General features: G+C 46.9%; 2 protein-coding genes across 2 annotated transcripts; one reads left to right on the top strand and one right to left on the bottom strand.

Annotated features, from left to right (window-relative positions):
* The first annotated feature begins 26,791 nt into the window (after window positions 1-26,791).
* Window positions 26,792-36,084, top strand: LOC130475175 (trypsin-like). The gene is made up of 5 exons (XM_056846913.1): window positions 26,792-26,831; window positions 30,999-31,152; window positions 33,988-34,241; window positions 34,384-34,520; window positions 35,932-36,084. The coding sequence occupies exons 1-5, from the start codon at window positions 26,792-26,794 to the stop codon at window positions 36,082-36,084; spliced, it is 738 nt and encodes a 245-aa protein (XP_056702891.1).
* A 5,874-nt stretch (window positions 36,085-41,958) lies between these two features.
* Window positions 41,959-69,079, bottom strand: LOC130475354 (synaptophysin-like protein 1). Its single transcript, XM_056847115.1, has 5 exons — window positions 69,008-69,079; window positions 51,520-51,656; window positions 49,937-50,144; window positions 45,639-45,821; window positions 41,959-42,113 (listed from the first exon to the last, which is right to left on the bottom strand). The coding sequence occupies exons 1-5, from the start codon at window positions 69,074-69,076 to the stop codon at window positions 41,982-41,984; spliced, it is 729 nt and encodes a 242-aa protein (XP_056703093.1). The 5' UTR covers window positions 69,077-69,079; the 3' UTR covers window positions 41,959-41,981.
* Between the last annotated feature and the right edge of the window lie 2,422 nt (window positions 69,080-71,501).

Raw genomic sequence — 71,501 nt, 5'->3', positions numbered from 1 at the left:
ACAAATGACTTTAATTATCACTCAACAGTTTGCTGATGTTATAAATGAGAACAAGACAATAAAAGACCAAGTTACACAAATGAAAGAGAGTATGAATAAGATGGAACTTTCAATTAATAACAACACGGAAGATGTTAAAAGACTCAAAAAAGATATGAAATTCCAAGCACAACAAATTGATGCTATACAATTCCAGGAACAGCAAATGAAAGATCAACTTGCTATTTTGGATCTACAACAAAGAGAACATAATCTACGCATACGCAATCTACCGGAGCAACTTGGGTCTACCAGAGATGACATCATCAAATCACTGGCTGAAATATTCCATTTAAATGTACAAGAATTGAATGCAGCAATAAACAAGATATATAGAATTCTTTTATCAACACGGGTACAGAAAACAAAAGCCAGAGAAATTCTGATTTTTTTCTTTGACATCAGGATGAAAAATATTATCATAAAATTTCAACTGGAGAATCAACTGAGATTCGATAATATACCACTGATAATTCTCAAAGATATCCCACGTCACCTGATGGAAAAGAGAGTTGTATACAAAGATTTTGCTGAATTACTCAGAAATAAAGGAATAAAATATAGCTGGTTGCTACCACAAGGTCTTACCTTTACCTATAAACAGACTAAATATGCTATCAACTCATTGGAAGACGTGGAAATTTTTTTGACAAGAAACAGTGAGCTATCAACTCAAACCGTTGGAAAACAATCAGAAGACTCTATAGCCCACGGAATACAGGGCATTGACTGTTCCAGACAGGAGACCACTCCAAGCAAAAAAGTGATTGGTGATAGAAACTCCCGACAGAAGAAAAAGAATAAGAAGAAGGGCTGAAAAAGCAGGAAGAATACTAATTTGACTTTTAACATGGGAAAGGTGGGGGGTAGAGGAAAAATACTATAAACATTGTTTTTGTATAAGGTTATTTTTTTTCTTTCTTTAATCCTCTTTTTTCTTCTTTTTGATTTACACATGTATTTTGAGATGAATATATGGAGGGAAATGGGATTTTTATCTCACTGTTTTTTTAAATGTTCTTATTTTTTATTCTTTTTTCTCTCCTTAGTATTATCAATATTAAATATATTGGATAAGGGGAAAGTATAATATGAATAGGGTGACTTATAAATGAATTAGAATGCATGGATGCAAAGTAGATCTTAGATATTTTAGAGAGGGAAGAAGATGGTGGGGAAGTCAATTATTTCTGATTGTATTTTGAAGACATACATCTAATAATTTTATGAATTGTTAATTATTATCTTTATTGATATAGAGGATGTATGTCTAAATGAAATGTTGGTTATTATTGAAAAATAATAAAAAATATATTTTTAAAAAAGACGGATATTAAAGAAACTGTCCTAATTCAGCCCCAAATGTCACTTAAGGAGATCAGGATGCAGCTCTCTGGTCTCAACACCATGCACCGATTGCCCCAATGTGCCCCCTTTTTTAAACCTGGCCACGATGGCTGGAAAGCCTGGCTACGACTTTGGACTAGAGCCTCTCCCACTATTAACCAGAGGAAGGATCCACCACCGATTGGATTGCTCCCGCAGTGGGAGGCGCAGCCATCGTGAATGCAGCAAACATAGAAGTGCTGGCCAACAAATTTGCTTTCGCGATGGCTACGATGTCAGATTTAGGCAAACCCATCACCAACTCCATGAAGTCATTGTCAGAAGTACAGCATTCAATCAGTGACATATTAGTTAATTGGGAAAGTCAAATGGAACGAGGTTTTGAAATCCTCTTACAAGGCACCCAATCCCTGCAAGCAAATTTGTCCATGGCAATTGCTTGTAGTCAAGCACATAGCCTTAACATCGGCATGGCAATGGGAATGGTCAGGGAAGCCTCCAATGGCCACCTCCCCGTGGAAATCAGGTATCTCATCTCCCCAAAACTCACAGCCACATAGCTCCAGCTGGAACCGTGGTCGACCCTGGTAAACTCCACCTTCAACTCCAAATCCCAAGAACTTTTCCTTTTTCTATTGACAGCCAGCAGGAGAGAATCTTTCCCTATTTTTCCCAATGTTCCCCTGGGTTTGCAGGCGGGAGAGTCAGATGTACTGTATGCCCCAAACCCTTCCCATTGGGCAAGACTCTCCCCCGGAGGAGTTACTTTTGTAAATACCGAAGGCTGCATCCATAGGGACCGCCTCGGCTTCATTTGTGAGGATCATGCCCTAGAGCCTTACCACCCCTGTTTAGCCCCTGCAGCAGACCAGACTAGGGCTGTTGAATTAAAAAAAATTCGGTATAGTTCGGATTCGGCTGAATTCGGCCCGTTTAGATTCGGGATATGCCGAAGTCCGAAATCCCCCACTTCAGGTCCGTGCAATTCAGCGGGAATTCAAAGTTCGGGAAAAAAATTCGGCTGAATAAAGCCATTAAAAACACAACTGCGCCTTTCCGCGGCTCTGGGGGGGCATTTTTGGGGTTAGAGGTCCCAAACTTTCAGCAGAGCTTCAAAGGACGTTTCTTGAAAGACCCACCAAGTTTTGTAAAGATTGGGTCAGGGGGGGCTGAGATATGGGCCCCGAAAGGGGTCCCCCCACCCTTAATGAGCATGTCTGAGCAGAGCTTGCCGCCCATGCACAGAGCTCCCAGCCCCGACAAACAGCTAAGTTTGCAAAGCATTGCAACAGTAATGCAAAGCAACACAACTGCACAGCAACACAACCTTGTAAGCAACACCTTTGCAACTGTGCAAAGCAACACCTAACACCTGGGAGTTTGCAAACCATGGAAAGCAACAGAGGCAGCTAGCTATGCATAATGAGCAGGAGGGGTGGAATTTCCCCTTTTGCATCGGACCGGGGACCAGGCAAATGCATTCTTTAAGTCACCATTTGAAAACCAGTTTTGAGCAAGCATCCAAATAGACCTAACCGCTCTTATGAATGAGGGAAAACCTGAAGACACACAACTGAAACCCCCCCTCAAACCAGGGAGAGAGAGACTTGAGGGGGAACACACACCCCAGGCAGAACCAGCAAAAGCCCCTTTTGGCTTCCCCCCACCCACCCACAGAAACTGCTCCCTCCCCACACACACACAGACTCTGCTTCCCCCCCCACACACACACACACAGGAGAAAAATTATAGATTAAAGCCCCCAAAGGGGTCTTACTGTGGCTGTCTTCTGTTCCATCAGGAGGGGCTGGGGAGGACTGGGTAATCCAAGATGATTCCATTTAGGCACGGACGTTTTGCTCTGGAGATGCACACAGGATGAGCTGATCCATTCATCCCAATAGGGGAAAGGGGAAAGCCCATATCTCGGGACCCCCTGACCCAATGTTTACAAAACTTGGGTGGTCTCTTAAAAAGGCTTGTCTGAAGCTCCGCTCAAAGTTTGGGATCTGCACCCCCAAAAATGCGCCCCCTGCAGCCATGGAAAGAGAAAAGGGGGGAGCCGATATTTCTGCCCCCACTGAACCCATCTTTACAAAACTTGGGTGGTATCTTAAGAATGATTGTCTGAAGCTATGCTGAAAGTTTGGGGGCTGTATCCCCAAAAAAGCGCCCCCTGCAGCCACGTAAATGGGAAAAGGGGGGAGGGAAAAGGGGGGAGCCCATATCTCGAGACCCCCTGACCCAATGTTTACAAAACTTGGGGGGTATCTTAAGAAGCTTCATCTGAAGCTCCATTGAAAGTTTGGGGTCTGTACCCCAAAAAATGCACCCCTGCAGCCATGAAAAGAAAAAGGGGGGAGCCCATATCTCGGGACCCCCTGACCCAATGTTTACAAAACTTGGGTGGTCTCTTAAGAAGGCTTGTCTGAATCTCTGCTGAAAGTTTTGTGTCTGTACCCCAAAAAATACACCCCCTGCAGCCACAGAAAGGAGCGAATGTGCACAAGCACACACCCCCACACACACACGAAGATTTCCCTCTCTCTCTCTCTCTCCCCCCAACCGGGCCGCACATCAGCTGATTCCTCCAGTACTCAATCCTGACTGATTGGCCAGAAGAAGACCCAGCTTGACCACTGATTGGCCGGGGGAGGAGAATGCTGCTTACTGACGGTTATGCTGCTTACTGACGCCCCGAATTTGCCGGATTTATTCATGAACTCCCGAACTCGCTGAATTCGGCTCCCCGGTTGCCCGCCAGTTTTGAGTTCGGTTCCTCCCGAACTAAAAACCACAGAATCAGAGGAAATTCGGCTGTTTTTCAGTTCGGGCTGAACCGAATCAACAGCCCTAGACCAGACCCATCACTGTAAATATACCCTGACACAGGAGTCCAGATCCGCACTTGTATACCTGGCCAAAGGTTGTGCATGTGTACGGACCCCCTGCACCTTTTTGATTTTAAACGCATTTTTATTGCAACCGATGCTTCCTTTTGTAAATAGATGTTTTTGCTATCTTACTTCAATCAAGGGATGTGATCTTGACTTTAGCATCCCTGTATGGACCCGGGAGGAAATGGTTCTCTCCCCGGAACTTTACAGATACATACAACCCCTCTTTTTAGGGATGGGATTAGAATCCATCAGCCAACTTTTTCAGCATCCGAAGCTTCAGAACAGCCTCCAACAAATTAAACAATTAGGAGACAATAGCTCCCTTGTTGTCTCCCACAACAACAAGGAAATTTTGGATATCTCTACTGCAGTGAAAAAAGCATTCATGGTGGGAAACCCTTTTAGGCTGGAGCCCCTCAGCCATCGGTATTCTAAACCTTGCCCTGCACCCCATAGTAGTAATCTGTGCCGCCCAAGTTTTCATGACCGTTATGATAATTGCACTCGGGTGCTGGGTGCGAAAACACATCAGCAAATTGACAGTCATCTACCAGGCTACACAGCTTTCCTACAAGAAGCAGTGAGGAGAGCTGTGCAACCCTTAGGCTTGCTCTTAAGTTTTTTTATTATTTTCTATTTTTTGACTTTCCAAGGTGGGGTTGCAAAAATTAGAGGGAGGGATCAAACATCTTTAGCGAGTGGTGTGGCCATGCAACCATCACCAAGGCACGCCAATTCAGAAGAAGCTATACATTCATGCAGGATAAACTAATACCTCTCTTCCAAAGTAGGGGGAGGATGCATGAATGGCATGGCTGTGAGGGTGCATCGGGGTGCACAAGCACATGAGCTGGTCCGGTTTTGGACGGCTCCCCCAATGCTGGGGCTGTGCGCGAAGGCACGGTTCCCGTGAAGCTCACTGTCACAGGAATCAGCAGGGAGCTTCGCGCTTCACACTTCACGGATCAAGGGACCCCCCTTCCCCCTAAAAAGATCATGCCCTTGGAAAGTCAATCTCTTGCTTGCACCTGAAAATGTGTTTTTACTTCTTCATATGTCAACCCCCTCCCCTGACACCTGCTCATACCCTGAAAACAGTAAGATACCCATCATGCTCCAGCATTTGAGGATTTGCATATGCCAGACCCTCTAGGGCAGGACAAGATTGATTTTGCATTTCTTTCTCGTTTGCATAAGGATATGAATATGTATGTGAAAGCTCGTTTCACTTTCACTATAGAACGGTCATTGTTAGGAAAGGATCAATCTATTCTTTAAAAAGCATAGGGGAGGTCCCTCCCCAAGGAGGTGATTCCATTCGGGCCATGAGGAATCACCCCGTCAGGAAGAGATCTCGGGTTCCTGGAGGTTGGCAAGCCCAAGGGCGAGCCAATCCAAAATCAGAGCAGCACCTGTGCAAGTCAGCAGCCCACCGGGCTTGCTGATAGGCGTGCATTAGCAAGTGGTTGCATGGTAGCGCCGCTCGCCTTACATGCTCTAAACGATCCTGAATTGCGTTAGCCTTGCAGCCCGACCCATTTCCAGCTCATCGTGAACCACTTAACTCTTTCCACAGGTTTTCTTGTGTATGCCCGACATCTGAGCAAGAAAGACAATCAGCCCTAAAAGAGCTGTAGTTCAAGGAATTGATTCTGCAATTTTCATCATCTTCTCTTTCATAATACCAGCATGCAGTGCACCTACATGCAAATGACTTTCCCTCCTCCCACGGTCTGCCTTTCCATGACAGCCACCGTAGTAGGATGGAAGGAAGGACAATCTCAGAAAGTGAAAGTGATATTGCACATTGGAATGCCTGAAGCCCTGCAAGCAGGCCTGTGCCATCAGTTTGCAGAGAAAAACCTAATTATGCTAGTTAACCCTCTCCTTGCTGTAGACATATGAGCTCACGAAGTGCTCAAAGGGGGGGTGATTTCCTGTTTCTATTACATTGTAACTTAACTGCGGACGCCAGCGAGAGACTCTTTTCTTTTCTATCCACCTTAACTTTTTGAAGACTGACAGTTTTTCTCTCTACAAACTGCAACATCGAGAGAGTTTTTTTCTGTGCAGTTTTCTGTGTACTGTGTAAAATAGCCAATTTAGTTACTCTTTCTCCTTCTCGTTATCTTTAAACTAGTTAGAAAATGTATTTTAAGTAGGAAATTAGCAAGTGTAAATAATTTTATAAATCTCCTGGTACACCATCATTCAGGGTAGCCGCTTCTCACGAGTAGAAATGGCAACACCAATATAGTCCCCCCTGGTGATAACAATTTCCGTGGCTGCCACCTTTTTATCTGGTCTGTTTTTAGTTTAGACAAAGGGCTCCTTCCTTCCATTGATTTGTACATCCCCTGGGGTCCCCAAGCACCACTACAAGCAAGTTCCAGCGATCCCAAGTTCCTGTGTTCCAGTCCGTTCCTGTGTTCCAATCCCGCTGTTCCAGCTTCCAGTGTTCCTATGATCCAGTTTTGTGCTGGCCTCTACATGTTGTTCTGGAGCCAGCAAAGGGGGATTGTTGCCACATGTGCTGCCTGACCTCCCGCCCTGGTCTTGGCAACTACATCAGAGACTCACTGTACTGTCTAAGCGTTAATAGCCTGCTGCTCTGGGCTAGCGCTCCGCTGCATTACCAGGCTGTCCAGGACAAGAGACCCGGTCACCCCTGCAGAACCAGCCAAAGGGAAGCCATGATCCTGATTGTCTCCTGATCCAAAGGGAAGCCATAACGCCAAAGCGAGAGCATCACGTCGCTCTCTCCTGCAGTCCCCCCCCCCCAGTATCCTGTAAGAAAAACATCCGCCACAATCTACATTAACAACTAGGAAGAACTCCTCTGCCGCATCCCTGGAGTGTAGAGATTCACACCTTCCTTTTTTTTTTTAATTATTTTTATTATTTTCTACAATTCAACAAAAATAAACATATCTCAACAATATATTCAGTTGTAACTGCTTGTAACAAAAAAAGTTCATTGCTATTACTGAGAATATGTTATCTATAATATTCAATGCTATCTGCTATATGTGACTTCCCCGCATCTTCTTCAGTCACTAATTCTACTGGTTAACACTTTTGCATTTCAAATTAATTTCTAATCCTTATTTTCTCTCATACAGACTTGCTTTAAGCTATCTATACTACTTCTATAAGCAATTTCAAGTCCTACCTAGTTATAATATTATCATCATTGTCTCTATATAACATTCTATTATTCTATAATAAAGGGATTAGATCAATACATAAACAAATTTTCCCATTAGAAATTCATCAAAGTACATCCACCATGGCTCCCTTACACCCCAAAAATAAGCATCATTTTAGCCATTATCTTGTTTTGGGAGGGGATCTGCCAGTCCTTCTTTATTTCCCAATCCCCACCCCCCGTTTTTCAATATAGTAGCTGCAATTCTGGCCTCTGAAAATGTAAAAGAAGATCCCAGTGATTGTATCCATTGGCTTCTTGTTAAAATTTCCAGCAGCTTCTTGGTAAAATCCTTCGTCATGTCTCCCTCCATCGCTGGCTGCCAGGAAGTGTTTTCTTGGGATAATAATGTTCCTCCTGTCAGCAGTAACTCAGACAAGGAGATTGTAGAGGTATTGAGTTCTCTCATGTTGCTCTCTCTCATTGCCAGCTGGTCACTTGCAGCTACCTCTTTAAAATCTTGGGTCTTCATATCGTGGATCTCCTCAATAATTGTGTCCAGTTTTCCATTAATTGATTTAAATAGGATATTCATCACCTCAGCTAGTTGAAATACTTGATGTGAGAGCGCTTGTTGTTTTTCAAAGACTAAATCTTGTTGCACTGCAAACATGTCCATTTGTTTGAGTAACATCTCTTCCATCCTCTTGTTTGACATATCTGCTTGTATTCTTATATAGAAGCAGGCTTTGTAATTTTCAAGATATCCTCAATTACGCTTCAAAGCAGCACAGATAAAGAAAAGAAAGTAGACAGGAAACTGCAGTATCATAGACCCTGCGTCGTCTCCTCTCGGTGGTTAAGTGGTAGGAACGATTTGATGGTTACACCGGGGAGATTCACTTCAAGTCTTCCAATCTGCCCTGTCTTTTCGATGGTAACAAAGCCCTTCTTATTATCTTCCGGTCTTAAGAGGCGACGTGGCTGGACATTGAATCAAAGAGAGCCGGAAGTGGGGGGGGGGAAGGTTTTCGTCTCCCTCCCTCCCCTCAAAGCATTTAATTGGTAGTTGTAAAGTCCCTTTTATTGCATCTACTCACTGATCAAGTTGATAAGGTCTTAGTTCATTTAATGGCATTTGTTTATTTTAAAAGTCTCGTTACGCTGGCAGGGAGTCGCCGGTTTTCGTAGGTGTTTTTATCATCATTCAGGTCTTCTCAATCAAGATAAAGGCAAAAAGTGTCTTTTTACTCACTCTGACTTCCAAAGGTGAGGCTTCTTGTTCTTTTCATAGATTATTTGATGTTAATGTATAGAGGAGGTCAAAGCCTATAATCCAAAGAGTGGTCCGTGGCAATGGTAGCCCCTATGCCGGCGGGGACAACTTCCAACTCTACGAGAGGCTTAATAAAAGCTCTCTCAGAGAATATGGGAGTCCAAACCGCTCTTGAAGGCTGCAGGGGAATTTCCTGCTTCCCGATCCACTATTTAGGACCGAGTTGGAGTGCTTTTTGCACTCCAAATCTAAACGACTCTTGGTGTCTCCTGGGAGCCCCCAGGAAACAATGGCGCTCGGACCAAACGCTCTACAGGAAGTCGAGATTCACACCTTCCTGAGGTATTGTCAAACATGAGATCAAGTCAAGCCATCCTGGAGATATGCAAATCATTGGTGCCAGCTTAGTTTACAAATTGTCACTCTGCCTGATCTCTGTAGCCGAAGTCTTTCATCCCTATTGTTTTAGATAGGAGCCATCTGGGGAAATCTCAAACCCCCCCACCCCAGAGAAGGGTATATTTTACCCTCCCCGACAAAGCAGTAAGGTTTTCTGCCCTACCTCTCTCTCCCTTTACCGTGTGTGTTGAGTTTTGCGGCGCTCCACACCCCCTTTTTTTCCGGTGACTTGGCTGGCTCAAGGCTCCGATACATCCCTCTCCTATCCCCGCTATATTTTATCTTGTACCTATATGCCACGGATCTTGGACATCTCCACTTCTAGATCGGTAACGTATTACCCAATCAACAACATTCTCTCCCTTGAGAAACGTCTCTAATCCTACCTCCTTTTTATTCTTAGTTTCTTGTATGTATGTATTTGCAACACTGAATGAATGAATATATAAACACTTTTAATCTGGAAATCCTTGGTCTGTCGTTATTCTGAGATTCACTGAAAACAACCCTGGTATACATTGGGTGATTCCGCTATATAAATAAATTAGTGCTGCTGCTCATGCTAATTTCCCCAATCAAAGAGCAGTTTCGGTAACAACACGTTCTATCATACTCAAACCTTGTACCACTATCAGTTAATTTTCATTTAAACTATTTGCTTCTCTATTCAAACTAGGGTTGCCTAGTCCCTCCTGGCCACTTGCAGGGAGTGGGGGAGGGTTGCCAGATCCAGGTTGAGAAACTCCTAGAGATTTGGGGATGGACCCTAGGGTTGCCAGGTCCCTCTTCGCCACCAGTGGGAGGTTTTTGGGTTGGAGCTTGAGGAGGGAGGGGTTTGGGGAGGGGAGGAGCTTCAATGCCATAGAGTCCAATAGCCAAAGCAGCCATTTTCTCTAGGGAAACTGATCTCTGTTGGCTGGAGATCAGTTGTAATAGCAGGAGATCTCCAGCTAGTACCTGGAGGTTGGCAACCTCAATGGAGCCTGGAGAGGACAGGGACCTCAGTGGGGTACAATGCCATAGAGTCTACCCTCCAAAGCATCCATTTCCTCCCTGGGAAGTGATGTCAGTAGACTGGAGATGAGCTGTAATACCAGGGGATCCCCAAGTCCCACCTGGAGGCTGGCATCCCTAGTTCGAACCTCTGAACTCTCTCACCATCTAGTAGATGCTACTGCTATTTCTGTTGATTGATGGGATTCTGACCTAACCTTTCAACAACATCTCCTCTCTTTTCCTATTACATTGAGAATTTGCACTTGAAATATTAAATGGTGTATAGGGTTGCCAACTCTGGGTTGGAAAATACCTGGATATTTTGGGGGTGGAGGCTGAAGAGGGCGGGGTTTGAACAGGGAAAGGAGTCCAATTGCCAAAGCAGCCATTTTCTCCAGGTGAACTGATCTCTGTCGCCAGGAGATCAGTTGTAATAGCAGGAGATCTCCAGCCACCACCTGGAGGTTGGCAACCTAATGGTGTAATTCACATCAAGCCTTGGCTCCTCTTCCCCCGCCCCCAAGCATAATGTTCCCCATCAGAAATGCCAGTATGATTTTTCCTTCACATATCTATCTGAAGGTCCAGAGGAAGACCTCCTGTCTGACAGCCCCAGTCCCCCCGCTGCTCAGTAGGATGGTAGGGGGGAATAAACATTGTTCCAATGGTGTGGCATCACTTCCAATGTGAACCTGGAAGTGATGCCATCAGAGCAATGCTCTAGGATTCCACAGAAATTCTATGGCTTTACCATAGAGGTTCAGTGGAATCCTAGAGCATTACCCCAACAAAATGGTGTTCAATCCTTCAGATGGATATGATCTAGCTTTTTGATATATTTTCCTCTTCATTAAAAAGAGATAGATATGATCTACCATGGTTTTTCCATTCTAAAATATTGTTGCTGATAGAACTTCCAGGTTTAGAGGCAGTATACCTCTGAGCACCAACCTATTGATTTACTTTTCCAGATCTCAAGCCTACCTCTTTTCTTTTCGAGCCACCCCATAATTTCCTAATTTGCACTCAATGTTCTTTAGGTGCCTCTTTTTTCCCCTTTTTTTGGATACATACTGTTTATTTATTGTCCATTCCTGATGCCTCATACCGTAATTAAATCAAAATGGGAAGCAGTTTGCAGAAACTGGTGTGTTAACCTTGTCAATCTACCCTACAGGTATCATCATCTGAAATTAACACTACTTGGAGACATTTTAATCCTAATGCAGCAAATTAGCAATAGGGAAGTACATTATAACATCTGGGATGAGGACTGGCAGCATTTTTTCACAAGAAATAAGTCACAGGTAAATGAGGAATATAGTGCTAATTATAACAGCAGAATGTTGAGAAATCCAGTTTTTGGATCATTGGGACATACTGGATGAGGAAGGGCTTGGCCCCGTCTTTCCTTCAGGATGTTCAAATTTTGAAACACTTTTCTTTCCCAGTAGAGTTATCACTTGCCCAGTAGCAACAGACAACTTCCCGCTCCCGCCCTCAGTCCACTGGCCTTGCTAATTTTAACAGTGGGAGGAAACAAATGTTGAGGGAAACAGCATTGGTTGTCATGCTCTAGGAATTTTCTCCCGTCTCTATGGTAAAGATCATCGCATTTGGGAGAATTCCTACAGCGTCACTCAAAAGGGATGTCACAACCAGCAGCCCCTTCACCTTGAAGTGATGTCACTTCTGGGACTCTAGGATGTCACTCTAGGAACTCCCCCAAACACTATGTTAGACTATAGAGATTTGGAGAATTCCTAGAGAGGCATAAAGTGATGTCACTCCCCCCCCCAAAAAAAAACCCTCCACCCTTCCCAGTCACCTCCCCAGATCTCCATGCGTTTGCTGGAGTGGGGCTGGGCAACCTGACTTTTCTCTAGGTTGGTGGTCCCCAACATGATGCCCATCAGTGCCGCCAGTGTTGCTTCCTGGCACCCACTTCCTTCTTCATGAAAGCAAAGAGCCAATCATGGCTTTCCTCCACCTCATTGGAGCAGGAGGTGCTTCAGAAGGGGCCAGAAGGCCTTTCCTTTGTGTCTGCTGTGACCACATTGCATTCTAGGAACAAATGTGCCAACCTGTTGGCCATTCCTGGAATGCATCCAATGTCACTTCAGTTCTCATTGCAGAAGTGAGCTGCCCGTGTGCTCCTGCCTCATCTGCAGCTCACAATGTCCCTTGGAGATTGCACAGTGCGAAGCTGGCAAGCGTTGCCTTGCTCATGAAAGTGACTTCAGTCATGACGTTCCTGGGGCATCCTCAGAGGATTTCCCACACGGTCGAAGAAGGCCGCGTGCAGCCACGTCCCTCCCTGTCAAAGAGATGGGGAAGGGATGTGTGCGTAGTTGCAATCAGCTCTTTTACTCACCCAGCGTCATGTGCCAGTTGGCTACACTGTCAGTATTACATGGGGTATATCCCCTGAGGAGTCAAGTTCAGCTCCTAGAGAGGCACTTTATGGAAACACACGAGGTCAGAGATGGAGTTCCAACAGCAACCGCTTTATCAGGTGAACGAGAACAGAACTAACTTACAGTGACCAGACCCCTGCTTATATGCCCCCCTGGCCGCCTGTGGCCACTCCCCCCAGTCCGTGATTGGGGGGGGGGGAAACCCAGTAGCCAATGGGAACATACAGTTCAGGAGCCATGGAGAACACCGACCTGCCCAGGGTTTCCCCTGATGCAATTACAAGGATCATTGTCCCCCTGATTCAATCACCCACACACATGCATACATAACACTTTAGTAGGAGGAATATTGCTACCTTGCAATCTCTGATGATATACATCCATACCATGAGAATTTCTGTACTAATCAATCCGTAGGTTACTTATGGATAGGGTTGCCAACATCCAAGTGGTGGCTGGAGATCTCCCACTATTACAACTGATCTCCAGGCGATAGTTCTCAGGTCCCCTGGAGAAAACGGCCACTTTAGTAATTGGACTCTATGGCATTGAAGTCCTTCCCCAAACCCCACCTTTTTCATGCTCTGCCCCAGAAATCTCCAGGTATTTCCCAACCCGGAGCTGGGAACCCTACTTATGGAATAAGACATGTTATTAATTGTTCACATTCACCAGAGTTGTTGTTTTCCTAACCACAATAGGTAACCCCCTGCGCTCAGCGCCAGTCCCCCACCCCTGAGAAATTTAGAAGCAGGAGAAGAAATGGCGAGAAAATGCGCTCCATAGTGACGCTGCACAAATTTCCCTGTTCTTCTGTGTTCCTTACCATAGAAATTAGTGGGGAATCCTAGAGCGTCACCAGCAAGTGATGTAACATCCTCCCCAAATTCCTAATATGCCTAATATCTAGATTTGCCAACCTCCAGGTTGTGGCTGGAGATCTCCCGCTATTACATCTGATCTCCAGGTGACAGAGATCAGTTCACCTGGAGAAAATGGCTGCTTTGGAAGGTGGACTCTATGGCATTATACCCCACTGAGGTTCCTCCCCTCTCCAAACCCCTCCTCTCAGGCTCCACCCTCAAAATCTCCAGGTAGTTCCCAACATGGAGCTGGCAACCCTACTAAAACCCCATGATAACATGCAAGTAGACTTCAGCACAAATAATTGTGTGTGTGTTTTCTCCCTGTAAGACTACAAAGAAACTTCCCATAGAGATCAGTTCCCATAGAGGAAATGGCATCATAGAAGGACAGACTGTATGGTATACAATAGACTCTAGGAGAAACGGAAGTCCTAGAGTGACATCATGTTCCCTGCTGCTCCCTACCCAAGTGCCACACTCAAGTCTCCAGGAATTTCCCAAGCTGGAATTGGCACCCCTAGCCTTGAATGATCTCCATGCTTTGGTAGTTCGTAGGAAGTGACCTCAAACATATTGGGTTTTTATTTTCCTATTCTTATTCCATTCAAGATTGTTTGGGTTTTATTCTCAAGATTCAAAAAGCAAGCAAGTACCAGGAAAGACACTGGGGAGCACTAGAACATTCCTGGGTATGACTTTGGGGATAGCAAGGTTAGCGTGAGAGACCTGAAGACCTGGGTTCAAATCCCTACTCAGCTGTGAAGTTCACTGGGTGATGGTGGGCTTGCAGATCTCTGTCAATGTTCTCATGAGGATACAGTGGAGGAGGAGGAGGAGGAGGAGGAGAGGAGGAGGAGGAGGAGGAGGAGGAGGAGGAGGAGAAGTTGGTTTTTATATGCCGACTTTCTCTACCAATTAAGGAAGAATCAAACTGACTTACAATCACCTTCCCTGTGAGGTAGCTGTGACTAGCCCAAGGTCGCCAGCTGGCTTCATGTGGGGGAGTTGGGAAACCAACCCGGTTCACCAAATTAGAGTACGCTGCTCATGTGGAGGAGTGGGGAATCAAACCCGGTTCTCCAGATTAGAGTCCACTGCTCCAAACCACTGCTCTTGACAACCACACCATGCTGGAGAACTCTTCAGGCCATCCTGAGCTCTTTAGAGGAAGGATGGGATAAAAATACAGTCACCACATAGATGCCCGTGATATCATCCTTTGAAAACCACAATAAGCCTGTCATGGTGCACAACTATCAAGGAAAGCCTTTCTAAATTAATCATATATATATCCTCCAAAGACGTCAAGCTGGCATATGTGGGTTAATCCCATTGTATCTTCCCAATGACTCTTCTAGGTAGGTGAGTTTAAGACTTGCCCAAGAGTGAGAAGAAATTTGAACCCAGGACTTTCCAGTTCATATCCAAAGACGTTCTCAAGCACAAAGTGGGCAGAAAGCCTACACTGGCAAGAATACACATTCCTTCACCAGCAATACTCCTCCAATTCCTTGTCCAAAAAAACAATCAGTTCCACAATATGAAAATGCTCTAACTTTTAGCCACTTATTGAGCCATATGTACGATTCCTAGGGTTGCCAAGTCCCTCTTCGCCACCAGCGGGAGGTTTTTGGGGCGGAGCCTGAGGAGGTTGGGGTTTGGGGAGGGGAGGGACTTCGATGCCATAGAGTCCAATTGCCAAGGCAGCCATTTTCTCCAGAGGAACTGATTTCTATTGGCTGGAGATCAGTTATAATAGCAGGGGATCTCCAGCCGCCACCTGGAGGTGGCAACCCTAACGATTCCCAACACTACATTGGCAAATGCTGGGAGATTTGAGGGACAGTGCTTGAGGGAGGACAGGATTTGGGGAGAATGTGATGTCACTTCTGGATGTCACTGTATACTGTCTCCTAGAGTGTCACTATGTGGAGGCCTTTTTTTCCTGTTCCTCTATTCCTTTGGGTAAGAAATTGGGGGTGGAGTTAGGGTTGCCAACCTCCAGGTACTGGAGAAGAAAAAAGCACCTCTATACTAATCCCAAGTTTGTGTATGACAGCACACTTTTTGGAAGCAATATTTGCAAGTATATAATCTTGTATTTTTGTTATTGTGAATAGCTTTAATCTTTAATAGTATAATTGAGATGTACATTTTAACTAATAGGAAGGACTGAAGAAGGATTCCATATTGTGGGTGAATCTGAAACGGCATTATCCTATGGAAGACTGTGGCTTCTTATGAAATTTGTACACAGAAACTCCTATGGAAGATTGTGGCTTCTTATGATATTTTGTACACAGAAACTGGATTGCTACTGTTACTCTGTTGAGACTCTTGGAACATTATTGTGGCTCCTTGCTGTATATATTGTACATAATGATTGTTAGTTTGTTGTGTGGTTACCTTGTTGAGTACAATATTGTACATGTTTTCACTTCAGTAGCTTATATAAATTGCACCTTTTTGTACGTGACTGTTGCCCCTGTACTGTTTTCCTAACCTCCAGGTACTAGCTGGAGATCTCTTGCTATTCCAACTGATTTCCAGCTGATAGAGATCAGTTCATCTGGAGAAAACGGCCACTTTGGCCATTGGACTCTATGGCATTGAAGTCCCTCCCCTCCTCAAACCCCGCCCTCCTCAGGCTCCCCCCAAAAAACCTGCCGCCGTTGGCGAAGAGGGACCTGGCAACCCTAGGTGGAGGACAGTACTTTCCTGCCCAGGGTGAGTAAATAGGAAGCCTAGCCATATATGCAGTTGTGTACATCCACTGGTTCTGAATCTTTATTTATTTGGCACAATTTTAGACGGCCTGTTGGCCAACAGTGACCTCAGAGTGCTTCGCAACATATTAAAACATAATGAACACATAAGGTGTTTTTTTGTTCTTGCTGATTGACGGCAACCCCCTGGGGTTTTCAAGACAAGAGATGCTCAGAGGTGGTTTGCCATTGCCTGCCTCTGTATCACAACTCAGGACTTCCTTGGTGGTCTCCCATCCAATCCCAGATCTGATGAGTTTAGACTATCCTGGGCCAAGGCCTGTAGCTGCTGCTCTCTTTCCATAGGGTTTTCAAGGCAACAGACCAACAGAGGTGGTTTGCCATTGCTTGCCGGACTCCTGTTTTATTATGGTCCAGAGAACTCAGGTGGAAACGCTCTCCCAGGACCCAAACAGTGTTAACCTGAACACAATTACACCCGTCAAAGCCTATTGACTTCAGGGGACTTAGAAGGGCATAAGTCTGCTTAGGGTGGCAGTGAGTTTGTTTCAAGCCAATGGGATCTACGATTCTGCAGGTTTTCCAGACCCAGGCCTCAAAGTGCCCATTTGCTGTGGGGTGAGGAATGCAAAATAATTCTGCATTTTTGCTATCAAATAGATGACTGCTGCTGCCCATTTGAACAGGAAGGACACATGGAGCCAGAGAAAGGGAGTAAAAAGCCCTTCCACCACCCTTTCTGCTGGTGAAAGCGGGGTGGGAGGGAAACCGGAAGCTCCTCCCCTAGGGTTGCCAGGTCCCTCTTTGCCACAGGCAGGAGGTTTTTGGGGTGGAGCCTGAGGAGGGCGGGATTTGGGGAAGGGAGGGACTTCAATGCCATAGAGTCCAATGACCAAAGCGGCCATTTTCTCCAGGGTAACTGATCTCTATCAGCTGGAGATCAGTTGTTATAGCAGGAGATCTCCAGGAAATACTTGGAGGTTGGCAATCCTACTGTTGGACTAGGACCTGGGAGACAGAGGTTCAAATCCCCATTCCGCCCTGGTGCTTGCTCAGTGACCTTGGGCCAGTTGCGCTCGCTGTCTCTGCCTAACCTACTTTGCAGGACTGTTGTTAGGATGAAAAAAGGAAGGGAGAGGCATATATGTCAGTCCAAGTGCCGGATAAATAGATAAATAGAGCCTCCATGTTTAGAGACAGAAACAATTGCAACAGGGGAGGGTTGTGGCCCTTTCACACTATTTGTAGCTTCCCCGAAGCATCTTGAAGGGCTGTCTTATAGAGGATGGTGCCGAGTTGTTTTCTGTTGCCCCAGAATGTCGGACCAGAACAATCAGGTTGAAATTAAATCAAAAGAGTTTCAGGCTAAACATTAGGAAGAACTTTCTGACAGTTCGAGCGGTTCCTCGGGGGATCAGGCTTCCTCAGGAGGAGGTGGGTTCTCCTCCCCTGGAGGTTTTTAAGCAGAGGCTAGATGGCCATCTGTCAGCAATGCTGATTCTGTGACCTTAGGCAGGGAGGGCAGGAAGGGCAGGAAGGTTTGCATAAGTGTTTGGCACTCACGGCCCTTTCTTGTATGCCCAGGGTAGTGCCGATGGCTAGGGCTGTTGAATTTAAAAAAATTCAGTATAGTTCGGATTCGGCCGAATTCAGCCTGTTTAGATTCGGGATATGCCGAAGTCCGAACTCCCCCACTTCGGATCCGTTCAATTCGGCGGGAATTCAAAGTTCGGGGGAAAAAATCGGCCGAATAAAGCCATTAAAAACACAATCGCGCCTTTCCGCAGTTCTGGTGGGGGCATTTTTGGGGTTAGAGGTCCCAAACTTTCGGCAGAGCTTCAAAAAATGTTTATTGAAAGACTCCCCAAGTTTTGTAACGATTGGGTCAGGGGGGGGCTGAGATATGGGCCCTGAAAGGGGTCCCCCCCACCCTTAATGTGCATCTCTCAGCAGAGCTTGCCGCCCACGCACAAAGCTCCCAGCCCCGACAACAGCTGAGAAATTTGCGAAGCAACTGCAAAACAACACAACCTTGTTAAACAACACCTTTGCAACACACAACTGAAACCTCCCCCCTCAAACCAGGGAGCGAGAGACTCGAGGGGGAACACACACCCCAGGCAGAACCGACAAAAGCCCCCTTTGGCTTCCCCCCCACCCACAGAAACTGCTCCCTCCCCACACACACACAGACTCTGCTTTCCCACACACACACACACATACACAGGAGAAAAATTATAGATTAAAGCCCCCAAAGGGGTCTTACTGTGGCTGTCTTCTGTTCCATCAAGAGGGGCTGAAGAGGACTTGTAATCCAAGATGATTCCAATTAGGCACGGGACGTTTTGCTCTGGAGAAGATGCACAGGATCGGCTGATCCATTCATCCCAATAGGGAAAAGGGGAAAGGGGAAAGGGGAAAGCCCATATCTCGGGACCCCCTGACCCAATGTTCACAAAACATGGGGGGTATCTTAAGAACACTGGTCTGAAACTCCGCTCAAAGTTTGGGATCTGCACCCCCAAAAATGCGCCCCCTGCAGCCATGGAAAGAGAAAAGGGGGGAGCCGATATTTCTGCCCCCACTGAACCCATCTTTACAAAACTTGGGTAGTATCTTAAGAATAATTGTCTGAAGCTATGCTAAAAGTTTGGGGGCTATATCCCCCAAAAAGCGCCCTCTGCAGCCACATAAATGGAAAAAGGGAAAAGGGAAAAGGAGGAGAGCCCATATCTCGAGACCCCCTGACCCAATGTTTACAAAACTTGGGGGGTATCTTAAGAAGCTTCATCTGAAGCTCCTCTGAAAGTTTGGGGTCTGTACCCCCAAAAATGCGCCCCCTGCAGCCATGGAAAGAAAAAAGGGGGGAGCCCATATCTCGGGACCCCCTGACCCAATGTTTACAAAACTTGGGTGGTCTCTTAAGAAGGCTTGTCTGAATCTCTGCTGAAAGTTTTGTGTCTGTACCCCAAAAATACACCCCCTGCAGCCACAGAAAGGAGCGAATGTGCACAAGCACCCCCCCACACACACACACGAGGATTTCGCTCTCTCTCTCTCTCTCCCTGGCCGGGCCGCACATCAGCTGATTCCTCCAGTACTCAATTCTGACTGATTGGCCAGAAGAAGACCCAGCTTGGCCACCGATTGGCCGGGGGAGGAGAATGCTGCTTAATGACGGTTATGCTGCTTACTGACGGCCCCGAATTTGCCGAATTTATTCCCGAACTCGCTGAATTCGGCCCCCCCGGTTGTCTGCCAGTTTTGAGTTCGGTTCCTCCCGAACTAAAAACCACCGAATCAGGGGAAATTCGGCTGATTTTCAGTTCAGGCCGAACCGAATCAACAGCCCTACCGATGGCCACTTTGGGGTCAAGATGCAATTTTCCTCCAGGCCAGATTGGCCAGGGATCTGGAGGGTTTTTTTTGCAGGGGGGGGGTGTATTTTTTTTTGCCATCTTCTGGGAGTGGAGTAGGAGTCGCTGGGAGTGTGAGGGGGAAGTTGTAAATTTCCTGCACTGTGCAGGGGGTTGGATTAGATGACCCTGGTGGTCCCTTCCAACTCTATGTTTCTATCCCTCTGAACACAATGGGAAATAGGATGCTGGACCAGAGACACTCTTGGCCTGATCCAGAGGCTCTTGTGTTATATACGACTTCTCTGCATGATCTCCTGCCGTGGGGGTGGGCACAGGAGAAAGGACAAAAATATGTTCTTCCCCATACTGATTCTGTGCTCCCACTTGCCCAAAGCACAGAAACCCATTTCCTGGATACCTAGAGGGAGGTGATTCATCTCTTGGTAACGATTCCAGCGCTGCTTGTGCGTCTTCCATTGCAACCGGCAAATCCATCATTATTGAGAGACATGCAGAGTATTCGCCTCAAGCAACACAGTCACTCTGGAAATTGAAAGCCACCTTCATCCACAACAAAAGAGGTCCTCATTTGCCACCGTATTGCGCCACTCTTGAGTTCAAATCCTGCCCTCTGTGACTGCGGGGGTTGCACTACTAGGTTGCGGCTCTGAATCAGTCACTTCCTTTCAAGATGGTATGCGGCATTAGTACTTCAATTCATCTGCTAGCCAGAGGCAGGATAAAGATGCCACATTTGTGGGAGGGTTTGGGGGGGGGTTCTAATGAGCTCATTTGGCATATCCAATGGCCAGGCAGCGTCCTGTCTGTGTTGATATCATGGTCCATCTGTCCTGAGATAAGGGAAAGAAAAAGGGAGAATCCAATGTGAAATTACCAAATACAAATCCCAACCCAGGTCTTAACAAGAATCTGGGATTCCTCACTCAGAAGAAGAAGAAGAGTTGTTTTTTATATGCCGACTTTCTCTACCACTCAAGGCAGAATCAAACCAACTTACAATCACCTTCCTTCCCCCTCCCCCACAACAGACACCCTGTGAGGTAGTTGGGGCTGAGAGAGTTCTAAGAGAGCTGTGACTAGCCCAAGGTCATCCAGCTGGCTTCATGTGCAGGAGTGGGGAAACCAACCCGGTTCACCAGATTAGCCTCCGCCGCTCATGTGGAGGAGTGGGGAATCAAACCCAGTTCTTCAGATTAGAGTCCACTCAGAATCATAGAATCATAGAGTTGGAAGGGGCCATACAGGCCATCTAGTCCAACCCCTTGCTTAATGCAGGATCAGCCTGGAGCATCCCTGACAAGTGTTTGTCCAGCTGGTAGTATCTTGCATATCTTTCTGTAACTTCCTATTGTGTCCTATCTTGTGCTAGATTTTACCTTAATCCCATTTTGCCTATCTAACATTTATGGGTGGCTCTCACCCCCATTCTGAGTAAGCCGCTTACTCTTTTCAACAGATCTTGATTTAAACCGACCTCTGTTTGGACACACACAAACATGCAGAAAATTTCCTTATAACGAATTGGATCCACTGGTCCATCAAGGTCAGTATTGTTCATTCAGACTAGCATCAGCTCTCCAGGGTCTCAAGTGGAGGTCTTTCACATCACCTACCAACTAACCCTTTTAGTTGGAGATGCTGGGGATTGAACCCAGGACCTTCTGCATACCAAGCAGATGCTCTACCATGAAGCCACAGGCCCTCCCCCAGCCTTTCTGTTGTGAGTATAAAAGCATCTGCCTAATGGATGTACACTTCAGTGCATCCGATGAAGTGAGCTCGGGCTCATGAAAGCTTATACTGGAATCAATTTTGGTAGTCTTTGAGAACCTGTGCAAGAAAAAAAGGAGGCGAATAAAACCCAACCTAAAAACAGAAGCTGAGTACCCAAGGTTGGGTGAAAAGAAAATATATATAAGTCTATGTATAAATACTGAAAGTATAATTTATTGGAAGCGCTATGTAAAAGTTAAAATTATTTAAAAGCATTAAAATAGCACAATGGCATTTCCTGAGGTTGATAACTGTAACAACATACCAAACGCGTTTCGGCCTATGGGGCCTTCATCAGTGGTTAATTAAAACCCTTGTTAAGCCTGCACACATTTACAGAAATACATTAATAAATACAAACAGTTCAAACCCAACCAGGCATACACATAGTATATGAGAGATATATACTAACCAGTATTACAACTAGGACCTATTATACCAGATGTTTGAGTAACTGGGAATAGATTTTACAACATATACACATGCCTGGTGGGTTCCACCACACTTTCCGCTGGTGAAAGCGGGGTGGGAGGGAAACTGGAAGCTCCTCCCCTAGGGTTGCCAGGTCCCTCTTCACCACCGGCAGGAGGTTTTTGGGGCGGAGCTTGAAGAGGGCGAGGTTTAGGGAGGGGAGGGACTTCAATGCCATACAGTCCAATTGCCAAAGCGGCCATTTTCTCTAGGGGAACTGATCTCTAGCAGCTGGAGATCAGTTGTAATAGCAGGAGATCTCCAGCTAGTACCTGGAGGTTAAGCAACCCTATCCTCCCCCACCCTCGCAGTGCTGAGCAAACGAGCACAATTGAAGGCGAGTTCCTCCCAATGTACATCTCCCTGCAAGTTTGGCTGTCCACCCGTGACCCAACACGTGACGGGTGTATCATGTAGTTTGGCTCTTTGGCAAAGTCCTCGTTGGAGGTGATCTGAGAAGTGTCTGCAGCATCATGTACCATGTATGGTTAGCACCCTCTGGTGGCTCAGGGATGAATAATTTATCATGTAAAGCCATGCACAAGCTGTATAGTCATTGGTCCTACTGCAACCCCAGTTTCCCTTCCCTGAATATTATTTTCATACGGACTTTTTCTGAAATAACTGATGGCCCTCTTCATCACCATCCTGATTTTTCTTTTGTAGCTAATCAGATTGGTGGAGGGGAGGGGCTTCAATGTGGTATAATGCCATAGAGGCCACTTTCCACAGTGGCTATTTTCTCCAGGTGAACTGGTCTCTTTCGCCTGGAGATCAGTTGCAACAGCAGGAGATCTCCGGCCACCACCTGGAGGTTGGCAAGCCTATCTCCAGTTTTAATAAACCTGCTCCTGAAAACTGCAAATGGCAAATGCCCATCCTAGAAGAGGTGTTCCATCCTGTCTGGAGAAAAGGGGGACATTCCTCTTCTAAGGACAACTTATGCAACACAGACCTGTATGTGTTAAGTGTCATCAAGTCACTTCTAACTTATGGAGACCCTATGAATTAATGACCTCCAAAACCTCCTCTTGTTAACAGCCTTGCTCAGGTCAGGGTCGTGGCTTCCTTTATAGAGTCGATCCATCTCTTGTTGGGTCTTCCTCTTTTCCTGCTGCCTTCCACTTTTCCTAGCATTATTCTCTTTCCCACTGGCTCTTGTCTCCTCATAATGTGACCAAGTACGATAGTCTCAGTTCAGTCATTTTAGTTTCTAGGGAGAGTTCAGGATCTACAACTCACTTGTTTGTCTTTTTGGCAGTCCATGATATCCACAAAACTCTCCTCTAACACCACATTTCAAAGGAGTCAACTTTCTTCCTGTCAGAATTCTTCATTGTCTAGCTTTCACACCTGTACATACTAATAGGGAATACTATGGTATGAATTGTCTTGATTTTGGTTGCCAGCAACACAGCCTTACACTTGAGAATCTTTTCTAGCTCCTTCATGGCTGCCCTTCCCAGTCTCAAACTCCTTCTGATCTCTTGGCTGCAGTCTCCCTTTTGGTCGATAATGGAGCCAAAAAATAAAAAATCTTGAACAATTTCAATTTCTTAATCATCAACCTTAAGGTTGTATAATTCCCTGATAGTCATGATTTTTGTCTTCTTGATGTTCAGCTGTAATCCTGCTTTGGCTATTTCCTCCTTTAACCTTCATCAGGCACAGGCTTACGTCTTCTGAAAAAAGACAGTTTTTAATTATTTATTAAGGAGATTTATATGCCACCTCTTCAGAACCTGGCCGAAATGACTGACACCTAAAACAAGTCAAGCCAATAAAAGCAAGAAAAGCCTATTAAAAACTGGTCAATATAAACCATGCCAGAGCATAAAAGCAGAGCAGTCCAAAACAACATTGATAAAGCAGTCCTCAAGCTTACAGCAGATCATAACACAGATAAAGAAAATAGATTCCCCTTAGTTAAAAAGCCCCGGGTACCAAAAAAACATTTTGGCCTGGCACATAAACAAAACTAAGGTAGGTGCCAGGCTAGGGTTGCCAACCTCCAGGTACTGGCTGGGGATCTCCTGCTAATTCAACTGATCTCCAGCCGATAGAGATCAGTTCACCTGAAGAAAAATGGCCGCTTTGGCAATTGGACTTTATGGCATTGGAGTCCCTCCCCAAATCCCACCTTCCTCAAGCTCTGCCCCCAAAACCTCCCGCCGGTGGCAAAGAGGGACCTGGCAAGCCTATGCCAGGCAGGCCTCACAGAGGGGGTGTTAGAGCGGTTCTTTCCCCCATATGTAAATTTATGCAGATTGACTTGTTTTGTTAAACGATCACCATGAACCATCTTCTTAAAAACTGGGTGACAGCAGTATTCATTTATCTAGGGTGACAAGATGCTTCTTTAGCTGGTGCACATAAGAGTGAATTTCCACAGGCGTGACTTGTTATTTAAGAAATTCTCTCTTCAACAGTACACGACTATTGTAAAGGGACAGGAGCCCCACCATCCTTTGTATCTGGTCACTTGACAACTCTCCTTCAGCAATCCACTCACGTCTGGGATGCATTTTTTGAATTGTTGACCTGGATTCGCCTCTAGGTACATTGCTTCTCCCATCCTTTGGAGACAGGGTATACAATTAGCACTCCCTAGTTCCCAGCTAAGTTAATTACTTCAAAAAAATTATTTGTAGACATTCTTCCTTAATAGTCTACGCCAATAAACTGGGTCCTTATTAACATCCAAACCTCGGAATAACTACTGAATTCTTAGTGTTGCAACATGGTCCCTGATGTCTCAAGAATATTTTGACTTTGTAGGTTTGAGAGAGAGAGATACACATCTACAGACTCTCGTTTTATAAAACGGCTGAGCTATTCCTAGCATAAAGTCAAGCGTGATGCCCTGCAACAATGCACAAGAGAAATAAATGCCTGTTATAATATGCGCTGAACAATGCCATTGTCTTTAGAGGCCTCTACGCCAAGCCATTCTTTTGCCAAGGCCTGTGATATGTCCACCCATTAAACAAATCAGGGCGAAGGGTGTGGACCTGAGAGACAGGGCAGGTGATAATGACATATCGGGGAGCGTCCCCCTAGCCAGTAAATGCCACATGCCACCCTAGGGCAGCCCCTCCTGGGTCCGAGGCAGGTTAAAAGCATTTCGCTGGGGGGAACCCAGTCCTGACTCGCAAGGCAAGAAACTTCCACGATGTCCCACCGGGAGAGGATTATTTCCCAGTGACTGTGGTGGTGTCTTTTGGCTGGTAAGACCGGGGTGGGGGTCTTGCTCAGGGTTTTGTCTGTAGAAGGTCGGGTGCCAGGGCGCTAGCCTGCCCAGATGTCCCACCCTGTGGGCTTAGAAATCTTGCCCTGTCCCAAGAGGCATATGTGGGGCAGGGGCAGAGGAATGGTGGCGGTTGCTCAGAGCTGAGTGGAAAGCACTCTGCACACGCTCAGAGGTGCTCTCTTGCAAAGCGGCAAGGTCCAGGGTGCCAGTAGTCTCTCTACTCCTTGAGTTAAGTCTGATGTATGACTCTTTGCAGAGAGATTATCCCCTGATGAATACCTGGGGAACAGGTTTCCCAGTGAATGTACAGGACTCTTGGATCTGGTGTCCTTGTTAGAATCCCAGATTCACAAGTCTTGGAATTTAGGCCATCTCAGATTCTGCTTTTGGACCTTTCCTCTACAAGAGTGGGGTATGGCTCATCTCTTTAAAGAGTGGCCGTGGCAAATTACCCTCTGCATGCCTTTGCCATATGGTGCCCAGAGGACATTTGTCAATGAGCACTCTTATTGGGGTCACAGTGAGATAAAGGAAAGCAGTCAGAATCTAAAGTAAGAAACCCAAACTGGTAGGGCATGGGCAGCTGATTCTAATCTGGTGAACCGGGTTGGTTTCCCCTCTCCTACACATAAAGCCAGCTCAAAGACCTTGGGCTAGTCACAGTTCTCTCCGAACTCTCTCAGCCCCACCTACCTCACAAGGTGTCTTTTGTGGGGAGAGGAAAGCAAGGCGATTGTAGGCCGGTTAGGGTTTGTAGCTGAATGGCAAGTTAGACTCCTTAAAAGCCAGTTGTAGGCCGGTTTGAGATTCCTTAAAGGTAGAGAAAATCAGGGTATAAAAACCAACTCTTCTTCTTCTTCTACCTTGCTGCTGAATGGATCATCTCAAAAGAACACTAAACAATCTCATTGGTTTGGGATCTGTTGGATTAGATAGCCACATTACAGAGATCGCACGTTTACCCTGCATGTGCATGGTAGGGTTGCCAGCTCTGGGTTGGGAAATACCTGGAGATTTGGGGGTTGGAGCCTGAGGAGGGTGAGGTTTGGAGAGGGGAGGGACTTCAATGCCATAGAGTCCAATTACCAAAGCGGCCATTTTCTCCAGGTGAACTGAACTCTATGGGCTGGAGAGCAGTTGTAATAGCAGGAGATCTCCAGCCATCACCTGGAGGTTGGCAACCCTAGTGCATGGACATCTGTTTGTAAAAAGAGCCAGTGCACATTCACTTTGCAGTTGAAACCAGGGGCCAGCACCTGGATACATGTGGGGTTTATATCACACAGGAGCCCAGTGGCGCAGAGTGGTAAGCTGCAGTACTGCTGTCCAAGCTCTGCTCACGACCTGAGTTCAATCCCGACGGAAGTCGGTTTCAGGTAGCCGGCTCAAGGTTGACTCAGCCTTCCATCCTCCCAAGGCTGGTAAAATGAGTACCCAGCTTGCTGGGAATAAAGGGAAGATGACTGGGGAAGGCGCTGGCAAACCACCCCGCAAACAAAGTCTGCCTAGTAAGCATCGGGACGTGACGGTCACCCCATGGGTCAGGAATGACCTGGTGCTTGCACAGGGGACCTTTACCTTTATATCACACAATTAGCTGTACTTGTGTTGAATATGACATAAGAATTACCCGCCGCATGGAATTCAGCTCTAGTAAACATTAGATACCAATGAAGCCCAATGTAGATGGAATATTCGAGTACAGATGCCATTTGCTAACAAATATTTATTTCCCCCATTCTGTAGAAAAGGTCCTGGAGAAATCTCCAGCCGCACTGCACGTCTCCTGTGACAATGATAGACATGGAACAGCTAGTCGTCACATTACTTCTGGTGTCTGCTGGTGAGTATATTGAGGTGGCATGGTCTAGCTAGCCCTATCTTGCCAGATCTCAGAAGCTAAGCAGGGTCAGTACTTGAATGGGAGACCACCAAGGAAGACTCTACAGAGGAAGGCGATGGCAAACCACCTCTGCTTCTCACTTGCCTTGAAAGTCTCTTGCTGGGGTCACTTTAAGTCAGTTGCGACTTGATGGCACTTAAGGGAGCATAAGAATCCAAGTAGAGCCCTGCTGAATCAGACCAGTGGTCCATCTAGTCTAGGATCCTGCTTCCCACAGTGGCCTATTAATAAGGTTGCCAACCTCCAGGTACTAGCTGGAGATCTCCTGCTATTTCAACTGGTCTCCAGCTGATAGAGATCAGTTCACCTAGAGAAAATGGTCGCTTTGGCAATTGGACTCTATGGCATTGAAGTGCCTCCCCTCCCCAAACCCCGCCCTCCTCAGGCTCTGCTCCAAAACCTCCCACCGGTGGGGAAGAGGGACCTGGCAACCCTACCTCCCAAATGTCCTGGAAGGCGCAGAGGTAAAGATTAGGGTTGCCAGCTCTGGGCTGGGAAATACCTGGACATTTTGGGGGTGGAGCCTGAGGAGGGTGGGGTTTGGAGAGGGGAGGGACCTCAATGCCATAGAGTCCAATTGCCAAAATGGCCATTTCTTTGTCGCCTGGAGATCAGTTGTAATAGCAGGAGATCTCTAGTCACCACCTGGAGGTTGGCAACCCTGGTAAAGATACGGAAACCAAAGCCTCCCTCTGCCTAGTGGAAAGGTCAGTCATCATAACAGCAATGGTGCAATTCAAACATTGTGCAAAACCATGATTTAAGTCACCTGAAAGATGACCACCCCACTAAATGTGGGTCTGTCAAACAGGGCTGCCAGCCCTGCACTGGCAAATCCCAGGATATTTTGGGGGTGATGTCTGGGGAGGGTGGAGTTTTAGGAAAATGTGATCCTCCATGACATTCTATGAATGTCCCCAAACTCTATGGAGAAACACTTCTCCATAGGAGAGACACTTCCTTCAGTGTTACTCCTCTGAAGATGCCTGCCACAGCTGCTGGCGAAACGTCAGGAAAGAAAATACCAAGACCACGGTCACACAGCCCGGATAACCTACAAGAACCAATGAACTCTGACCATGAAAGCCTTCGACAATATCTATGGAGAAAACTATACGGACTGGGGAAATTCCTAGAGCACTATGGAGGATGTGAGATCATGTCTGGGTAGAGTTACAGGCAATATGATGACGTTGCCCAGTAATGCTCTAGGAATCCCTCCAATTTCTATGGTCTTTACCACAAACTTTGAGGAAATTCCTGGAGCTTCACAACTGACATGACTTCACTCCTCCCGCCCATTTTTCTCCCGCTCCTCAGATCATCTGTGAGGGCGGGGGGGGGTTGTCCTCTGTCAGCAGGCAAATGGCAAGCCAACCATCAAACCAGGATCTGAAGTTGTTTATTAACCACAATTCGTCTTAACTACGGTTTCTCATGATGTATGAACCCAGGCTTCATCCTGGCTTGTTCCCTGTTGATGGCCCCCTAGACTACATTAGTGAAGGTGATGAAACCAGCATTTGTCAAGGCTAACCAGGGTTTCAATGATCACCTGTGAACTGAATCGTGGTTTTCACAATCTAACACAGTCTGAAAAAAACAGGGGTTTGATGTCTGAACGGAGCCCGTATCTATGCAAAGTGAGCCCCTGGTGGCGGTGGTGGTTCTTCTTCTTCTTCGCTTTCCAAATACCCCCAATGTGGAACTGCCGTTGGCAGTCCTTTCCCCAAGACATGCAAAAGAGGTCGGAAGCGGGCCTTGCTTTTTTGCTGCCTCACATGAACACATGAAGCTGCCTTCTGCTGAATCAGACCCTTGGTCCTGTCGTGGGAGCTGGCGGATTGTGCCAACGCCCAAGAATGACCACCAGTGCCACCAGAGCTAATAGAAATGCAGTTGTTTATTTTTACAGTGCTCAAATACATACACTCTGTCCACCATAATCTCCCGACACAGACTCATGGAGTCTAGGACAGTGATGGCGAACCTTTTAGAGACCGAGTGCCCAAACTGCAACCAAACACCCAATTATTTATCGCCGAGTGCCAATGAGGCAATTTAACCTGAATACCACCCCCAGAGGGGGCCCAGAGGGAGAGGCTAGGGTTGCCAAGTTCCTCTTCCCCATTGAGTGGGAGGTTTTGGGGGTGGTGCCTGAGGAGGGCGGGGTTTGGGGCAGAGGGCGCCTCCTTTGCACCCACCGGTCAGCCACGCCCCTCCGCCCGCACAGGCGCCAGAGAAGCTGCCGGCCATGCCGAGTGTGGGCGCTACAGCCTCCCCCATCCGGAGCAGGGCAGAGCCGGAAAGGCCAGCGGCTTGGAGGAACCGCGCGTGCCGGCAGAGAGGGCTACGCGTGCCGGAAGTGGCACGCGTGCCATATGTTCGCCAACACGGGTCTAGGATATTTATACACAATGCCACCACTAGGCATTACTTAGTGAGTCAGGCTGAGTCACCCTCCAGGTGCAAACATTCACCTCCGCCTCTGGCCTCAGCTGGTTCTGGCCAGTGTATTCAGGCCTCCTAGGGGCTTTCCATGCTATTGCATCATCCCAGGATGACAGTTAGATCCCCTAAATCTAACCCCTGCTGTATCAAAGCTAATATGACAGCCTTGCATATTCCGTCACTCCTTCTCAAGTATGTCATATTAGTTTGGTTAGCTGCAAGAATCTGTTGCTATCCACCCCCTTGGTAAACAGATCTGCGTTAGTCACTCCTGCACATTTTATCACAGTTATCAGATTATTATTCACCGCAGCCGATACGTTCTCGTACCTTATTTTAACATGTTTGCTCTTGCCTCTAAAAGACTGCTCACTAGCAAGAGTTTTCACTGCTTCATTATCTGAAAACACTTTCACAGGCAGTGATACATTTACATCCAACTCATTTAACAAGTACACAAACCATTCCAGTTGATTTGTACATTCTCTAATGGTGCTATACTCTGCTTCACATGAGCTAGTAGCCACAAATGATTGCTTCTGAGATTTCCAATGAATTGGTGCTTTTCCCAGAAATATTATATACCCGGTGGTTGACCTGGCATTTTTCTGGTCATCCCTGGAAGCGTCAGCGTAAGCTCTCAAGTGCAGCTGCTTATCCACGGAGCCTTTTAAATACCTAAGGACCCGCTTAGCTGCCTTCCAGTCTCTTTGCTTGGGAGACATGTTTTGTTTAGTCAGACAGTGCACAGCTTGATATATATCTGGTCTTGACCAGCAAGCTAAGTAGAGAAGACTCCCGACCAGAGATTGGGATAACTCTCTGTCACACTCCTCCTGTCCTTCTGCCTCGCCTTTCACATACCCTGTGACCATTGGGGTATCCACATCATTTGCATTTGTCATATTAAACCATTCCAGCAACTGCTGTATTTTCCTTGGCTGAGATAAGGAATAAACACCATCCTTGCTTCTACACACCTGTACCCCCAAATAATTCTGGATTACTAGGCAGACTTTGTTTGCGGGGTTGTTTGCCAGTGCCTTCCCCAGTCATCTTCCCTTTACCCCCAGCAAGCTGGGTACTCATTTTACTGACCTACTTGCCTCGTCCCTTTAACTGGTGATGCTGGGGATTGAACCGGAATTGAACCTACTTGCCTAGTCCCTTTAACGGGAGATGCCGGTAGGGGCTGTGGCTCAGTTTGTAGAGCATCTGCTTGGCATGCAGAAGGTCCCAGGTTCAATCCCCAACATCTCCAGTAAAAGGGACTGGGGAAGTAGGTGATGTGAAAGACCTCTGCCTGAGACCCTGAAGAGCTGCTGCCGGTCAGAGTAGACAAGACTGACTTCGATGGACCAAGGGCCTGATTCAATAGAAGGCAGCTTCATGTGTTTATGTGTTCAACCTGGGACCTTCTGCATGCCAGGCAGATGCTCTGTCATGGAGCCACAGCCTCTCTTCATGATCCCCCTCTCTTTAACAAGGGCATCTTCACAACAGCTGCTTTACCCAAAACAGCTATTGAGTTCATGGGAGAGAAGGCAGGGAATACCAAGCAAGATGGGACTAGACTATGAAGGACCCCACCAGAAATGGAGGGAAAGGTTTGTCGGCCAGTTTCTGTTCATGTATTGATAACTGTGTGCTTTGCAGTGCGCTCCCAGGATGATGAAGGACGGATCATTGGAGGCTATCCCTGCAATCCTCATTCTCAGCCTTGGCAAGCATATGTGACCGGCCAGTACGTTTGTGGAGGAACGCTGATTGACCCAAACTGGGTCGTGACCGCTGCACACTGCCGTAGCAGGTGAGTGTGAGAATGAGCCAGAACTGGGGATGGTGAACTCATGACGCTACCTTCTGCCAAGACAGACCTTTGAGCTCGGCATTGTCTACTCTGGCTGGCAGCTGCTCTGTGGCATCTGAGCCAGAGCTTGCTATCTAGAGATCCTTTTCACGGGAGATACCAGGGCTCAAATCAGAGACTACCTCCGTGTCCTCTACCACTGAGCTATAACCCAAATTGCTGGTCATGACAGTGAGTTCTGGGGGTGGGGGGTTATTGGAAGCAATATAGCAGAACTGCCATTGCATACCAAATACCTGTTCCTCATTGGTCAAAGAGGTTTTGCAGGTTTTTGCAAAATATTTTGTTAAATCTAGCCCCTCCCACAACCCAAACTGTGGTTTTTATCCCTCAAACATTAGATACATGCTGCTCAAGATCAATGGATCAAGGAGCTTCTAAGGGATAAAGGAAGGAAAGGAAAACTGTGGTTTTATTTTGATGTAACTCTCAAGAGGAATTATTAGGATGTGGAATGTTGCCCTTTCCCCCTTGCCTAGAGCAGTTTGGCAAATGGATCAGAGAATGCCTGAAAATATTATCTTCGCACATATCCACATGAGAGTCAGTATGGTGTCTTGGTTAGAGTGTCAGACTAGTATCTGGGAGACCCAGGTTCAAATCCCCATTCTGCCAAGGAAGCTTCCTGGGTGCCCATGGGGATGTGTTGCAGGCTTGGTTAAACAGCACTGGGTGTGAAAGAGATTTCAGGTTGCAGCAGAGAGCTTCTGGGATAGGGAAGCAAGTGATGGTTGCTCTCTCTCTCAGAATCTGTAAAAGCCGACAGTAATTCAGCTCTGTCTCCAAAAGTAATTGGTACACTCGAGGTCCCTTTGAAAGATGGAGAGCAGAAGTAAAGAAAATGAAGGTTGTCCATTTCTGAATGAAGCTGCAGAGAAACTGTACAAGGTACCCTCAGTAAAGAACCACCAATAGAAACCAAACTGGGTAGCACGACGTAGTGGTTGGAGCATCTCTCTCTGGCCATTTATGCAGGGCTGTTTCTGGGTAGTCACCCCTGCCAATTGCTCCGGTGCTTTGTTTTGATTATGTATGCCTTTCCCAACCATCAGAGGTCGGCTCGCTCTCCCTGCATGTTTCTCTGTGTTTTGGCCGCGTTTTCTGGATTCTCGCTAAAACATCATCCGGAAAACACAGGCGAAACACGTGGAAAAGAGTGGGGAGAGCGAGGCGACCTCTGAAGGTCGGGAAAAGCATGCATAATCAAAATGAGGCACCGGAGCAATCGGTGGGATGACCGCGAGGGAAACAGCCCTGTACAAATGGCTTCTCTCCCCCTTCCCCTCATCCAGCATGGTATAGTGGTTAACAGCGGTGGTTTGGAGAGGTGGACTCTAATCTGGAGAGCCGGGTTTGATTCCCCACTCCTCCACATGAGTGGTGGATGCTAATCTGCTGAACCAGGTTGGTTTTCCCACTCCTCCACATGAAGCCAGCTGGGTGACCTCGGGCTAGTCACAGCTCTTAGAGCTCTCTCAGCCCCACCTATCTCACATGGTGTCTGTTGTGGGGAGGAGAAGGGAAGCTGATTGTAAGCCGGTTTGATTCTTCCTTAAGTGGTAGAGAAAGCTGGCATATAAAAGCCAACTCTTCTTCTTCTTCCTTGTCAGGTTAGGTACCCCTTATGATAGAAAGACAGTGCCATCTTGTGTCAAATTTTATATTACATTTTAACCAATTTAACATGATGGAGGTTCATTCTGTGGTTCATTCCTCCCTGAGTTTTTTTTTTTTTTTTTTTTTTTTTACTTGAGTCATGAGGATTCAATCTGTAGCTCGGTACATGCAAGGCATACACCGTCCCAGAGAGGCAGGCCCACGGTTGCTCTCCCCTGCCCCCTGTTGGCAGAGTAATTATCATAGTAAAAGTGCACCACCTGATTAACGTGTAGGTAACGGTTTATTAAGGAACTAACATACTGACCCTAGAAGCTAAAATGACTAAACTGAGGCTGTCGTATTTTGGTCACGTCATGAGACGACAAGAGTCACTGGAAAAGACCGTCATGATAGGAAAAGTTGAGGGCAGCAGGAAAAGAGGAAGACCCAACAAGAGATGGATTGACTCAATAAAGGAAGCCACAGCCTTCAATTTGCAAGATCCGAGCAAGGCTGTCAAAGATAGGACATTTTGGAGGACTTTCATTCATAGGGTCGCCATGAGTCGGAAGCGACTTGATGGCACTTAACACACACACAACATACTTGATGGTAAAGGGTAGAGGCAGAGATAGTCTCCTAACTGCACCAACAAGTTGAGAGAGAGAAGTGACCATGGGACTTACAAGAAGAAAGAGGATGTTGCCCTAAGAGTAGCAATCTGGAGACAGACAAGGGACTTTTATGCAGAGACGTTTCCCCGCGGTCACCCTCACCTACTGCTTTGATTACGCATGCTATTTCTGCCCATCAGAGGTCGCCTCGGTCTCCCTGTGCGTTTTGCCCGCATTTTCCAGATTCTGGCTAAAACAGCATCCGGAAAACACGGGCAAAACGCGCGGGGAGAGCGAGCCCACCTCTGACGGGCAGAAATGGCATGCATAATCAAAAGGAAGCCCCGAAGCTGTCGGCGGGGGTGAGTGCGGGGAAACGTCCCTGCATAAAAGGCCAAGGAAAGGCACATTAAAGGAGAGAAGGGGCTGACCTCACTATCCTATCTAACCGCCCCCTTGCTGCTCCCTGCAGGGTCGTCTTCTCTTCTTTGTACACCGGACATTACCTATTCCAACGCCCGCTACATATTAATCTATTTTCTTTCTCTTATTTGTTATCTAGCAACATGAATGTCCGGCTGGGAGAACACAACCTCCGTTACTGGGAAGGTGCAGAGCAGATCCGGGACGTGGTCCGTGCCATTCAGCATCCTCAGTACAACCCCCGCACTTTTGACAATGACATCATGCTGCTTAAACTGGACAGGCCTGTCCCTGTGAACCAGAACATGAGGCCCCTGAGATTACCTTTCCGCTGCAGCGACGCTGGAACTCGATGCCTTGTATCTGGATGGGGCACCATCAGCTCTCCCCAGGGTATGAATGCAAGGGAACAGGTTTCTTTAAGCTATTTTCCCCCCAAAAGGGAGGGCTCCCCCATTGCTTCAGAATTTCTGGAAATTTTGCATCTCTAGCCATATCACATAGTTTTTAAATGTGGGGGGGGGATGTTTTGCAGCATCTTTCCCAAACGTCCTGCAGTGCGCAAACGTCCGGCTCATCAACCGGCGGAGTTGTGAAGCCTCGTATCCCAGACTCCTCACAAACAACATGATTTGCGCTGGCATACAAGAAGGGGGTGTGGATTCCTGCCAGGTACGCTGGGGGGCTTCACTTTGCTACTCAGGCACCCAGAGTGAGGATTTTCCACCCACCACATTTTGCACATTCAGCAAACTCAGCAGAGAGCCAGCGTGGTGTAGTGGTTAAGAGCAGTGGTTTGGAGCGGTGGATTCTGATCTGGAAAACTGGGTTTGATTCCCCATTTGTGCTTATGCTCACACGTACCTGATGGAGGTGGAAAGTGCCGTCAAGTCACAGGCGATTTATGGTGACCCTGTGTGGTTTTCAAGGCCAATGCTTGCCTCTGTGTAGCAACCCTGGAATTCCTTAGGTGGTCTCCCATCCAAATATTGGCCAGAGCTGACCCTGCTTAGTTTCTGAGATCCAACAAGATTGGGCTATCCTGGGCTATCCATAGGGTTGCCAGCTCCAGGTTGGGAAATACCTGGAGATTTTGGGGGTGGAGCCTGATGAGGGCAAGGTTTGGTGAGGGGAGGGACTTCAATGCAGTATAATGCCATAGACTCCACCTTCCAAAGTGGCCATTTTCTCCAGGTGAACTGATCTTTGTAATAGCGGGAGATCTCCAGCCACCACCTTGAGTTTAACAATGTGCTACCAAGCCAATTGCATATATACAACAAAGTATTTCTCAGTTCTGGGTGTATAACAATGTGCTAACAAGCCAATTGTATATGTACAACAAAGTATTTCTCAGTCCTGGTACAGTAACAATCAATCTGAGGTCGCTGCTACAACTTGTATACAACTTGTATCCCATTTGGGAACGTGGAAACTGTAAATTTGTCTGTGCAACCTTGTTTCAATGGATATCCTGATGTTGGAATAGATAAGCTAAAAAATACACAAGGTTGCTATTTTGCCCCTAAAAGGGTGATGCTTAAAAGTCTATGAGAATTTTGAAGCTACAGAAGCTTATATTGAAATGAGTACATTTTGAAATCGATATATAAACGGGACTGAGGAAGAATTGAAACAATCGTATCCCTTTCTACCTTTCTTCACTTGAAGACATCGACCTCGGATTGATTGTTACTGTACCAGGACTGAGAAATACTTTGTTGTACATATACAATTGGCTTGTTAGCACATTGTTATACACCCAGAACTGAGAAATACTTTGTTGTATATATGCAATTGGCTTGGTAGCACATTGTTACATTCAATATACTTTTGTCATTACATATTGTTATCAGCCTGTTTCTGTACTAATTTTCTAATCTTAGGTAATGGGGCAGAGGTGTTGATTTTTGATTGCTTACCACCTTGAGTTTGGCAACCCTAGTTATCCAGGTCAAGGCCACACGTACATAGCCATGAGCATTCGTCGCGTTAACATGTCAGCATAATGCTGCCCCCAAGAGGCCAAGCGGACATAGTGCAAAGCCAGAAGCATTAATGCAAACTGTTTGTCCTTCTGCAGGGTGACTCTGGGGGACCCCTCGTGTGCAACAGGCAGTTGGAAGGGATTGTCTCCTGGGGCATGGAGACGTGCGCACAGTCCAACCATCCAGGGGTTTACACCAGAGTGTGCAATTATGTGAACTGGCTCCGGCAAGTCATGAGGAGGAATTAACCCTGAAGACAGTGCTCAGCTTATCCCGTATTGAGATTCCAGCAATAATAAATCATTAACAAACTTTTGCAAGTTTCTCTGTCAAATATTGCATATGATGTACAGGATGGTCTGGCTCGGTATATGGTGGTTTCCCTAAGGAGCCCTACTCTGAGTCAGACCCTTGGTCTACCAAGGTCTACTCTACTCTCACTGGTAATAGCTCTCCCACATTTCAAGTGGATGTCTTTTGTGTCAGTTAATACGGGATCTCTTTTTTTTTCAGTGGAGAAGCCGGGGATCGAACCTGGGACTTTCCGCATGCAAGGCAGCCGCTCTGCCACTGAGCCACAGCCCCTGTCATGGTGCATGTAGAATGGTACACCTGATATAAAATGACATTCAGGTCCCACAGGCAGCCATGTTCACCTCAGCTGAATTTGACAATCTTTACATGTACAGCACAAGGATCCACACTGTGTTACTGAAGCAGCGGGTTCGGCCTCTTGGGGCAGCCATATTGTTGCTGTGCCCACGAGGCTGTGCCAGAACTCCAAAACGGGCTGGCGGGCTCAAAAGGGTTGGGGACCCCTGAGCTAGACAACGAGGGCCAGCTATGATCCACAGATCATTTGTTCTACTCCCCCCCACCCATTTCAATACTGCAGGGGCCTCACAAGATCTCTGACGCAGGAAAAGGTGTCTTAAAACTTTCCCCTCCCTGCCCCAGGATGTGGTGATGACTGCTGGCTTGGAGGGCTTTAAGAGGGGAGTGGACATATTCATGGAGGAGAGGGGTATTCATGGCTATTAGTTAGAATGGATACTGGTCATGCTGCATACCTATTCTCTCTAGTATCAGAGGAGCATGCCTATTATTTTGGGTGCGGTGGAACACAGGCAGGATGGTGCTGCTGTAGTCGTCTTGTTTGTGGCTTCCTAAAGACACCTGGTTGGCCACTGTGTGAACAGACTGCTGGATTTGATGGGCCTTGGTCTGATCCAGCAGGGCCTTTCTTATGTTCTTATTATCCCCATCAAAACTGACCTCGTGGGGGGGAATTATTATTTCCCCCCCCCCCGCCTTGTGGGGGGAAATGCCCATTTGTATTTACAGTTTTGAACCTTTTTTTTAAATAGATTTCCATTTTTTAAAACTATCCCTGGTCTTCAAAACTAGGGGGACGGGGACCCTGATCATTTTGATTTTTTTTTTTTTTGTTAAAAGCCCCCACCGTAACACTGAAAGCGCTGCAGAATTTCTACTTTCGGCCGTCACTGTCCTGCAGCAGTTCAAAATCCACTGCCCTTAGCCTAAAGTTTTCTTCAGGAAGGCTAGAAATTTCCCTTTCCTTTAAAAGGAAAGCTGAGAGATTTGTCCGGAAGTTGCAAATGGTTTGACAGGATCTGGGAGCAAGACAATATTTGCAACACCATGCAGATTCATTTAGCAACTCTCTTTTTTTTTTAATTTTGTGTACAGGTACATCAGTGTTTGCTGAACAACGACAGGCAAAAAAAAAGTGTGTTTGCTGCTTTATCATAAATGCACACAGCTTCCATCCACTCCAACCCCCTCCCCCAAAAGCATGAGAGTTAGCAAAGGATTTCTCAAGGAAGCAAATCCACATGGTATCATCTTGAACAAAAACAAAAACCCAAGTATTTATTTGTGCTGAAAAGATCTACGATGACTGAAGAAAACCACTAGGAGCGATAAAAATTGCGGGGAGTTCGGTCAACACATCTCGAAGGAAAAGGCTAGATACGGTGCATTTCAAATTCCAGACATACTGGTTTGCAGAATTACTGAGAATGCGGGAAGCGTTTTGCCTTGGATTCCAGCTGACAGAAAGGATATGTCTGCTGAACTTGACTTCCTTGCCTCCTCTCATGCCCAAAATGAACTCCCAAGGCTATTCCAGGAGGACAGGGGAATCCAGGAACACCGGGAAGGGGGAGGGAATGAGTAGTCTACAACAGGGAGAAGGAAATCAATGATAACCAACACACCCTTCTGTGGGGACAACCCCTGCTGCACCCCACCCACGATTTGCACCCCTTTGTATTGTTAATTGGGGTTTAAGTTCATCCAGTGTTTTAACGGCTTCCTCAAAGAATTCGGCGCTGACTGAGGACCCAAGAGTTTCATATGGGCTGTCGCTCTCTCCATTTCTGGATGATCCAATGATGGACTTTTTTAGGCCAAGGCCCGGGTGAGAAAAGGCACACAGTGTTCACAGCTATAGACTAGGAATTAGTACCCTTGAGGACAATTTCCAACACCGCACACGTTCTAACCAAAGAAAAGTACTACAGCATAACTGAGACCACCAGTGATAGGAAAGATCAGGTCACGGGATGAGGTCTGGCCCCCTACAAAAGCTTTCAGCCAACCTGGCTACGATTTAGATCAGTGGTTCCTAAACTTTTTTGAGTCATGGAGCACTTTTCAGGAGAGAAATTCGTCACGGAGCACTAATTTTCACCTAGCACCTACGTACTAAACCGAACGACAGTAGTATTTTTCTTTCCAATCTCTTCACGGAGCACTAGATGTTTTGCAGAGCACCAAGTGCTCCATGGAGCACAGTTTGGAACTGCTGATCTAAACAACAGCTTGGCACGTGGCTTAGCTGGAGGTGGGTCTAACATACATGTGTTCATTTGTGCTATGTTTGATATGGGGGGGTTGTAAGGCATTAAGAAGCCCCCAAATGGCTTTTGATTCAGCCTTGAGAGGAGCCAAGTACAGTTATTCGAGCAAAGAGCAGAAGACACACAGCTGTTATCAGAGATATTCAGAGAGACGTCTCCCTGTTGCAGGGTAGCCTTGCTTAGCTTCACACAACACACACAAGGAACAGATAGCACAAAGAAAGTTTCATGTACAAGCAACCAAAGAAACAATGAGGGCTAGACCCTTGGGGAGGGAGGAAGGCACTAATTTGGTTGAAGAAGGCTCAGATACTTAGGAGTCTGCCTCTAAAGTCACACTGCCTACCCTGCAGTACAGAGGGTCACGGAGACCCCTGCATACCCTGAGTATAGGTCAACCTCCAAACAAATATAAGGAACACGGAGGCAGCATTGTAGCTTCAAAAAAGGCGTTTAATGCTTAAGGAGGCTGGTGATTAGGACACCTGAAACCTACAGAATGAGTGCCGGGGGGCAGCCATAGGATGAATCGGTGATTTAAGAAAATAATAAATCGAGTCGAAAGGTGCCCTCCAAAGCTACTTAGTCCGAGCCACCATGCCAAGTAGAATTACCTAGCAAATTTTCATCACAGTGGATATGCCAAGCCTCCGACTGTTTGCAAACCTAGCACCCTTTCGCTCATCCTGGCCCAGCTGAGGTGACACGGACCTAAGAAACCAGAGTTGGCTCTTCCTGTTCAGCCACAAATTAATTGGCTGATTGGGGGCAAGTCCAGACATATTCTTAATATCCAACCTTAAAAAGACATTCGCCATTTGAGTACAGTAATTTGCCGAGTGCTGTACTGTACACATGAAAGGTTGAGGGGAGGGAGGGGAGAGAATCCTGAATACTTCTATACCACTGGTGCCGAACAGAGGACCACATTGACAGCTCTTGCGGTGTCATTGCCTTGTTTGGGGGCTTGGCTAGAGGGACTCTGGTGTCGAGAGTCAGCGTGGTATAGTGGTTAAGAGCGGTGGTTTGGAGCGGTGGACTCTGATCTGGAGAACTGGGTTTGGTTCCCCACTCCTCCACGTGAGTGGCGGAGGCAAATCTGGTGAACTGGATTGGTTTCCCCACTCCTACACATGAAGCCAGCTGGGTGACCTTGGGCAACCCACTCTCTCTCAGCCCCACCTACCTCACAGGGTGTCTGTTGTGGGGAGGGGGAGGTGATTGTAAGTGGGTTTGATTCTTCCTTAAGTGGTAGAGAAAGTTGGCATATAAAAAATCAACTCCTCCTTCTTCACCTGTGCATGGAAAGGCAGATCAGAAGAATTGGGACAGTTGATTTTTGGCAGGTGAAAACTGGCTTTCCCATTCGTTCATGCCCCTGAGAGAATTCTCTAGGGCAGTGGACTCCCCAGCAAAGAACTCATAATTCCTCTTCTGGTGTCATCTCCTTAGCATCTGATGTCATCTCCTTAGCAGCTCTTTGGGTCCGATTATGCTGCCTAGGCATATGCTGAGTCCTGAGTCTGGAAAGGTTTACATTCTACGGTTTACACTGAAATCTCACAGACGTTCTGATCGACAGAAGCCCCTCAACGTACCACGCTTGGGTGACAGGGGTCTTGTCGAATTCAGATTTCACTAACTGCCGGTGAAAGCATGTAACTTTCCTGACTGGATTGTGAGTTGAGCCTCCTTTTTCCAGGTGTTAAATAAACCAATTGATGATCCACCTCACCGAAAAAGCAGTGAAACAAAATGCCGACACTCTTGCTGCAACTCTTAAAAGCATTATGAAAACCCTGCTGAAATCAATCGCGTGATTTTTTTTAAAAGCACAAAGGATAAATGCAAGGCTTTTGAGATTATAGAAAGGACCGCTTCAAACCTCAAAAATTCCTATGCATGAACAGGGATTACAAACAGAGTTCGCCAGAAGTCATGGCACATCTCCTTATGGCTGTACTCGCAATAATTATGAAAAATAAAAATATCAGATAAGCAAAGGTGCCCGCTTTCCCTAAGCTTGCTCAATCAGCAGGATTTATTCTAAAGCCCACTACCAATTTCCAAATACTTTCAGAATTATTTCGGCTAGAGACATGTTGGGTGACAGAGAGACACCTCTTAAACTTGGGAGGCAGAAGAGATAATAAAGCTAGCCTTCAGGGCCTATGGAACATGTCAAGATAGCCCTTTCCTGTCTTTAACCATCGCAACAGCTAGAGATTTGCCATTTTAAATTGTGAAAGAGGCAAAGCTAGGGAATCCAAATGGAGCAGAATTCTACATGCACAGAAAACACAGCAGACGAACTGCTTTTTGCAGCTTTGTAAGTGGGTAGTTGTAGCCAGGAATCCTGCTGATACTGTGTTAAATGATGCACACACACCCACACACACACACATTTTGTAACCACGGAATCCAAACTTTGCCATTTACACCAGATTGTGCAAATCTGAAACACTAGCACGTTGTTTGGGCTCCTGTGCACACTTTTCATGAAAACACAGTTTCTTTGGCGGTTCCTTTTTTTTTGCAGAATATGGAAGGCACAATGTCTTTGGGGAAGGCACTACAGAAATGTACAAAGAAGAGAAGGTGGGGTGAAAAGCGCGCTAGGGAAAGGAGACCTACAAAGAGTCGGATATTTGCGTTCCCACACTCCGTCATCCTTTAGGACTAGGAGCTAACTTTCATTTCAATTCCCCAGGACTCTGCCCAAGTCTACTTGGACCCATGTGCAGATTCCTAGACATCCTGGCTGTGACTATTTACAGAGCCTTTTTGCCTCCCTGCTATTCCCCGAGTTATAAACGTAAGGTTCTGTTGACAAGTTTCTGAGACACAAACATTCAATCGAGCAGGGGTTTGGGCTGTATGGATGACAGCATCGACCCAGAGCAGCACAGCACAACTGGGCTATGGTAATGCAATTTGTGCTGATCTGCATCAGCTAGAAAGCCAGCCCGTGGAGGATGCAGAATGCTGGATCTGCAAACATAAAAATATTAAATGAAGATGCATTTTCTGACTTTTAACATTTTGGTAGAGTAGAATGACCCCTTCCCCCAGATGCATAAGGCACAACTCCATTCCTTCATCTCAGGCACAGGCTTTGGGGGGGGGGGAGAAGAACCCATCCATTTTTCACCAAGATCAACCGATGATGGGGAAGGGGTTTTCAAAACAAAACAAAAAAACATGGTGAGCACAGCACTGGAGAGAGGCTTCGGCTCCTTACTGGTGACTTCCCATTCTCTTTACATCCCCGTGGGAATTGGGGGGTGGGCCGGGTTCGGGGGCTCCGTGGCTGGAGGGCTATGCAGGTTGGTTTCCTTGTAGACGAACCAAGCGTTTCCTGCCCACAGGATCAGGTTGAGGAAACCAACAACCTAAGACAGAGAGAGAGGAGGAAAAAATAAGACACAGATCTTTAGAACTGGGTAGTTCCATTGTGGGGACGTTACGACTCTGTTGCAATGAGGATGTTGGAGCAACGTTTCTACATTTCCTGCTCGAGAAAACTGTGGTATAATGTTAAATGTGATCTATATGACTCTTGTCTCTCAAGCATGTGGTAAAAGTTTGTACTTGATGGCTTGAATCGTACACAGATCAGAGGGAAAGCTTAGCCCAAATTGCACATGTTACAGATTCCTTCTTCTCTTCCTTCCTTACCTTGAAGAACCAACCTGAAGAAAGAGAATACGTGTCTTAAAAATGCTTAGGTAATGTTGTTGTTGTTTTTAACACTAGTTGACCCAAGTTAAAACTGTTACTTGGTTTGTGATCAATACGATTATTAGGTTTTGGATGGTTCTGTGAATTCAACTGTATACAAGATTTTATTTTTTCTAGCTGCTTAAATTTAGTTTTGGGTTTTCTTCGAACGCTACAGCTGATCTGTCAGCCAAGGACAAACACGTTTCCAGGGATTTTAGACCATTTCATGCTAAGTTAGTTACCCCGGCCCTTAATACATACTTATGTGGGGGAGGGGGTCCTAATAGACAAAACTTCTCTCTGTGCCTTGGGACAGTGAAAAAGACCTGCCATATCCCGTGGAAAGGAAAGGAAAGCACAGGAATCTCCCACTCTCATAATTTTATAAAACCCCTATTCATTAAACTACAAATCCAAGACATTTTAACTTTGCCTCCCGGGGCGGTGTTCCAACCCCCTTCCCCTTGATCATTTTAGTCTGCGACTGAGTCCACAAAAGAATTTTGACCTCATGTATGAGAACCTCTTGCAACATAAAAAATAGATATATCTTAAAAAAAACCATAAACACCTGTGGATTCTTTAACTCACTTCAGCTTCTGAAAGCAAATAACACTTTTCGTTCCACATATCTTAATGGTAAAACCTGGTTTCACTTCTGAAGGCCAATGGGAATTCTTTTTTAAGGTTCCACAGCCCCTAGGGATAAAACCCTGTCCTCCCGCAATTAATGAAGCCTTAATCCAGGTTTTCCAAAGCCTGTTTTGATTTGAGTTTCTGGTTGTTGTTTTGTGTGGTTTTATGCTATAGGTGTGTGAAAACTTTAAAAAGAAATTGCCTTCGGAAGCCAAAGTAGGCATAAAATGCATGTATTATACAGGTATGCAAAACAAAACATTCGGTAAATTTCAGATTTGGGTCAAACGGACCTGATTTTTTTTGGCAAACCCAGATATTCCTGAACCTCCTTATCGGTAATGTCCGGTTTCCCCCTAAAAATCGGGCCCATGAGACCCGAATCTGAATTTTACCGTCCCCCGTCCCCCCCTTTCCTTTCCCAGGGCTTCAGCTGTGGGGGCAGAGCTGCCTCCAAGCCCCAGGTGGAGGCTGGAGGTGGTGGCAGCGACCCGCAGCTCTACGCAGGCTGAGCCTCAGAGCTCCGTGTCGATGACCCAGACAGAGCTGCGAGTGGGGATTGGCCCTGCACTACAGGCCCCTGCCTCCAAGGCCCAGCTGGAGCCCGAAGGTTGAAGCAAGGACCTGGGAAGAACTGCGAGCCGAGATCTGCCCTACCGATCCTGGCTCACAGTTCTGTACAGACCGCCAATTCCAAGGCCCAGCTGAAGCCCGAAGGCAGCAGCACGGACCTGGGCAGAGCTGCCAGCCGGGATCTCCACTTACTCCCTGCTAGAGTGGGGATGAAAAACTGGAGATTGTGATTTTTCTCAGCCCGGAGGCAGCACGATCTTCACTTCCTCCCCACCCCAGCCAAGCTGGACATGGCCTTTCTCATGGAATCCGGCTGGGGCGGCGAGGAACTGAAAGGCTTGACTCGCTTGGAGTGAGCCTAGTCAGCAGGTGAGGGAGGGAGAAAAATGGTGGCAGAGCCATAGCGGCCCCGAATAACGCCGAATAAATTCTGCATTATTTGGGGTCTGCTTTTTTGGCTCCCGTTTATTGCCGCCATTTTTTTTTGCCAGTAAAAACCTCCCAACAAATACCGAAACAATATCCTTTAATACATTAGGAGTTGTGCATATTGATAGGCATAATTTAAAAAAAAACCAATGAATACCGAAAAGGTATTTTTTGGGGTGGGGATTAATTCAGCTATCAATATGCACAACCCCCAAGCTTTTTGAGTCATGGAGCAATTTTCAGGAGAGAAATTCGTCACGGAGCACTAATTTTCACCTAGCACCTATATATTAAACCGAATGACAGTAGTATTTTTCTTTCCAATCTCTTCACGGAGCACTAGGAGATATTTTTGAGGAGGGGTCGTGGCTCAGCGGTAGAGCATCTGCTCGGCATGCAGAAGATCCCAGGTTCAATCCCTGGCATCTCCAGTTAAAGGGACTAGGCAGGTAGGTGATGTGAAAGACCCCTGCCTGAGACCCTGGGGAGCCGCTGCCAGTCTGAGTAGACAAGACTGACTTTGATGGACCAAGGGTCTGGTTCAGTATAAGGCAGATTCACATGTTCATGTGTTCACCAAGTGCTCCGTGGAGCACAGTTTGGGAACCATTGTATTAAAGGAACCCAAGTGTCAAGCAACCTCAGGGACATGAAAACACAGGCAAGCCTCTTCAGAGCATACACAAGACCGTCTTGCTTAGGGTTGCCATCTCTAGGGAAGAAATTCCTGGAAACTTGAGAATGGAGCCTGGGGAAGGTGGAGCTCAGAAGGGGTGTGATTGCATGGAGTCCAACCTCTGACACTGTTATTTTCTCCAAGGGAATTGACCTTTGTGGACTGGAGATCAGTCATAATTCTGGTTGTTAGATATTTGACAACAGCAGAAGGATTGTATGGGCGAGAAAATGGAGAATAAAAGAAGTACCCACACTGCATGAATGGCATCATAAAGTAATGGAGTTGGCCAAGATAGCCAAGTTAAGTAAATATATTGAAGGTAGTTGGGTTTCCGACTTTGATATAGACTGGAAGGTATGGTCAGTATATATAAATCAATATTTTAGGGATTAAAAAATGACCTTAGTTTTTAGAACCTAAATTTATTACATGGTAGACTAAGAGGAAAATGGTTGAATAATGATTAAAGTAAGGATAGATTAGATCAAAGTTGTTCGCAAGAGAAATAAGGTATATGGTGGTCTGTTCTGTGAGAGGAGGGTTGGAGGTCGGTTTTTGTAATGTTTTGTGTCTTACTTTTTCTTTTCACTCTTTTTCTTTTTATATATTGTGTTTTAGTATGCTTATGTACTTTGACATATTCTGTAGTGTTCTGCATATCTCAATAAAACTTTTATTTAAATTTTTAAAAAGTCATAATTCTGGGAGAACTTCGGGCCCCACCTGGAGGCTGGCAACCCCATCAGGATCTTCTGCACCAATGTTCTGTATCAAACTGCTGCCAGGCAGATGCCCATGGCAGGCTCACCAAGAGGACGTGCTCCTCACAACCATTACCCCCCCCCCAAACCATCTACAAACCAAAACACACACGTACCACAGAGACGTTCAAGGATCCCATACTCCTGATGTCTTCAAAAGTACACTTCACAGGCGGCTTACAAGGCTGAATGACCACCATGTTGTGGCCGGTGGATGTTTTGATATCCGTGAGACCCTTTGCCCAGGCAGACGTGCTTATTAGCCACAAGAAAGAAATTACTATGGTGATAATAAAGTCCTGGAAGAGGAGAAGAAGCGAGAAAGCTGAAAGGGAGGGAAGCGGCAGGGAGAAGAGGCACTGCCAATCACCCCCCCCCAAAAAAAGACTTCTGAGGGTGTCACGTGCACAGAAACTATACACAAGGTGTTCCTAGGGCTGGCGCAGCAGGATTTGTGGAATGACGGCCACCCTCGCCATCTGCCACAAGTCAGTCGCACACTACTCTGACTGGGAAATGGAGGTTATTCCCCTTGCTCTCCTAGACCTCCCAAACAGCAAGCCGCGTATGCCAGTTTCTTACTTCTTCCAAGATTCCTTCTTCTTGTGAGAGTTCAGCCACCCTACTTACTGCATTCAAAAGAGAGAATATGCAAGGTTGTGCATCGACCTGATGTTTATTGTTCCACTGTATAAGCGAAGCCCATTCTTTAACACATCTGTCTGGACGTGTTTCTCCCTTTTTTGTGTACGTATTTGGCTTTATACCCTGCCTTTCTTCCCAACGGGGACCCGAAATGGCTTTCAGCGTTCTCCCCCATTTTATCCACATATCGACCTTGTGAGGTAAGTGGGGCTGAAAGAGTGCAACTGACCCAAAGTCACCCAGCGAGCTTCCACGGCAGAGGAGGGATTCGAACAGGGGTCTCCCAGTTCTCAGCCCAAGACTCTAACTCCTTCACCACAGTGGCTCTCCTTTTGGCTGCTTCTACCAGTCGTACTCTTAGCCACGATGTTACATGACCAGATGGGATAGTAATGCTACTGTCCTGCCTTACTGGGGTGTTGTAAGGATAATGAACCTGAAGTTCTTCCAGCTCTTCACATGCGCTATATTTCTTCTTTTTATGCGAACTCGAGGGCTGTTTATGCGCTTCTTTGATAAGCCCTTTTCTTGCAATGTTTCCCAGCCATTTTGGATGATTACCATATACTCAACCTTCTCTCTGGGAACAAAAACTATTCTGCTCTCGCTGTGGCTAAAAGCATCTCGGTAGCTTAAAAAATCCCAGAAAATGCCTGTTCCTCAGCCTTGGAGTACCCAGGACGTAAGCCTTACGGCTGGCTTAGAGTTTTTATGGATTTGAATCTATGCCACTTTTTAACATTTTACCTGTCTCGTTCCTTTTTTAAAAAATGCTGGGTCTCCTGTTCTTTTGAATTTTAATGTAATCTTTCTTATTTTGCCTAAAAGCCAATGCGCTATACAGACTTTTTGAATCGGCGGAATGGGAATGCACTGTAGGCACTCTTCCTGAGTCTGAACGTGCACGAAACTGTCTTATACTGAATCAGACCACTGGTCCATCCAAATCAGTTTTGTCTTCTTGGACTAGAAGAAGAATTCCAGGGTCTCCGACTCAGGCCTTTCACATCACCTATGGCCTGGTCCTTTTAAATGGGACATGCCAGGAATGAACCTGGGACTTTCTGCATGGAACCCAAAGACCCTCCCACTCAACCACAAGTCCCTTTCCCCCTAGTTGTTGAGTAGATGCGCACGACGAGTTCCTTGCTGAAACAGGAGCCTTGCTCCGCCTTAAAGGACTAGCAGGGTTTTATTCCAGTATAAATGCTTATGGACTAGATCAGAACACAGTTCTTCAAATGCCAGAAATGGCATCTGTGGGGAGGGGCTGTGGCTCAGTGGTAGAGCACCTGCATGGCATGCAGAAGTTCCCAGGTTCAATCCCCTGCATCTCCAGTTAAAGGGACCAGGCAAGTAGGTGATGTGAATGCCCTCTGCCTGTGACCCTGGAAAGCCGCTGCCAGTCTGAGTAGGCAATACTGACTTGGATGGACCAAGGGTCTGATTCCGTATAAGGCAGCTTCATGTGTTCATGCGAAAGAGTATGCTGAAATCCCATTTCATTTATCTTTAAGATATCACAAGACTCCGTGTTTATTTTTTGCCACAAAGGATTAACACGGCTACCCCTCTGGGATTATATACGCTGATTATTTTTACTGCTATCTCCACAAACTCTTTTATTTGCACCTTCACACTAGGAGAGCCAGCGTGGCGTAGGGGACAGGAGTGGTGGACTGTAATCTGGAGAACCAGGTTTGATTCCCCCCTCCTCCACATGAGTGGCGGAGGCTAATCTGGTGAACCCGGTTGGTTTTTCCACCCCTACACAGCTGGGTGACCTTGGGCTAGTCACAGCTCTCTTAGAGCTCTCTCAGCCTCACCTACTTCACAAGGTGTCTGTTGTGGGGAGGGGAAGGGAAGGCAATTGTAAGCCGGTTGGATTCTCCTTGAAAGGTAGAGAAAGTTGGCATATAAAAACTACCTCTTCTTCAAACAGCCTTGGCAAGGTCCAAGGGTCTTGCCTACTTCACTTCCTTCGTGGAGGAAGAAAAAAACAGCAATCACATCCATACCAGCAGGGCTGTCGTTCTAGTAAAGGAACGGAAGTGGGTTTTGTTCCTTTGATAAAATGGCCACCCAGCTGCCCCAAAACCAGTCTGCTCACCATTACTGGTCTTCAATGCGCTGCCCCAAGGGAATGTTAAGAGCTTTCCTTATGTTGTTAGAAGTAAAGAAGAGTTTGTTTTTATATGCCGACTTTCTCTACCACTTAAGGAAGAATCAAACCAGCTTACAATCACCTTCCCTTCCCCTCCCCACAACAGACACCCTGTGAGGTAGGTGGGGCTGAGGGAGCTGTGACTAGCCGTCACCCAGTTGACTTCATGCGGAGGAGTGGGGAAACAAATCCAGTTCACCGGATTAGCCTCCGCCGCTCATGTGGAGTGGGGGAATCAAACCCGGTTCTCCAGATCAGACTCCACCACTCTTAACCACTACATCACTCTGGCTCTCAGCACAGCCTGAAAGGGAAGGCGCATCCCACAAAAACTTGGAGCGCACCTTAGAGTGGGACAAACAATTCCCTACAAAGCACAGAAGGCGCATAGGAGGGATTCTACCTAGACGGACCAGAGGAAAGAACATCTTTGGTCTTGAATGCCACCATGCTCTATCCAAGCGAGTAATGGTGAAAGACCCAAGATAACCAAGCAAGCAAACAATTAAGTGATAAAAACTGAATGTTCTTTGGGGAGATGAGTGGGAGGCTTGTTATTTCAGGATAACAATCCTTGACTGCGTGTGTAAAGTGCCATCAAGTCGCAGCTGACTTATGGTGACCTCATCGGGTTTTCAAGGCAAGAGACAAACAGTGTTGCTTTGTCATTGCCTGCCTCTGCATAGCAACCCTGGGGGGGTCTCCCATCCAAGTGCTAAGAAGGGCGGACCCTGCTTCACTTCCGATATCTGGCTAGTCCGGGCCATCGAGGGCAAGGTAATCCTAGATGAACTACTAAGAAATACGGAGATGGGGTCCTGCCTTGGTGGGTCAGGATGCAATTCTGCATGCAGAAAGCATGCGACACTCACCGGTGCTCCTGCAATCCCAGCAGCAAACAAGGGAGAAAGAAAAATTGTGTTATAGTCCAGTTTTATGCTACATCTCCCCAGGCACAGGGAACAGTTTTTCAGATACTGTCAGGACTGAGGATTGGATGCTTTGCGTTCAGGGCCAAATGATATGGCATGTGGTTCCTGGGTCTGTCCCCGGGACTGTCCCCGAAACTTGCCAAGCAGACGTGTGCTTTGTGCGACGTGAAAGCTTGCTACGCCCCTGACATCTGAATTTTATTCTAATCTCTGGTTTGGAACCTCTCTTTTGTTAAGGACAGCAAGGTGACCCCTTCTGTAAATATTTTAAGCCAACATTGTAAATCTCATTGTAAAAATATTTTAAGCCAACATTGAAATCAATTCAAGCTCTTTTTATTTTCGTTCCCTTGGGGAGCTGAGGATTGAGAGAGAGAGAGAGAGAGAGAGAGAGAGAGAGAGAGAGAGAGAGAGAGAGAGAGAGAGAGAGAGAGAGAGAGAGAGAGAGAGAGAGAGAGAGAGAGAGAGAGAGAGAGAGAGAGAGAGGGAGAGGGAGAGGGAGAGGGAGAGGGAGAGAGGGGGGGAGGGAGGAAGGGAGGAAGGGAGGGAGAGAGGGGGCTATATAATGGACATACTATTGAGAGGAAGCCCCCACCCCCTGCAAAGACCAGACAGATCAACTACAGGCAAATGCCCCCTCCCAACTGAGTGTACAATGATACGGGCAACTCACGATCATGGGGAGTTTACCAGCGCCCCGATACAGGTGTAAGAAACACAGGTATACCACCAGGGCGGCGATGCAGTACAGGAACACGAAGACAGCAAAGGTCACGAAGAACTGAGCTGAGGATGAGAAGTCTCCCACCAGGTAGTACGGCTGGGTCCAAGTGCCATTACAATCTTTCTTCTCTGGAAGGCTGATCAAAACCTGGTTCAACCTTGAGTCAGAGCCAGGTGGGGGAGAAGCACATTTTGAAACTCTGCTCCTTTCCACAAAATTCTCAGTGAACAAGAAAAACCACAAAAACTAACCCCATCAAGCAAAGTGGATCTGCATCCCACATATCACGGGGACGGGGGGTATCGTTCACCCAAGGGATCCAATAATCGACAGTGGGCTCGTAAGATGAAAGCAACAGAATGTTGACAAAACGGTGCAACTTATGTGAGAGAAGTGAAAGGTCAATTTGGCTTGGGGAAAACTCGCACAGGGCTTGGGGAGTGGCTGTGACTCAGTGGTAGGGCATTTGCTTTGCAGGCACAGTCCCAGGTTCAATCCCTGGCATCTCCACTTCAAAAAAATAAAAGAGCTGGCAGTTGATGGGGAAAAGCCTCTACTCAAAACACTGGAGAACTGCTGCCAGTTAGAATAGACAGTACTGACGTTGGTGGACCAATGGTCTGACTCAGCAGAAGGCAGCTTCATGTGTACGTGTTCATGTGGCCTAGGGACAGGAAGAAGTTTGCCGTTGGCAGGAAAGAAGAGAGAAAGGGAGGCTGGTGGACGGGTAGGGCCCAAAAGCAGAAACCTGAGGGAAGGACTGATAGGGAATCGATGAGGCAGGGAACCAGATCAATAATAACCTCCGCATAGGGACAGGATGAGCTCAACGATGGCGGGGGGAAAGTGCGGACAGGGAATGCCTGAGGGTGAGGGACCGTGGGCCAAGGGACCCAAAAGTGTAATGGTGGGCTGAATTCCACATTTGAGCAGGCCAAACTCTGACTTCTGGCCTCCCTCTCCTCTTGATATATCAGTACTACAAAGATAATTCCAATGAAAGAGGCCTTTGCCAAGCCGAACAGAAGGGTTATGTCCAATTCTATGAGGAAGCTTTATGGTTGATTCTGGATTCCTCCTCCACCCATCCACTTCTAGGGTCTCAGGCTGAGGGCCTTTCCATCATCTGCAAGGGTTACCAACCTCCAGGTGGGGGCTGGAGTTCTCCTGGAATTATTACAGATCCCCAGACTGACTACTTTTTGGTTTGCCTTGAGAAAATGGCAGCTCTCGTCACATCCCTGTGGGGCTCTCTCCTCAAACTTTGCTCTCAGACTCCACACCCAAATCTCCAGGAATTTTCCTAACTGAAGCTGGGAACCCTAAACCTGATCCTTTTAATGGGCGATGCTGGGGATTGAACCTGGGACCTTCCACGTGCCAAGCAGATGCTTTGCCACTGAGCCATGGCCTCTCCCCTGGACACTGCTTCGTAGGTAAAAGGGCTTTATTGCACAGTTGGTTGGAAGGTTGGGGAATCTCATTCTCCCTCTGCCCAGGCAACAGCACTGCTCAAAGGTAAATGCGCTTACCTGAATGGGTATCGAAAATCGGCCTTAGCAGTCAGGTTTTCGGCCTTAACAGTCAGGTTTTCGTTGGGACAAGTGACAGTCATTTTTGTAGTTCCGCTGTAACCTCCGCAGGTGGCAAACGCGAAGATGGCAAAAATCTATAAGGGATCGGGGCCAAACCAAAGCAGAGGGGAAAATAAAGAGAAGATGACACAGGCGGGTATAGTACACAGGCAACAATTTGTGCGTTCTCTGAGCCCTTTTATGGGGGCACCCCTATAAGAGCTTCCTGGTGCTCTATCAGGGTCATAAGTCATGGGGGGGGGGATCAAACTACCACCTTTCCATTAAGCCGCTGTAGAAAACTCTGGGTCTCCTTGGCTGCAAGAAACTTAGAGATTAGTCCAGACTTGAATGGGTGGGAAGGAAACAAAGATCGGGATTTCAGCAATATAAGCTTGCATCTTTTACCAGGTCAGAAACCTCACCCTGCCATGGAAGCTCACTGGGTGACTTTGGGCCAGTTGCTCTCTTTATCTCTTTCGGCCTAACCTACCTATAGATACATAGTTAAACTGTGGAACTCCCTGCCCCAGGATGTGGTGATGGCTGCCAACTTGGAAGGCTTTAAGAGGGGAGTGGCCATGTTCATGGAGGAGAGGGCTATCCATGGCTACTAGTCAAAATGGATACTAGTCATGATGCATACCTATTCTCTCCAGGGTCAGAGGAGCATGCCTATTATATTAGGTGATGCTGCAGTCGTCTTGTTTGGGGGCTTCCTAGAGGCACCTGGTTGGCCGCTGTGTGAACAGACTGCTGGACTTAATGGGCCTTGGTCTGATCCAGCGTGGCCTTTCTTATGTTCTTACCTCACAGGGCTGTTGTGGTGAGGATAAAAGAGGGGAGGAGCAAACGATGTAAGCTGCTTTGGGTCCTCACTGAGGATCAAAGTGGGGTATTAATATCTAGATAAATCAAGAGTACAGTAGCATCCTAAAGACTAACAAAATTTCTGGCAGGGTACGAGCTTTCGTGAGTCACAGCTCACCTCTTTAGAAGTGAGCTGTGACTCTTGAAAGCTTACCCTACCAGAAATTTTGTTAGTCTTTAAGATGCTACTGGACTCTTGATTTTTTCTATTGCTACAGGAAGAAGGAGTAGGAGAGTTGGTTTTTATATGCTGACTTTCTCTACCTTTTAAGGAGAATCAAACCATCTTACAATCACCTTCCTCTCCCCACAACAGACACCTTATGAGGTAGGTGAGGCTGAGAGAGTTCGGGGAGAGCTGTGACTAGCCCAAGGTCACCCAGCTGGCTTCATGTGTAGGAGTAGGGAAACCAACCCGGTTCACCAGATTAGAGTCCGCTGCTCATGTGGAGGAGTGGGGAATCAAACCCCGTTCTCCAGATTAGAGTCCACCGCTAGTAACCACTACACCGCGCTGGCTTTCAACATGGCTACCTATCGTAAATAAATCAGTAAATAGAAGTATTGGGGGGGCCCTAAAAAAACACCACTGACTGCTCTTGAGTATGTAAAATTCCAGTTCAGCTCTACAAAATTCTCTCCATCATTTGTGATAAGAAGGACCCTACCTCGGACAGGTTTACTGACTAGTCTGGGCTCTAGGCTAAGCGGCCCCTGCATTTTTGGTGGGTTACAAAACACCAGCATGGAAAGAAAGAGCTCCTGTGGTTTTGTTAATTTCCTTGTATTTTAGCGAGTTTCCTCCCTGGCTCAGGCAATTATTGCCCAATGAAACCAGTATTACTAGAAGCGCTCCCCACCAAAATGTCTCAAATGAGCAGCCTATGGAAGTTACTAAATATTTTTTAAATGTTTTATGTTTACAGAGCTCAAGTTCGGCAGCTATTACAAGCCCATGAAATCTGCCAAATCTGCATAAATTGGCTCTGTTTGCATTTGGGAGTAATATATTGCATTTATGACATCACATTACAGTTTATGTTTCATGTTTCCAATGAGCTGAAAGGTTTGGGTAGCCCCCTTCCCTTTTGTTAGAGGGGCAAGTCTTTTCGCATCTCTCAGTCCCCACACGTGTGCATATATTAAAGGCATTTTGAACTGCTCAACTCATGAAGATATTGGCTTTTTGGTACTTCCAGGTCACCTAGAAACTGAACATTGGCATAATTTAAATCAAGGACCCTGCTTAACAGGAAGTCTGACATTTTACCTTAAAAAGTGTGGACAAGGGACATCTGTATCTCTTTTCCTTGAAAAAGAGAAATATGTAACTCCCCTCCAAAAATGGCTACCGTACATTGTGTGTGTGTGTAAAGTGCCGTCAAGTCGCAGCCGACTTATGGCAACCCCTTTTGGGGGTTTTCATGGCAAGACACTAACAGAGGTGGTTTGCCAGTGCCTTCCTCTGCACAGCAACCCTGGTATTCCTTGGTGGTCTCCCATCCAAATACTAACCAGGGCTGACCCTGCTTAGCTTCTGAGATCTGACGAGATCAGGCTAGCCTGGGCCATCCACCACCATACATTGCACCAGCTAAAAAGAAGTTATTGGGTACACATGAAGCTGCCTTATGCTGAATCAGACCCTTGGTCCATCAAAGTCAGTATTGTCTACTCAGCCCGGCAGCGGCTCTCTCCAGGGTCTCAGGCAGAGGTCTTTTACATCACCTACTTGCCTGGTCCCTTTAACTGGTGATGCCGGGGATTGAACCCGGGACCTTCTGCATGCCAAGCAGAGGCTCTACCACTGAGCTGCAGCCCCTGCCCCATTAAAGAGCCAAGCGTCTCTTGGTACTTCTGGGTCACCTATACAGTCCAATGCATTCTCCCTTTCAAAACTCTGGTCATTCAGTCCAGATTGTAACTGCAACATTCGATAGCTAGAATCCTAGCAAAACAGCACAGCACAGATGAACCAAAGAGTTGATCTGTAGAACCAGCTTTGGGCTAAAAAGCAGGATATGCTGTGGGAGCCAGGAATGTATACAAATCGACTGAGCACACACTGCGTTCACTAGTAAGGGAGAATATCATTTTAAGCAACTCCGTCCCACCGCCTTCTCAGTCCACGCATCAGAATATGACCTCTAATGTGCTGCATTACCGTTCATATTTCTGTTGATGCAAAAAGAAACCTTCTGTAGGACAGGCATCATTATTTCATACGTGCTCAACACATCATTTCTCCACGAAAAACTCAGAGGTATATTTTGGCTTCAAACTAGACCCGTGGAGCACCCATGGAGGATGGCCCTTTAGAATGGGGAGGGAGGATGGTCCTTTAGAATGGGGAGGGGCCGTGGCTCAGTAGTAGCGCATCTGTTTGGCGTGCAGAAGGTCCCAAGTTCAATCCCCGGCATCTCCAGTTTAAGGAACCAGGCAACTAGGAGATGAGAAAGACCCCTGCCTGAGACCCTGGAGAGCCGCTGCCGGTCTGAGTAGACAATGCTGACTTTGATGGACCAAGGGTCTGACTCAGTATAAGGCAGCTTCACGTGCGTTCAACAAATGGGACTTTGCCTCACAGCCCCTTCCTGCCTGCCTCCTTACCATTCTTGAACACATGAACACATGAAGCTGCCTTCTACTGAATCAGACCCTCGGTCCATCAAAGTCAGTATTGGCTTCTCAGACTGGCAGCGGCTCTCCAAGGTCTCAGGCAGGGGTCTTTCACGTCACCTACTTGCCTGATCCCTTTAACTGGAGATGCCAGGGACTGAACTTGGGACCGTCTGCATGCCAAGCAGATGCTCTACTACTGAGCCACGGCCCTTCTCCCAGTGTTATTTTTACAAAAGGTGCCAGTACTCATATATAAGGTTGTGCCAATTTCCACCAATTCCCCCCTTAGGACTTGGGAGAGCCCCTCCCCAAAGATGCCGGTACTACCGGTGTGTACCACCACAAAAAAAGCTCTGAACCATAGCAAACTGTCTAGGAGTGGGCAGGCTGCCAGCGACTTAGACACGTTGTTTACAGCTGCGTGGGCTCAAAAGAAAAAGCTGAGAACACAATCCGCGTGACACCTTTCATCAGCACCAACCCAATGGCACGTAACATGCCAGCTCTGTAGTGGGCCGCTGTCTTGTCTTAAGGCTGCCAACCAGGGGTGGGGTTTTAGAGGCTTGAACATGCAGAAACGGGCACAGGAAGCTTCTCACGGCATGGAGCTAAACAACATCCAGGGTGGAAAGAATTGTTAGGGAGGAAGGGGGAAATGGGGCCTTTCCTTGCTGGGAAACTCCCTTGCACCAAGGGGTCCCGGGAAAGGAGCAGAAGAAGAAGAGTTGGTTTTTATATACCTTTCAAGGAGAATCAAACTGGCATGCAATCTCCTTCCCATCCTCTCCCCACTACAAACACCCTGTGAGCTAGGGGGGGCTGAGAGAGTTGGTCACCCAGCTGGCTTCATGTGCAGGAGGGGGGAAACCAACCCAGTTCACCAGATTAGAGCCCGACGCGCATGTGGAGGAGTGGTGAATCAGTCCCGGTTCTCCAGATTAGAGTGTGCCGCTTATGTGGAGGAGTGGGGAATCAGACCTGGGAGATCCAGGTTCAAATCCTCACTTGTGCCATGGAAGCTCACTGGGTGATCTGGCCTAGTTACACTATCTCAGCCTAACCTACCTCACAGCATTGTCGTGAAGATAAAATGGAGGAGAGGAGAATGATGTAAAATACTTTGGGTCCCCATTGGGGAGAAAGGTGGGGTATAAATGAATTAAATAAATGAAATATCCCTTTGATCACTGCAGCTCAAGCTAATATGAAAGGGACAGATAGAGGGACCTGTTTAAGAGTCTGACTCAGCAAGCAGGGTTGCCAACAGGGCTGGAGAAAAATGTCCTGTCCTTTTAACAGAGGCTTAACGGCTCGCTGTTTATCTAATAGCATGAAAAGCTTCAACTGCCTATTTCTGCACATTAAATCTCTATAAGGAGATGGCATGTTGCTTTGGCCCTGTTGGCAACCCTACAAGCAAGGAAGCCCCTCCCTGCAAAGGCAGAAAACTTTTCTCCTTTATACCAGAGCCATCCACACCAAGTACAACTAGTTTATCGTACAGGGAGCTGGCCGTATGCCTCCTTCTGAGTCCCTGATTGGTCAGTGGATCCATAAGACTCCATTGATCAGGCTTGTCAATCTTTCTATGGAGGTGGGAGGGGAAGCAAAAACTGACCAATCAGGGACTCCCTCGGATGGCGACATCTGATGGCTACCAAGACCCCAATGAACTAATTTACAGTCTCTTTAAAGCACTGGTTCCCAACCAGGGGTCCGTGGACCCCCAGGGGTCCGCAAGAACTAAATTAAGGTCCGTGAAACAAAGTTATAAACCAATAATAAATTAATATTTTCAATTAAAAGTTCTCTATTATAAAAATATATATTCAAATATTATTCTAAGTTTAATGTTTAACAAACAGCTATGATTAAAGTTTATTTTCAAATTGTTGGACTTTTTATTTTGAACCTTGGGGTCCCTGCACTGAACAAAAAAGTCCTAGTGGTCCCTGGTCAAAAAAAGGTTGGGAACCACTGCTTTAAAGCCTTCATTTCTCCCATGTCAGAATCAGGCCTATATATAGGGTTGCCAAACTCCAGGTACTGGTTGGAGATCTCCTGCTATTACAACTGATCTCCAGCCGATAGAGATCAGTCCCCCTGGAGAAAATGGCAGCTTTGGCAATTGGACTCTATGGAATTGAAGTCCCTCCTCTCCCCAAGCCCTGCCCTCCTCAGGCTCCGCCCCAAAAACCTCCCGCTAGTGGCAAAGAGGGACCCGGCAACCCTACCTATATAAGAGAATGAAATCAGGATAGAGATAGCTTTTCTTTTTTAAGTGGCACGTGCCAATTTCACTCAAGAAATGGTGGCCATTATCTGCTAGTAAGAGGGGTAAATGTGGAAAGGAACGGGTTTTTTTTTTACAGGTATGTGTTTCCCAATGTCATTTTGCTGAGGGAGGCAGGATATTGTCCTTCAGCCATTTCCCTGGCTGGGAAAAGTTAAAGACCAGAGGGGGGAGGGGAGGAAAATGGCAGATAATTCTTCCAGTAATTCAGTTGTTAAACAGAAGGGAGTTTGAGGGGAAAGCCTAGAGGTCTCCCGCCACCATATAAATCAGGGGTGGGGAACGTCAGGCCCGGGGGCCGTATAAGTCCCTCGAAATCATTTGGTCTGGCCCTTCATGGGTCCTGGTAGATCTCTAGCTCAGAAGGATGCTGCCCTGCCTGAATCTCTTGGGCCCAGCTGGGGACAGCAGAGCTCAAAAGCGAGTCGCTCTATGTGGCAGACACTTGGAGCAGTCTCCGGTCCTGCCTCTTGGCTAAATGTTTGACCAAATATAGCAGGCTAATTTTTAAATTGATAATTTTGTATGGCCCCCGAATGATTTTATAAATATCCAAATGGCCCTTGGCAGAAAAAAGGTTCCCCACCCCTGATATAAATGTTCTTGCTCAAAGAAAACCAAACTTCCTTTGGGATGCAATCTTAGGGTTACCAATCTCCAGGTGAGGCCTGGAATTCTCCCAGAATTACACCTGATTTCCAGTCTACAGATACCAGTTCCCCTGGAGGAAATGGCAGCTTTGCTGAGCTTCCTTCCCCTCCCCAACATTTTCTGCTCTGAAGACTCTCCTGAGACACTCGATGTCCAGAGACCGGTCCGTTACACTAGCTACGTTGTCCATAGAACAATGCATGATTAAAGTCTGGGATTTCTTTAACCACGGAACAATGGAACCATCTGCAAAACAGGAAGAATGCCAGGCAAACTGTACACATGCGGTAGTTAAGAAGCAAGCGAGAGAACTGAACCAAAGTAAGAGACTACACTAAAGTTCAGTTAGATGTGTTACGAAACATCACTGTGTAATTTAAAAAAAAATTTTTTAGCATTATTGCAAGGGAAGATGACGGGACCAAAATCAGAAGCAGCTGGCTTCACCTACCATAGACAATCCTGCCCTCTCCCTCACCGGGTACCAGCTGCCACTATGCAGTATCCAATGCAATTTGTCCAAAGGTAAGCTTCACTGCTGAATAGGGTCGTGCCAAAAAAAAAATATCGCTAAATTTTTCGGATTCAGGTTTATTGGGCCCGATTTTTCCCAGTAAACCTGGAATAAGCCAAATACTCATACCGGTTAAGGGGTATCTCAACCAGTGGGGCGTAGTGGTTAAGAGCAGTGGTTTGGAGCGGTGGAGTCTGATCTGGAGAACCGGGTTTGATTCCCCTCTCCTACACTAAAGTTTCCCTTGAAGCTACCCTGAAAATTTGGGAACTCTGCCTCCCAAAATGCCTCCCCCGGAGCTCATTAAAAAAATTCCCATAGGGAAAAGCTGAAGACAAAATACCTATTTGGCTGATTCGGTGATCGGCTATCCGGCTTTGGCTTTATTCCCAGGTTTTGGTATTTGGTAAAACTGAAACCCAAATATTGTCGAAACGGTTAATTTCAGGTTTATTTTTGGTCTGGGTTTATCGATATGCACTACCCTACTACTGAGCAAGGTTTTGGACTGGCTTTCTCCATTCAACACACTGTTGCATTGCATAACACCCAGTTCCTTTTATTTCTTTACCACATTCAGCTTAGGGGCCCCCAAGGCAACAAACTGTAAGAACATTAAGATAAGCTTTACAATACATATAAACAGCTAAAAACAATTAAACCAAAGCACAAGTATGCGATATTTATGTGTTATACAGCGGCATACTGGCCACAGTGTGTGTGTTGGCGGGAAGCTGCATCCCTGGTCCACTGATCTCTGATCCACTGAAGTTTTACAGGGGCACACAGAAGGAGCGATTACATCGTTCTCCTCTCCTCCATTTTATCCTCACAACAACCTTGTGAGGTAGGTTGGGCTGAGTGCATGTAAGCCTAGCTCAAGGTCCAGTGAGCTTCCGTGGCCGAGTGGGGATTCAACTGGAGTCTCCCAGAACATAGTCTGACACTCCAACCACTATACCACACAGGCTTTCCACATTTACCCCGATTACTAGCAGAAAATGGCCACCATTTCTTGAGTGAAATTGGCACATGCCACTTAAAAAAGAAAAGCTATCTCTATCCTGATTTCATTATCTTATATAGGTAGGGTTGCCAGGTCCCTCTTTGCTGGGAGGTTTTAGGGGCGGAGCCTGAGGTGGGCGGGGTTTGGGGAGGGGAGGGACTTCATTGCCATAAAGTCCAATTATCAAAGCATCCATTTCTCCAGGTGAACTGATCTCTATTGGCTGGAGATCAGTTGTAATAGCAGGAGATCTCCAGCTAGTACCTGGAGTTTGGCAACCCTATATATAGGCCTGATTCTGATTGGGAGGAAATTAAGACTTTAAAGAGTCTGGAAAGGGGGACTAGCTTCCTCAGCTCTGCGGGCCGGAGAAAACCCTCCACGTGCCAGATTTGACCCGCGGGCCGCATGTTTGACACCCCTGTGGTAGAGCATCTGCTTGGCATGTACAAGGTCCCAGGTTCAATCCCCAGCATCGCCAGTTAAAGGGACTAGGTAAGTAGGTGATGTGAAAGGCCTCTGCCTGAGACCCTGGAGAGCCGCTGCCGGGCTGAGTAGACAATACTGACTTTGATGGACCAAGTGTCTGATTCAGTATAAGGCAGCTTCATGTGTTCAATGATGCAGTGGTGCAATTCAATGTCTCTTCCTCCATTCAGTGTGCTTGAATTTCTACATGGAATCCCAAGAATGTCGGCTTTCATTTAAAACAAAAAGCCCTGAAGACTTTGGATGTTTTTCTCTATTAACCTGCCTGGACCCAATTCGTCCACCAGTCGCTCCTGCACTGGAGGAGACCTTTGTAATAAACTCAGGAGAAGGGTAATAAATGTTTTAAATAAACAAATAAGTGATTCACATAATCTGGAGATCAGCTGTAAATTCTGGGAGATCTCCAGCCCCACCTGTAGGTTGGCAACCTGACGTTCGCCTCTCCTGGAATCATCCCGCTTCTAAAGAAAAAACCACTTTATGCAACTCAAAGAGGCTGTGGACAAAAGCGATCCCTGGCAAAGGCTTAAGAAAAAAGTTCCGATCCCTAGGGCCCAGTTTTCCCACTTCAGAGTAGGACGGTGTATTGTGATTTTGGTTTGCCCTTTACACTGTGATCCCTGGGGAATATTTTTGGTCACCTGAAATCTGCAGCAGGGGTTCTTTAGCTGCCCCACCTGTTGAGGGAAGGTGGGCAAGCTCCAGACTGCAGAGGCCATGCAGAGACTTACTTTTCACAGTCTGTAATAGCCGCATCCGTACCCAAGAGTCATGGGAAAACTCAGTCTCCCATGAATGCTTGCAATGGACCCAACTGGGGGGGAGGGGTAAACCCAGAAATAAAGCCAAAATACCCCTTTACCAGTATGGGTTTACCGGGAAAAATCGGACTCAATAAACCCGAACCCGAAATTTACCGATTTTGTTTTTTTGCACAACCCTACTCAGCAGAGCCCAGTGGCACAGAGTGGTAAGCTGCAGTACTGCAGTCCAAACTCTGCTCACGACGTGAGTTCGATCCCAACGGAAGTCGGTTCCAGGTAGCCGGCTCAAGGTTGACTCAGCCTTACATCCTTCTGAGGTCGGTAAAATGAGGACCCAGCTTGCTGGGGGTAAAGAGAAGATGACTGGGGAAGGAACTGGCAAACCACCCAGTAAACAAAGTCTGCCTTGGAAACATAGGGATGTGACGTCATCCCATGGGTCAGGAATGACCCGGTGCTTGCACAGGGGACCTTTACCTTTACCTTTTTTACTCAGCAGTGAAGCTCACCATTGGACAAATTGCGCTGGATACTGCACAGTGGCAGCAGGTACCTGGTGGGGGAGAGGGCAGGATTGCCTGTGGTAGGTGGAGCTCCTCCTCCAGATGGAACGCTTCCTTGCATTCATGCAAGGTTCTGATTCCAGGTCCACCCAAGGCCTGTTTGCTCAAGCCTTTAATGCGTAAAACCTAAGGCCCGTGGGCTGGATCAGCCCCCTTGAGAGCTCTTATCCGGCCCGCGAGTCAGCCGAGGCAGCACCCACACCTTCATTCTCGATTTGGGCTGGTGAGGCATGGCCCGGCCCGACCAAGTGACATTTATGTCCTATCCAGCCCTCTTAACAGTTGAGTTCGACATCCCTGCTTTAATGGGAAGTTGTATCTATCCTCTACCGACGTCTTAACTATTTCATATTTTTCAAGGTGCCTATTTAAAAAAAAAAGACCAATTTATTATTGTTATTGCGGGTATTTTGTAGCTTTGTTTGCAAGGCCCCTGAATGCGAAAAGGCAGGATTTTCTCGTGACGGGTCGGGCTCACTTTTCTTGGCAACCGATCTGTTTGGTTTTAATTGTCATTTATACGGAGTCCCTCCTTCTCTTCCTAAGCTTTTCACTTTACTGGAAGTTGGGTGCTGGATCAATCTATGCATGCAAAAGAATTCTCCTCCAACATTTGACATTTGATGTTTTTCCCCACACACACTTGTATATCTTCTATGCTCTAACTTTCCGCCCTAAAGAGGAAAACTGTAGGGAACAGGAAAGGTGAGGATTTTGAGCAAACAGTGCCGTTGGCATTCCTCCAACAACCAGGAAGGGGGAAATAGGTGGGTGGGGTAGGTAGAGACATATGCATAGGAAGGCGGGCGGGGGGGGTGCTTGTTTTTTTAGTCCTTAGTTCCAGATTAAGAATCCTTGCTTTTAAAATTAATACAATTTCCCCAACAGAGCTCTAGCTCTACTCAGGTAGTTGTTGTTTTTTCCTTTTTATTTACTGGAGGTCTTTGCTGTCTGACTGAATTGTCTTTCGTATTTCAGATCCTCTCTGAGCTTCCATGAGAAAAGTGGCTATAAATGAAGTAACACTCCACTTTTCTCCCCAATGGGGACCCAAAGAATAAGCAGAAGAGTTGGTTTTTATATGCCGACTTTCTCTTCCGCTTAAGGCAGAATCAAACCGGCTTACAATCACCTTCTCCTCCCCACAACAGACACCCTTTGAGATAGGTGGGGCTGAGAGAACTGTGACTAGCACAAGGTCGCCCAGCAGGCTTCATGAGGAGGAGTGGGGAAATAAATCCAGTCCACCAGATTAGCCTCTGCCGCTCATGTGGAGGAGTGGAGAATCAAACCCAGTTCTCCAGATTACAGTCCACCGCTCCAAACCACCGCTCTTAACTACTACATAGGGTTGCCATGTCCCTCTTAGCCACCGGCAGGAGATTTTTGGGGCAGAGCCTGAGGAGGGCAGGGTTTGGGGAGGGGAGAGACTTTGATGACATAGAGTCCAATGGCCAAAGCGGCCATTTTCTCCAGGGGAACCGATCTCTATCAGCTGGAGATCAGTTGTAATAGCGGGAGATCTCCAGCTAGTACCTGGAGGTTACAACCAAGTAGACACAGAAACAAGCTCTTATACAAATTTAAGAAATTCTATATTATACCACAACAATTCTGAGCTTACAAAAATACAAATACACACTTCAAAATACAAAATACAATTTTCCAAAATCCAATATGGTATACAACCAAAGCATTCAATATTCCTACATCCACAAAGGTATGTAGTTTTTCTTCAAGTGCAAACAGGTATGTATCATCTGTATTTTACATAAAATACTTTTTTATAATTTTTTTCTTTTCTTCCACAGGTGTCTGGTAGAAAAGGAATATAATTGTTTCAGTTCTTTCCTCAGTTCCTTCTCAAACCCTTAAACTGTAAGTTGGTATAGCCTCTCAAATATTTTCACATAGCTCCCATGGGTAGCATTGGTTTCATATTATCTGCCAGCAAGTGGCTAGTATACTTCCATATATTCCTAGGTTCCCTCCTGGGATACCTCAAGTACCTGGAGGTTGGCAACCCTACCACTACACCATGCTAGTTCTCCCCAAAGCAAGTTTACAACACAATTCCATTTTTATCCTCACAAAAACAACCCTGTGAGAGGTTAGGCTGAGAAAGTCTGACTGGCCCAAAGTCAAGCTTTGAGCCAGAGTGGGGACTAAAATCTGGGTCTCCAAGGTCTTAGGTCAACACTCTAATCACTATACCACAGACAGGAGATTTTTAGGCTATCTAGCCCCCCACCCCACCCAGTTACTGGAGACAGAAATTCCTAGCAGGTAGCCCATTCATTTGATCTATAACCCAAATCAGTGGGTTATAGATCAAATCAAGCCTGAACTGACCCTAGAAGCGAAAATGACTAAACTGAGGCTGTCGTATTTTGGTCACTTCATGAGACGACAAGAGTCACTGGAAAAGACAGTCATGCTAGGAAAAGTTGAGGGCAGCAGGAAAAGAGGAAGACCCAACAAGAGAGGAATTGACTCAATAAAGGAAGCCACAGCCTTCAGTTTGCAAGATCTGAGCAAGGCTGTCAAAGAGAAGACATTTCGGAGGACTTTCATTCATAGGGTCGCCATGAGTCGGAAGCGACTTGATGGCACTTAACACACACACAGCCCATTCACTGACATAAGAGAAGCCACGCTGGATCAGATCAGTGGAACATATGGCCACAATCCTGTTTCCCGCAGAGACCAAGTAGATGCCACCAGAGTGCTGGGCCAGTAAGGAATTTTATTTATTTTATTTAAGTTATTTAAAGCCCACCTTTCTCACTGGGACTCAAGGTGGATTACACAGAGTGAGTCAATGCAATCACCAGGATGGGACATTCAGTAAACAATGAAACAGGATTTGTGTTGAAGAAGAAGAGGTTGGTTTTTATATGCCAACTTTCTCTACCACTTAAGGAAGAATCACATCGGCTTACAATCATTTTCCCTTACCCTCCCCACAACAGACACCATGTGCAGGTGAAGGAATTTAGGCAGGTACGGCTTTTTGATGCAGGGGTGAAATAAGCAGGTCATCTCGTTGAAGAAGAATTGGTTTTAATATGCCGACATTCTCTACCTTTTAAGGAGAATCAAACCGGCTTACAATCGCCTTCCCTTTCCCAACCCACAACAGATACCCTGTGAGGTAGGTAGGGCTGAGAGAACTGTGACTAGCTCAAGGTCACCCAGTTGGCTTCATGTGTAGGAGTGGGGAAACCAACCCAGATCACCCGATTAGCGTCCGCCGCACATGTGGAGGCGTGGGGAATCAAGCCCGGTTCTCCAGTTGTAGAACTAACCAGAAATTTAAATAACAGAACTGAAGCCAAAGCAAATTGTTAACAGGACATCTGAAATGGCGCAAAATTACTTAGTAAGATCCCACGGTTGTCACCCCCTGAGTTAGAAATCAAAGGAAGCCTGCTTTTGAACCTGGAGGTTCCATTTAGTCGCCATGAGTAATGGAACCACCTCTATGAATGTGCCTGATCTCCTGTTAAAAGCCATCGCTAAATCCGGCGGCCATGAATTCCAGAAGTGAATTCCTCTTTGAGGAAAGTAGTACTTCCTTTTGGCCAGTCCTGTCCCAACGCACGTTTCCAGCATTCTGGCCAGATGAAAAGTTCAAAAGGCCATGCAGCTTGTATCTCCAGCTACGGGCACACCCTCATCCCCACTCACCCCACCACGATATTCTGCTGAGAACTCAGAACAAGAAGCGGGTGCTTGGAATCAAACCACGTTAATTGCTGCATGCTGCACAGCAGCATTCCAGTTTCTGCCTTCCACTGCGATTATCAGCAGTGCGAGGGGAGTGTATTCCTGAAACTTAATGAAAGGACGTGCCTAAAATCTCATCAGATCTCCCCACCACCACCTCCTCAAAAAATCCTCTTTTGGCAAGCCTGTCCAACACACCTTGTGTTGCTCCTTCCAACTAGGTCTTGCACTGTTTGCCTTTAGACAACAACCCTTCGAACACACAACTGAACCCCCTGTGGAAATGCAATTACCCAAAAGGAGAATTTACAGTTGCAGGAGAGACACGCTGAAGCGTTAGATCAACAGCAGCTCCGCGAGCAAAAATGCCGGCAGACTCCAGATTGGAGGAGCTGAACCTACAGCAGCCAAGGACTCATGAGCCTACTCCTCCGGTTCAACAGCCCCGAAACAATCACAACCCACCTATAACTTTGGGAAGCCCTAAGATTTGACTAGAAACCCAATTACCCAAGTTTGGAATGAGCTCTTCCTGGCTGGACAGTTAAGCAGGGTCAGCCACACTCAGTTTTTGGATGGGAGACTGGCAAGAAGAAGAAGAGTTGGTTTTTATATGCCGACTTTCTCTACCACTTAAGGAAGAATCAAACCGGCTTACTAACACCTTCCCGTCCTCACAACAGACACCCTGTGAGGTAGGTGGGGCTGAGAGAGGGAACTGTGACTAGCCCAAGGTCACCCACCTGGCTTCACGTGTAGGAATGGGGAAACTAACCCTGTTCGCCAGACTAGCATCCGCGGCTCATATGGAGGAGTGGAGAATCAAACCTGGCTCTCCAGATTACAGTCCACTGCTCCAAACCACCGCTCTTAACCACTATACCATGCTGGAGTTGCTACGCGGAGCAAGGCAACGGCAAACCACCTCTGCTCCCCTCACACCTGGAACGTCCTGTGGAAGTGGTTGCCACCTTCTTCAAGATTTTGACTGTGGAAAGGCCTGTTATCAAAAAGACATGGGGAATCCCTCCCGTTGTTGATGTCCCAAGGCTAATTCTTCCTCGGTCACCAATTTTCAAAATATTACAGGGTAGAATTACAGGGCATCTCTCAGGCAGTGTCTATGCATGCCTCAGGGAGACCTTTTTACCGCAGTCGACATACACAACTCTGCAGTGCGACGTAGTGCCAGACTAAGACTGGGAAGGCCTTGGTTCGAATCCTTTCTCTGATACCAAGTTCTTTAGGTGACCTGGAGCGAGCCTAACCTACATTGCAGGGTGGTTGTAATGATAAAATGTGGAAGGGAGAACAGTGTATACAGCCCTTGGGAGAAGGGTGGGATAAAAATTGACTGAGTAGATAGTTACAAGGTTGCTGGGGGATGGGCACTGCTATCTTATTCTAGTTTTCTTTAAGTCTGTTTGAATAGCTATACTATACATTGCGAACGTCATCTAGAGCAGGGCTTCTTAAACTTTTTCCACTTGTGACCCCTTTTTGCCCGAGAAATTTTTATGCGACCCTGGGCATATAAAATAGGCATACAAATCAAACATTTACTGATAATAAATCATAAATAAATTTATTTTAAAACAATTCTTTGGTATACATATAACCTTTTACTGTTGCCAAATTTTTCATGACCCCCACATTCAGACCCACAGTTTAAGAAGCTTTGATCTAGAGCACTTTCACAAATGACATATCAAAATAAGCATTCAGAATAGCACATTACAGTCCTGCAGGACTGTACCACTCTGAACACAGGGAATCAGGTTAAAAACTCCCCTTTAAAAAAATCGACAGAAAGTATGTCAAAGGTTTTTATCGTCTGGTCTTTGGAGGGTTAGTTTTCTAGGTACAATGATTTATTTATTTTTATATTCAACAGCTTTTCAAACATGCCCAAATGTGCCACACATTTCCTGTTTTTCCAAAACGTGTCAATGGGGTCTTAGAATCACAATGGGGGAGAGGCTGAAAACCCCCAAATCAATCCCCCCCTCTCCACAATACAAGACTATCTACATGTCCTGACCACCCTCTCCTGCCTCAGTGCCTGTTCTGCAGAAACTGCAGCGAGTGAAATGTGGGCTGTTCACACTTTGCAACACGACACACCTTTTCCAGGTAACCACCCACCTATTTCTCTTGTTTGCAGCCCTGTCTAGCAACCTCTTTGCCAACCAATAGTGGCTCTTCAAACATCTGAAGAAGCAGGAGTGGGAAGGAAGCCTTACACGATATCTCGTTTTAAAATACTACAAGACCTTTTTGCCTTGTTCTTGCCAGTCCCTCCAAAAGGGACCCCGGTCCAGGCCCTGTTGCAAAACACCGCTTCTTGGCTCCCATTCCCTGGAAACCCCACAGAATCACCTCCGCCAGTGGGCACAGTTTTTTGGAACGGGCCTTTCTGCACAGCCGGAGTCAAGATTCAACCCACACTGCACGCTCTACTGGTGGAACAAGACGCTTAGGGAAGCCTATAGCCAGTAACAGAACTACCCAGCACATAAGCTACCAGCACAGTTTTGAACATGAATTTTGTACACACAAAGATAATGCACGCTTTCACATTCCCGTTTAACAGGCCCCCAGCCAGAAAGAGGCATAGAGCAGATGCATCGATCCAGATGTTGTTGTTTTTTTAAAAAAAATACGCTCCCTCCCTTCCCCGCATTGAATCTGAACCCCTGCTGGCTGTTTATGCACGGGAGGGTTTGCCTAGGGTTTGCCGCTCTCTAGATGTTGAGGACCGCTGCTGCGGTCGTCTTGTTTGGGGGCTTCCTAGAGGCACCTGGTTGGCCCTTGTGTGAACAGACTGCTGGACTTGATGGGCCCTGGTCTGATCCAGCAGGGCTTTTCAGTGGTTCCCAACCTTTTTTTTGCCATGCCCCACCTAAGCATCTCTAAAATCCTGATCCCCCCACCCCGTGACATATGGGCTTTCCATAGTCACCAGCTGACCGCCGTGTACATTCTGATTTAAATTTTTTAAATGTGTATGTCACAAAATATATTTATTTATACTGTATATGAGGCCCCTAGAACCATAAGAAATGCAAAAAAAATCACTGTTAATAACTCATTCTCGAATTCCCCCCCTTAAAAACCAAATTGCCTCGCTGTGGGGCGTGTGCCCCACGTTGGGAACCACTGTTCTAGATGGACATTTTCCCCACCCGACTTCTCAAAACCCAAAAACTAAGCCCCCGTGCAGACTTTTGAGAATCTGGATGGGGGGGGGGGAAACGTGCAACCAGAGAGCGGCCAATCCAGGGCCAAACCTCCCAGGCGCAAACGGCAGCTCTGTTTGGAAGCATACCAGCTCAGCAGCCCCACCCTGCAAAAAACATGCAAAGGGGGGGGGGGAGAGAAACCGCCCAGAATAGCAAATAGTAATTGGGGACGGCCCTGACCTGGATGGCCCAGGCAAGCCTGATCTCATCAGATCTCAGAAGCTAAGCAGGGTCAGCCCTGGTTAGTATTTGGATGGGAGACCACCATGGAAGTTTAGGGTTGCTGTGCAGAGGAAGGCACTGGCAAGCCACCTCTGTTAAGGCTCTTGCCATGAAAACCCCAAAAGGGGTCCCCATAAGTCGGCTGCGACTTGACGGCACTTGACACACACACACAATTGGGAATGGGGGGGGGGAGAGAGAGGCAGACCGCTCCTTGCTTGCGATCGCAGCCTCCAAGTCCAGGCCCGAGGCCACGCCTGGCTCGCTCGCTCGCCACCGGGCCCGGAGCGAGCACGCGCCGGGCGGGGCGGCGGCGGCGCGCCTGATCCACCCGGCCCCCGGTGCGCGGATCGACCCCCGTCCGGATCCCCCCCGGACCCCACCGACCCACCCAGTCGCCTGGGCGCACCGGCCCAAGCCTGGCTGGTCGTCCCCCCAACCCAACCCAACCCAACCCAACCCAACCCAACCCACTCACCCATTCCAAGGCCTTGATGAAGCCCAGCGGCTCCTTGACGGGTCCCAGGTTGAACTGCAGCCCGGACATTTTCTGCCGAGAGAGAGAGCGAGAGAGTGAAAGGAGGCGGAGGGGAGGCGCGGGGAGGGGAGACGGGGAGCCGATCCCGGGCCGCCGCCCGCCCCCGGCCCTCCTTCCTACCTGAGTCACTCGCTCCATGCTTGGACTGCCCGTTCCGGGGGACGCCGTCGCCGCCGCGCTCACTCCGCCCCGGGACCGCCCAGCCCAGGGCAGGGGCCAGAGCGCACGACGGACGGACGGGGCGGACGGCCGCCCTCTCTTCCGCATTGCTTGCAAATAGCACCCCGGGCGAAAGCGCACGGGAGGCTTCGCCTCGCATCGGCCGCTCTCTGAATGCACCTTTCCCCCATCTGAATACTCAGATCTCTGCATTGGGGGGGGGGGGTATTGTTGAGTTTGGAGAATTTGGCTGGGGGGGATGTGCATTTGTGTGTGTTAAGTGCCGTCAAGTCGCTTCCGACTCATGGCGACCCTATGAATGAAAGTCCTCCAAAATGTCCCATTTTTGACAGCCTGGCTCAGATCTTGCAAATTGAAGGCCGTGGCTTCCTTTATTGAGTCCGTCCATCTCTGGTTGGGTCTTCCTCTTTTCCTGCTGCTCTCAACTTTTCCTAGCGTGACTGTCTTTCCCAGTGACTCTTGTCGTCTCATGACGTGACCAAAATACGACAGCCTCAGTTTAGTCATTTTTGCTTCTAGGGTCAGTTCAGGCTTGATTTGATCTAGAACCCACTGATTTGGTTTTTTTGGCAGTCCACGGAATCCGCAATGTGCAATTTAGAGAGGGACAAACCCGCAGGAAGAAAGCGGGTTCTTTTGAAAGGTGGTGTGACGGATAAAAGGAAATATCAAAACAGATCAAAGGAAATGTTTTTTTCACGCCACGCGTCGTTACATTGTGGAACTCCCTGCCCCAGGATGTGGGGATGGCTGCCAGCTTGGAGGGCTTTAAGAGGGGAGTGGACATATTCCTTTCCTTTTGTCCCTTAGAAGCTCCTTGAGCAATTGATCTTGAGCAGCATATATCTAGTGTTGGAGGGATAGAAGGACTGAAACAAATCTTGCCACTGACAATGTAGCCTTGGGGTCCCTGTCGCTTAGTAAAAAAGGGCAAGAGTGACTACTGCAAACAGACTAACACGGCTACCCACTGTGAATTAACTGCTTAGTAAAAAAGGCATTATGTCAGTCACAGAGGCATTGGATTAGTGGAGATATTCAGGGAGGAGAGGGGTATTCATGGCTGTTAGTTAGAATGGATATTAGTCATGCTGCATACCTATTCTCTCTACTATCAGAGGAGCATGCCTATTATTTGGGGTGTGGTGGATCACAGGCAGGATGGTGCTGCTGCAGTCGTCTTGTTTGTGGCTTCCTGGAAGCACCTGGTTGGCCACTGTGTGAACAGACTGCTGGACTTGATGGGCCTTGGTCTGATCCAGCAGGGCCTTTCTTGTGTTCTTATGTTCTTATGATACCGCCAAAAAAACAAATCAGTGGGCTTTAGATCACATCAAGCCTGAACTGACCCTAGAAGCTAAAATGACTAAACTGAGGCTGTCGTATTTTGGTCGCGTCATGAGACGACAAGAGTCACTGGAAAAGACAATCGTGCTGGGAAAAGTTGAGGGCAGCAGGAAAAGAGGAAGACCCAACAAGAGAGGGACTGACAAAAAGGAAGCCATGGCCCTCAATTTACAAGAGCTGAGCAAGGCTGTTAAGGACAGAACACTTTGGAGGACGGGTTACCGCATTATGTATTCCCAGCGATGTATTAAGAGTTTGAAAATGTTATAAAAAAATACTGTTCGCACTTTCTATGCATTCCCACCGATGTATTAAGAGTTTGAAAACGTTATAAAAAATACTGTTCACACTTTGGTTGGCCCCTTTAGCTGTGAAGACGTTTTCCAACCATTTATAAGCCGTGGTATCCAAAAACCCTTTTAAAGCGATGTTTTTAATAACATTTTCAAAACTTTTAATACATCACTGGGAATACAAAGTGCGGTAACCCCCAAAGTGCGAACAGTATTTATTATAACAGTTTCAAACTCTTAATACATCGGTGGGAATACGTAGAAAGTGCACACAGTATTTTTTACAACATTTTCAAACTCTTAATACATCTCTGGGAATACATAATGCGGTAACCATTGATTCATAGGGTCGCCATGAGTCGGAAATGACTTGACAGCACTAAACACACACACAAGCCCAAGGCAAAACCTCCCATACGTTTTTGCCTCTCTCCTCCCGGACAGCGTGCTCAAGTTGCGTTTTATTTCATAGTGGGGCTTCGGGTTGCCATCCTCCAGCTGGGGCCTGGAGTTCTCCCGGGATTACAACCAGAGACGTCTTGACAGTATTGTAGCCACCCCCCTCCCCGGGCAAAGCGGTACACCGGGGTCCCTACCTACGCCACCACGCCCAG

This window comes from Euleptes europaea, chromosome 3 (assembly GCF_029931775.1).
Source record: "Euleptes europaea isolate rEulEur1 chromosome 3, rEulEur1.hap1, whole genome shotgun sequence".
Classification (NCBI taxonomy): domain Eukaryota; kingdom Metazoa; phylum Chordata; class Lepidosauria; order Squamata; family Sphaerodactylidae; genus Euleptes; species Euleptes europaea.
This window is presented reverse-complemented; position numbering and strand designations above follow the sequence as displayed.

What these genes read in the sequence shown, in the direction of transcription:
- LOC130475354 (XM_056847115.1), bottom strand. Translation starts at nt 69,076, where the DNA reads ATGTCCGGGCTGCAGTTCAACCTGGGACCCGTCAAGGAGCCGCTGGGC. An exon ending in TCATCAAGGCCTTGGAATGG is followed by an intron (nt 51,657 to 69,007) that starts GTGAGTGGGTTG and finishes GATCCCTTATAG; the next exon opens with ATTTTTGCCATCTTCGCGTT. An exon ending in CTGGTAAACTCCCCATGATC is followed by an intron (nt 45,822 to 49,936) that starts GTGAGTTGCCCG and finishes CTCCTCTTCCAG; the next exon opens with GACTTTATTATCACCATAGT.
- LOC130475175 (XM_056846913.1), top strand. Translation starts at nt 26,792, where the DNA reads ATGGAACAGCTAGTCGTCACATTACTTCTGGTGTCTGCTG. An exon ending in CACCATCAGCTCTCCCCAGG is followed by an intron (nt 34,242 to 34,383) that starts GTATGAATGCAA and finishes GATGTTTTGCAG; the next exon opens with CATCTTTCCCAAACGTCCTG. An exon ending in GGGGTGTGGATTCCTGCCAG is followed by an intron (nt 34,521 to 35,931) that starts GTACGCTGGGGG and finishes GTCCTTCTGCAG; the next exon opens with GGTGACTCTGGGGGACCCCT.